The sequence below is a fragment of the Gracilinanus agilis genome, chromosome 2 (assembly GCF_016433145.1).
Source record: "Gracilinanus agilis isolate LMUSP501 chromosome 2, AgileGrace, whole genome shotgun sequence".
NCBI classification, from domain to species: Eukaryota; Metazoa; Chordata; class Mammalia; order Didelphimorphia; family Didelphidae; genus Gracilinanus; species Gracilinanus agilis.
Genome location: NC_058131.1, coordinates 670,539,174 through 670,607,664, shown reverse-complemented (window position 1 = coordinate 670,607,664; position 68,491 = coordinate 670,539,174). Strand labels below are relative to the sequence as shown.

The window sequence follows — 68,491 nt, the reverse complement described above, 5'->3', positions numbered from 1 at the left end:
GGGGGGGGGGAGAGAGAGAGAGAGAGAGAGAGAGAGAGAGAGAGAGAGAGAAGAGAAGAGAAGAGAAGAGAAGAGAAGAGAAGAGAAGAGAAGAGAAGAGAAGAGAAGAGAGAGAGAGAGAGAGACTGACCGACCCCACAGGTCAAAGTTAGTTGTATATCTAGTAGTGTCGGGGGAGATTGAGAAGACTGAAGCATAGAATTTCTGACATTGAAGCATTTTATAGACTTGCTCTTATGGAGAATTGTTGATACATTGAAGTGTATTTAGTAGAGTGCAAACCAGGTATTAAACACGTCCTTGATTTTTTTTCAGCCACAGGTCTAATGATTTCTTTGAAACAGAGAACAAAGAGAGGATAATAATAGTCGACATGTCCAGTTTCACATTTGTTTCCCTCTTGATCTTCAGTACAGTCCCTTGAGGCTGTTAGTATGGTGATGTTCTTTGTCTTGTTTTACCGATGAAGAAAATGGAGTTCAGGTTGGAGAAGGGAGTTGATCAAAGTCCACAGCTAAAAAAAATAGGCTGAGGCTTGAACTAATTTCTTTTGACTGGTCAGAGTTCACTGTTTTCCTGTCTCTTAAAAGAAATTGGAGATTTTGCTGTGCTCATTTAATCAAACTACTTGTCATTTCCTGGCTGTGTAGCCTGGCATCCTTGATGCCTGTCTGGCTATGCTAGATACAAGTTAACTTAGATTTGAGAGCTGGACTGTTCAGCTGTTTATTGTCATCTCATTTAACAATTTGGCATTTGCATCCAGTAAAAACTCGTGAGCCTCACTGATGTTTCATGTATATTCATGAACTGTGATGAAATCATTCAGCAGATTTCTTGCACATTATGGGGATTATTTGTGATAATATTTTGTGTTTTGAGGACCAAAGCACAGCTTTGAAACCCTCTGAACCATCCAAAACACTGAGGTATTTTTTTTGTTTGTTTGTTTTTTAATGTATCCAGATACCTATAACATTGTGCATCTAACAGTTGTAGCTGTAGATTTGTCTGTCTTATCCAAACTAGAACATAGACTTCTTGGGAGTAGAGACTATGTCTTCTTCATATTCTTTTTAAGTTCCCTATAACATAAGGCACAAACCTGTTCTTCTGTATGTGTATTCAAGAAATTATAATTGATTTGAAAATCTAGAAGGTAGGTAGGTCTGTGTGTCAAGACATGACTAGATTTGTCAGAGCCAAAGAAATGAATGCTAAACTTATATTTGGCCCATCCATCTTATTCATTTTAGTTCAGGATAATGCTCTCAGAGTTTACATTGGGAATAACTTATCACAGAATGAAAGAAAAGACTCTTGTATATTACTTACCCTATTGAAATAAAGGGTCAGAATGTATTTTCTTCTTAGATGTTTGATGAGAGGGCAGCTAACTTTGAAAACCACTCTGGACGGCTTGGTGCTACTGCAGAGAAGGCAGCTGCTGTTGGAACTGCTAATAAGTCAACTGTGGAAGGTATTCAGGCTTCAGTGAAGACAGCAAGAGAACTCACGCCCCAGGTTTGATTACACTCATTTCTCATTTAAAAATTAGGAAAAACTGTGAGTCTTCAAAAACCTAAATGGCCTCTCATTTACCAGTTCTTCTCTTGTGTATCCATACTGTGTTTCATGCCTTGACTCACTCTTTTTCATATTATTTTATTGTTCAGACACATCCATCCTGTTTTGGAATGTTATTTAGGAGAATTAGAGAAGACACAAGTCAGGCAAAACCAGTCCTAAAATGTGTCCAAGAACTGTCAATTAACTTGATTTAGTATCTCAGGTTACAGGGATATTTTCTAAGATTTAGGCCTTTTCATATTCTGCCAAATTCATATCACTTCAACAAAATGTTCATTAAATACCGATAGAATGCAGGTTATTATCCTAACTTTTATGGAGTTTGTAGGTTAGTGGGAAGATAAGATATAAATAACTTCATCAGCAAGCATTTATTACAAAATTTCATATAAAAAGTCAAATTCCAATAATGAAATATTGGCTAAAAGGCTATGGGAAGAACTAGAGGGGATGTCAGTGGGGGGTGGACTGGGGTGGGGTGGTCAGCCTCAGTGAAGAGGTGGCACAGTGGCATTGGGATTTAAGCCAGTCTGTGGAGCAGCACTGACACATTGATGGAAAGAACAATGTAAGCATTTCCGTGGAAAATGAAAGGTATAATCTGGTGTCACATTGGCGTAAAGGCATGTCAGAGGGCTGTGGAGAATGCTCAACAGGTAGAGTTACCCCAGCGGATGGAGGTACTTGAATATCAGATAAAGGAGTTTGATCGTCTCACTGTAAGCAGAGTAAAGACATGATTTTGGCAGAGCCAAAACACAATTTGTTCTGTGCCAATGAAGATTAGTCTAGCAATGTTAAGGATGGATATGGGGCAGTCAAGAATAAAGACTGTGAGGAGGCTTCTGCAATAATCTAAGCAGATGAGAATGAGGTATTAACCCTGGGAAGATGTCGGTAGGAGAGGAGAAAGGAGGAGAAGACTGGAGGGCTATTATAGACTTAGTTACTAGCTAGGAGAGATGAGGGAGAAGGAAGATATTTATCTCGTTGTTTCTAAGAGAGGAATTTCTTTACAATATAGATAATTTCCCCGTTCTTGGTACATAGCTAATTATAAAATGGAAACTTGAAAGTAACTACTTATTAAGAGTTCCCTTCATAAATCAATTCTCAATGACATTTCTGTGAATGGCCTTTTACCAAACACATGATTGGGTGGAACATAACTTTCTACTGGAGTTTCAGTAGATTTCAGATTTCTTTTTTTTTTTCTTTTTCTTTTCAAGGGGTTTATGTTGTTTAACTGACTAGAGCCTATCCCAAGAACAAACGCATATTTATTGTTAACATTTTTTTTTGGTTGTTAAAGGACTCTAAAACAAATAGAGTTGTGTATATACATGATGAAAAACATTGGAATTTAAATATACCATTTGTGTTGTGGCTTCTTAGTGCAATCGAAAAGGAAATAATTTCTGAGCTCATTTTTTGGCTCTACAGAGCAAACTTGGGGTAAAGAATAATAGTAGCCCATTTTCCCCAAGCATAAAGCCAAGTAGACTTCAGTTTATTTCTGGGCATGGGAATCCTTTGAGGCCTAAAAGTGCTTTTGTTTTTGGCAGGTTGTCTCAGCTGCTCGCATCTTACTAAGAAATCCTGGAAATCAAGCTGCTTATGAACATTTTGAAACTATGAAGAACCAATGGATTGATAACGTTGAGAAAATGACAGGTAAAGCTTGTGGAAGGTGGCAGTTGTCGTTCCTTTGCTCTGTCCCCATAGGTTTTGAAGGAGGAAAGCTTTGGGAAACCTGAGCAAGAATGGAAATGTGTCTTGGCTGTAACCGGATTAGAGGGCAGTCATGTGCTAGGCCCTAAACTTGGCCGTGCTGGGAGGCCCCGAGCAGCAGCCTCTCATTCAAACCTCCCGGCCTGCTCTGAAGAGAGGCCCTTTGAGGCTTTCTTGTCTTCATGCTGCCCTGGCCGTGCGATGTTCATTGTGGAGGCTCCTGTCTTCCCTTTGAATGGTGTCCCTATGTGCCTTAAGCTAGGATCTGGTTTCAGTGGCTCTGAGGCAGCAGTCTGTGGAGACACTGAGCGCTCCTGTCATTTCAGTGGATTCACATTTCAAGGAATTACAATAGCTACAATTTAGCACAACTCATCTCACTGTTTCATCTTAGCTATGTAGTGGGTTGGCTTTTTTTCTTTTTTAAGTAACCACCACCAAACCTGAGCCTGCCCCATTGAAGTGGCACCTCTTAGTCTTCTTCATTCTGAGCTGAGGGAGGCACAGGAGAGGAGGGAGGAGTTGTGGCCATGAAGGCCTTGTGCTTCCCTGCAGCAGCCCCTCCTGAGACAGGGTCCCCCAGTAGCCAGAGATGAAAGCGGAGCTCCTAAGCTATTTGAATCAAGGTAACAGAAACAAGAAACAGGCTCTTAGGGATATTGGAGTGCTCCTCATGGCTCCCCTTGGGCAGGGGGAGCTGCCAAGAAGCAACAGATGGCTGGGGAGTGAGAAGGACCGGGAGACGACGTTATTAGCAGGTAGTGCGAAGGTATTGTGCTGAGAGTCTCAGACGCATCCCTGGCTTCCTCTGGACTATACTGCATTTTGGCTGCCACCATGGAGACTAGGAGGCCACTGATGACTGCTCTTATAAGTGCTGTAAGTCAGTGTGGACTCCGGGCACAGAGTACCCTTTTCACAGGTTATATTCACCCTGAAGTTTTTGATGGTTGGGAAGACTTCAGATGAAGGAGAAAGTTCTGAGTGCTGAAACTTCAGGAAAAATTTATGTGACCCATAGGATGTGGGAGCTTCTGTTCTCCGAAGAGCAGAAACTCAATGTTGTTTCCCTTTCTCTGGCAGGGCTGGTGGATGAAGCCATAGACACCAAATCTCTGCTGGATGCTTCTGAGGAAGCGATTAAGAAAGACCTTGACAAATGTAAAGTAGCTATGGCTAACATCCAACCACAGATGCTTGTTGCTGGGGCAACCAGCATTGCTCGGCGAGCCAATCGGATCCTATTAGTAGCCAAACGGGAGGTGGAAAACTCTGAGGATCCCAAATTCCGGGAAGCTGTGAAGGCTGCTTCTGATGAACTGAGCAAAACCATCTCCCCAATGGTGATGGATGCAAAAGCTGTAGCTGGAAACATTTCTGATCCTGGTAAGCAATAAATGATTCATCTCACTTATTAATTTCAGCTATTATTAGATTGGAGCTAGAATCTACTTGCCCCATAAACTATATCATATAAGCCTTGAGATTCAAGATTATTTTTTCTTGGTTCAGTATCAAGAATCATGTAATTTCTCCTTCTCAAGCTATCTTTTTTCATGGAATTGAAAAATGTTCTCTCTATTCTCAGTATATAGAAGGCCTTCAAACTAAGTAGCTCCTTGTCCTCTGAAGTCATTATTAACTTTGACTACATTCCATCCCCAGTAGACATTTAGTTGAAAACTTTGTTTGCTAAATATTTACCTTATATAACTAATTCGATTTCTCTTGTGTAGTAAAATAGCTTACTCTCTTTTGTGCTCATTTTAATAGAGTAATCTGGTGAGCTTAGAGTGGGTAGTTTAAGATGACATTCTCCGTAGATACATAAGGTTGTCTTTTGAGTTCACAGGCCCCATTTTCATTACATCAAGACATATGATTTTTTCCAAGATTAGATTTTGTATTCATACCTTCTGTGCTACTAAAATGGATCTTTGAATATTCACAATTTGAACTATATATTCATGGATTAGCTATGTCCAGGTTATTTTGAGATCACGTGTTTACAGTCTGGTCAGTTGTGACCAGCAAGTTGTAGAATTTGGTAATATTAGGAAAAGAGGCTGGGGGCTGATGCCATAACTCCATTGCTTTCACCCGTCATTGTCCCAGACCTCTGATGTTTTTTGATACATCTACAGCCAACTCTCCCTTCTGAGCCTGCCTCGATCCCAGCTGGAGCCAAGTGAAGCTTCTTAGGGCAGCTCAGGAGAAGGACCAGCATGCCAACAGTTAAGTAGAGCAGAAAGAGAAATGTGAGAAGGGCTCTGGGGCACATCTGACCAACGCGAATTGGACGTTGCATGTCCCTAATCCCAGTGTCATTAGGCGTGCTTAGCAGTCAGGTTCACATCCAGCTTTTGGTAACACAAACCAATTCCTCCTCAGTAGATAGACTGAGAACCACAGGCTGCTGACCCACTTGTTGGGAAGGTATGGGTGCTTGTTGTTTTTAGGCCTGCAGAAAAGCTTCCTGGATTCAGGATATCGGATTCTGGGTGCCGTGGCCAAGGTCAGAGAAGCCTTCCAACCTCAGGAGCCTGACTTCCCTCCTCCTCCCCCAGACCTTGAACAACTTCGGGTAAGTAAATCCAGTTTGGGGACGAGTGACCCAGCAGAGAGTATATGACTGCAGTGAACGGAGAGAACTTCTGTGCGTGGAGTTGGTTCTGGAATGACAGTTACTGGTGGCCATTGCTTCAGTTTTGCCTAAAATGCAGTTAGTAGCAGATGCAAGGGTTTGACCATAGTTGAAAGCACATGGAATTTCCTCAGTAGTTGGATGTCAGCTTGATAAACCTGCTAAGGAGGAGACTGGCTACAGGGGGCACATTGTCCTTGGGGACTGAACACTGTGTGCCAGGGCCTGCTTTAATAGGCCTGGGTCTGGAGGGTGCTTGCAAATCCATTTGCAGGATTTATCATCTTCTAGTTGTCCCAGGACTCATCACATCAGCTCAGCCTACACATGTGCCTTCTCCCAGCCTAATAGTTCTTACCTTGATGAAGGACTTTTTGATTCCTTTATCCTCTTAGTTGGAAGCTGTGACACTTTAAATTGCCCTCATAGGCTTTTGAGATAGTCATTTTAGGTTAACTGATGGCCTGTTGATTGCTATGGGGTATCTAAAAATGTTTGGTGAGGGTAGAAGACAAAATTTGTAGCTGTTTTACTTTCTAAGTGAAACCAAAACAATGTTGATAATTAAAGTGATCCTTGGAAAACCGTTGAAGTCACCTGAGAGACGGCAGCAAAAGCATTTTGTAGGTTAATAGTTTAGGATAGTGGTTGGGCTGGCAGTAATTCTTCAAATAAGATAAAGAAATAAGTACAATTATTATTTTTGGATACATGAATTCTGAATGATAGCTGTAGAAAAATCATACACTTAAGTTTGACCCAGTCATAGAAAAATGATAATTTGATCCCTTTCGAACCCCGGCATTTAATTTGGGCACAAAACACGATTTGGTAAGCTAGCATAGGTCACAAAGGGCCAGATTGAATTGTTTGCTGGTAGCAAGTCTCCATTCATATCCTTCCAATTAAGACTTGTTGGGAAGAACTGGGAAAGAAAGGTATTCTTAGGTAGCGACATCTCCTAAAGCCTGATTGTCATAAAGTCATAGAATTTTAGAGCAGACCAAATGCTCTGAGATCATCTGGTCCATTTCTCTAATTTGACAGAAGTTTGAGGGGACTCATCCCTTCTTTCATCCATGCAGCTCCTTTGTGATGGAGCTGGCACTGGAACTCAAGCCTCCCACTTTCAGTCAAGTGTTCTTGCTACCAGATAACCCAGGAGAGCATCTTTTTACCAATGATATTGGCTTTGGCATCTGCTGAGCTGAGCCGAACTAAAGCAATTAGTGATGGGATTTTTGAGGGACACCATGAAAAAAACAAAAAACCAATTTACTCCTGGGCAGGCTGAGGAAGGTAGTCCTTTATGTGTATGAATGGCCAACCTGGGTGGTTATGGGTATAGGTGCAAACAAGGATGTGAGAGTGGATGGCATTTATGGAGTGGATTTTTCTTTTTGTGTGAGGGTGGTTATTTAGCCAGCTGGTGGAATTAGAGGAAGGAGAATGCAGTCCCTTGGGGCTCCAGTTATAACAGAGTGATTGTTTCTTGCCTAGCTGACAGATGAGCTTGCTCCTCCCAAACCTCCTCTGCCTGAGGGTGAGGTTCCACCACCCAGGCCCCCTCCACCGGAGGAGAAGGATGAAGAGTTCCCTGAGCAGAAGGCCGGGGAGGTGATTAACCAGCCAATGATGATGGCTGCCAGGCAACTCCATGATGAAGCTCGAAAATGGTCCAGCAAGGTAAGTGTTGAAGGCCCTTCCTAGATCTTTTTCCTCTGAGAAAAGACATATCCTTAGTAAGACTAATGAGCCAAGCTGCCAGAGCCAATTAGAAAGGATCGGCATCTTGTTGGATTAATTTGGGTAGGCATTTTCTCTCTGGTTCTTGTGACCCTAGATGAAGTAGGATATGTTTTTTGAAAGTCTTTGGTGGCTATTGGTTTCTCTTGGGTGTGTGCTAGATTTGAAAGATGGAACGTATGTAATTTGAGAGATCTCCTTGAGAGACATTTGCCCTGACTCTGGATTAATTAAGTATCCTTCAGCAATCACATATGTATGGGATTATCTTCCTCATGTGTACAGGATGGGTTTGGATTTACCATTGCTAATTATTAGTGCCTTGAAACAGGAAACTATTTCTTGGGCTGTTCTATTGCTGTTCAGGCAAGATGGTCCCATTTTTCCTTACAATCAGTGGGTAGATTGGGGCCAAAGAAGCTTTTTTCTTCTCAAAATTCTTTCATATATCATCAGCCAATTGTGAACAAAACTGGCATTGCTGCTTTAGCTCTTGGCTTGGGGTTTTTCTTTTGTTTTCCTTTTCACACCTCTTGGGAATATTTTAAATTTGTGGGTTGTCCTGAGCCCTTCCCCTTATCCTTCTCAGTTGCTATTCCCCCAGGCAGAGACTTTTTTTTTTTTTTTTTTTTTTTTTTTTTTTTGCTGTTTTCCAAAGCTCCTCACTATGATCCCTTTGTTGGAACAGGCTTCCCTCCTGATCGAATGACTTTGTTTTTTTGGTCTTTTACTTAGCCATTATTGAAACAGGTTTCCTCTATAGTGATCCTTTAGTGTCCCAGTGCTGAGTGTTGTTAGAGGTTTGGAAGGCAGAAATATTGATTTTGAAGGTGCTACTTGCTGTGGTAAGGGCTATGTAGATGGAAGGGGGGGGAAGAAGATATTATAGCTTCTAACCTGGGAACCAGACCTCAGAGCCAGTTGTATAAGTTTGATTTCTTGTCAGGCTTCACAAATCTTTTATGACAAGGATTCAGTTCCCTTTTTTCCTTGGTTGTCTTTTGTAGGCAATTCCAGACATTTCCTTAGCCTACCACTTTCTTCAGATACTTTTCCTGTTTTGGACTCATGCCTTCCCTAGTTTGAGGGGACATTTTTGGGCTTTACTGGTACCTAAACTCATCTGTAGCCTGTTGTCAAGCCAGTGCATTGCTTTAGCTGTGAATTAGGTAGGCAGCATCTGGAAAAAGTGACTTGTCTGTTTTGAATAAGAACAGTTTGAATTACACCTAAATTTTCTATGAATGAAGTGGGTTCTGGGTGTGTTTGGAGATAATCGATCCCTGTCCCTGAACATCTTTTCTTGTAAGACTTAGATGCACATCTATGTACATAAAAGTGGGGCAGCTTGGAGATGGGAGGTCCTAGTTCAAACAGATACTGCCTTGCTATGTGACCTTGGGCATGCCTCTTAACTTCCATTGTCTAGACTTTATTGCTCTTCTACCTTGGACAGAAGGTAAGCATTTTTAAAAAAAAGCGCATAAAAGTACTTTGTGGAGTTGGGAGTTGAACTAAATGACTCCTGACAGTCCTTTCCAGGGGCATGATGCTTGCTGAGCTCCACCGAACCTTGCTCCAAGTCTACCCACATGAATTGTTCCTCTTTCTGCTTTTTTGCCTGACAGGATTTGGTATTTGGTGCTATCTGATGTGTATATTCTTTGTATTCTGGGCTTGAGTTAACTTCTCTCTTTATTCCTGAAGGAAACAGCAATCCCTACCTGGCGCTGACCCATTCTCTTCCTGGGCTCTAAGGTAGCCTGATGTCCACCTGACCTGCCTTGAGGGGTCACCTGGCTCTGCTCAGAGAAGCTTGCTAACCATTGTCAGCCTTCTGGTGCACTCCTCCTTTCTTTCTAGTGTCATTTTGGACTCCCCGTGATTGTGTGCCCCTCAGAATGGGCTGACATGAGAGCCACCCCTGGCAAGCAGTACACACGACAGAGGAATATTGTTTGCCTGCCTTTTTCTGAAAACAGCCTCCCCCTTTGCATGCACTTGTAGGGTTTGGTGCCAAACACTCCTTTTCCGTGAATCTTTCTTTGTCCCCTGGAGAATCTGACGTTTTCTTTCCAACTCAGTGGAACTTTGGTTACTAAACCAGCTGAGGCTGCGTTTCACACTAGTCTCTCCAATCCTCCTGCTTATACTAACTCTGTCCCTGTTTTCATCCTTCCCGCCACCCGAAAAGCCGGGGAAAGAAGCCTCGGAGACAGGTGTAGGTGTAGCTGAGGCGGTCGTTGCCGATGAGGTGGGGTTTCCTCTCCCCTCTGACAATGAAGATGATTATGAGCCTGAGCTGCTGTTAATGCCGACCAATCAGCCGGTTAACCAGCCCATTCTGGCCGCTGCTCAGTCTTTACATCGAGAAGCAACCAAGTGGTCTAGTAAGGTACTCATGGGTGTCCCTCCCGGTGGGGGATTGCTCCAATTGCATCCGGCCATGTTCAGCACTGACACATTGCATCACCTGTGATCTGCGAGGGCCCCAGGAGTCTGGATGGGGTGGCCATCTGTCTGTCTGCACCTCATTGTCAGAACTGAGAGTGGCTTCACAAATTTATTAGGTCTGTCGGTGCCAGATAACAAGCTGCATCTGTGTCTGGGGGTGGGTGGGCAGAGACGACGTGCAGAGATTGGGTCACTTTTGAAAGGCTTCCTTTCTCCTCTTTTTCTCACTTTGACCTGCTGACTTCCTAGCACTAGTTAGCAGTTTATAAGTACTTGCAAAGCCACGGGTGAGTCTCTCAATGAGTTTCCAATCAGGAGCCATTGTGGACTATTGTAGAAGTCACTGAACTGAGTCTCATGCTTTGTGGCTCTGCTGTTTTCATCAATGGCTCAGAGACCAGAGTGAATCTGGACAAGGAATGGCTTTGTATGGCAGTCTTTGCTGCCTTGCACCTGGCTGTATTGCAAACGCTGGCCTTGACTGGAGGCCGCCCTCCTTTCATTTGTCCACTTCTCTGTCACTCCAGGGGGAGGGGCCGACCCAGCAGAGCCTTGCACCTGGGGGAACCATATGCAGATGTGCATTTGAGATAATTGGTTTTGTTTTCTCTCCTATGGAACTGTCATGCTGCAAGGCATAAGGTGTTTGGTATGTGATACTAACCCTCAGCTGAAACATTCCCTAACCAAAGTCATTAAACTCCAGGGTGATTGTGCGTCTGCATTTAAGAGCTGGCCCCTGTGGTGCCATTTGGCACATTTCCCCAGTATAGAATCCACCTTCCAGTGTGTGTGTGTGTGTGTGTGTGTGTGTGTGTGTGTGTGTGTGTGTGTGTACACCTGCCTGTGTATGCCTTCTTCATTATTTCATCTTCATCATCATCATCATCATCATCATCATCATCATCATCATTTGTCTTAAGTGGCTGCTCTTCTAACTTAGATGACCACTCATTGGTCAGTAGCACTAGTGACCTCTTCCACTGCACTTCTTCCTTTTTTAGGATCCTGCAGTGATGTGGCTTTTGGGTATACAAAACCCAACTGGAAGACTGAGGGGAAAATTACTAGACTCTGGCTTTCTGGAGCTTTACAGAGCTAATTTTTCCATTTTTACTCTTCTCCCATTCGTGGGCATCAATACCAAAGAAAGAAAAACAAAACAAATGACTTGGGCAAATCCAGCCCCATTTTTCCTGTTAGCGTGTCCATTTGGGTGTTCTAGAACAAAGATGCCAAACTCAACAGTTGTGTTGAGCAGAAGGAGAAGGGAAGGGAATTCTTTTTAGGCTGTTGGCAGATGATCTCTGGGGTAGTTTCAGGACCTGCTTTAACTCTTGTTCATGTATTTGGCCTGCCTGATAAATCTCAAAATCTGATTTTGCCCAGCTTGAGTTTCCCTTCCTCAAAGGAACTATAGGATTGACTGTTGACCTCCTTGAATATGGACATTTACAAAGTCAGTTCCTTTAAATAAAGTGACTGGCACTAAAGATGGGAGACAGTAGGGTGAGACTCCCACTTGTCCAGTAGAGCAGGATCTTGGGTGAAAGTTGGTGGGGCTTTAGGCCAGCTACTCAGTATTGTTCCCTTGGGTCAGCTCCCTTCCTTCATCCCTGTACTAAGGGGAAGTACCTCTCTAACCAGCCATTCCTTCATTGGTGTGATTAACTTGAGATGCTGATGTGCCTGTTAACCACCCTTGAGCAGTCCTTGTGGCTGACTAACACCCAGGGCTCATCTCTTTTCAGTTTTGAAGCTTTTTTTTTTTTTCCATTGCTGAGTGCTGGGGAAAGGATGCCATCTCACTAATCTCTTTGGTCCATTTTTCCAGTATTGTGCATGTGGCTCTTGAAAGGTTGAATTCCTCTCCTCCTGTTCCCTTGAACAGCTGACTGCCTCCTCTTTCCTCCATGTGCTCTGGATTCCTTCCCTGGGGCCACCAGCTGGCTAAATTTTATTCCCTGGTTCTGATTCTCTTCAGGGTAATGACATCATTGCAGCAGCCAAACGAATGGCCCTGCTGATGGCTGAGATGTCGCGGCTGGTGAGAGGGGGCAGTGGCACCAAACGGGCGCTGATTCAGTGTGCTAAGGACATCGCCAAAGCCTCTGATGAGGTGACAAGGTTGGCCAAGGAGGTGGCGAAGCAGTGCACCGACAAGCGTATCCGAACCAATCTCTTACAGGTAAGGAGAAGACACAGGGAGGAACAGGTAGCATAGAGAAGTGCAGAGTCGGAGGGGAAGACACATAAATCGATGAAAGATTAAACCTGAAGGATGGAGAGATTGGGGAAAACACATGAATTGTAGAAAGAAAGCAAAAGGAATAGTTTATGAAATAAGGAAATTTGGATGAGGCTTTTTTTTGACCTAATCAAAAGTGTTCTAGCTGTCTTTGCAAATCCTGGGGGATATGGGCTCTTTCACATTATATTTTGTATTAACGGGTATCTCTGAATCTCTCATTTTAAAAGATAGAAATCTCAGAAACTCTTTGAGGGACCAGCATGGGGCACCAGCTGTAGGGTATCAGTGAGTAGGAAGTCCTGAGCTGTCATCAGGGACATTCCTCTTAAATAAGACTTATCATCGAACAGTGAAGTCCATAGTCATTTTTCCACTTCAGGTGTGTGAGCGAATTCCAACCATTAGCACCCAGCTCAAAATCCTGTCCACGGTCAAAGCCACCATGCTGGGTCGAACCAATATCAGTGATGAGGAATCGGAGCAGGTGAGTATTTTACTGGCGTCCCACTTTGCCACGACAATTGACCTCACAAATGATGAGACCCGGAACATTCTGCCAACATTTTAATTTTGGGGGAGTCCAGGCCTGTGTACAGAGGGAGGCTGGATTCTAATTACACATCAGGAATGAGTTGCTCACAGATTCAGAACTTCACAGCACATCATTCAGTGACAGTATTTGCTGAGCACGTTCTCTAAATAAGAAAGCCTGGATTGTACAGTGGACATAGAAGTGTGACAGATCGTCTCTGTCATCAATGAGCTCACAGTCTTAGTGGGAAGATATTTTCATGTGTATCAGAAGACAGTTCACGAGGACTGCATGCTCCTCAGTTCAGACAAGGGCTGTAGGAATCCAGCACCTTTACTGAACAGCTTGGAGCCAATCTTGGGTCTTTCTTACATTGGTTGTTGGCCCTGATATCCCATTGTTACATGAACACTGTAGAGCAGCTAGAATTATGGGGTGGGGTGGGGGGAGGGGGTGGCATGGTGGTGCCTACAGGGCTTTAATTCCTGCTGCAGGTGGGTCCTGTGTGTTTCATTCTGAGGTGCAGTAAGGTTAACCCCACTAAGGCTAGCCCTAACATTAGTGAGCCTGTGGGAGTGGAGTGCTGCCTAAGGAGATGTGCCCATGGTTGTAAAAATGAAGTTTTCCTAACCAATCAAGGCTTTCCATCTCCATCTGTTTTCCTATATAATTACACCTTGGGACTGTGTTGCTAGGTTGCCACCATATCTTTCAGGTACTCCTTGACTATATTCTTTTCTTCCAGGCCACAGAAATGCTGGTTCACAATGCCCAGAACCTCATGCAGTCTGTGAAGGAGACCGTTAGAGAAGCAGAAGCAGCATCAATTAAGATTCGAACAGATGCTGGTTTCACTTTGCGCTGGGTTCGAAAAACTCCCTGGTACCAGTAGCTCCAAAACATTCATCACCCTGCTTGCCTCTCCTCCCATCCTCTTCCCTAGTCCTTCCCCCATGCTTGGCTCCTTTCTAAGCAGGAATGAATGTAGTCCAAAGCCCTGGTTGCTTCCAGGGGGTGATGGCCATACTCAAGCCTGTTTCCCCCAAAAAGGCTTAGCCTAAGACCCCCACATTTGTGTTTATATTCTCCTTTGCTTTGGGGGCTGTATGTAATGTCTCTCCCTAGAAAAACTATTCTTAAGCATTCTTGTGTACTCTTATCCCCATAACCAGTCTAGGACTCCAGCTCACGGACTTTATTTACATAAGCTCAGAATTCAAGTATGGAACACTACCCTCTTATCCTGTCCAGACTCCATCCTTTGGGGGGGATTGTCTTTGGAGAGGAACCATCTTTAATTGCCCTCCACCCTGCTGCCTGCCCCTGTACCTCACTCACTTGCTCTCCCCTCTGAAGCTGGGGGGTGAGCAGGCTGCCCACAAGAAGTCATTCTGTCTCCAATAATGTGTTTTGCTGCTCTGTAGATTGCTGGTGATCATGTTCAACCTAAAGCTGGAGCTCTGGTTCTGGCCTCTGTGGGGTTGTGCTGTAGGAGTGACTTTCCTTTCCTAGTTTCCAAAAGCACAAACCTGAAGATTTCTTGCTCTTCTAAGTAAATCATGAAATCACATGTGATGTTATGAATCATACTGTAAAGTAACACATCTATGCCAGGGAAGCTCTTGGAGCCATTCAAAGGGGGGAAGGGGAGCCCTGCCTGCCCACTTGCTTGGGTAGGGTTTCCCTTACCAAACACTGTGTCTTGGTGCTCTTGTCTGCTGTTTTCAGGGCAGAGCAGCCAGGGTGTTCTCCAGTGGGGCTGTACCCAGGCAATGCATGCTTTGTCACTGCCCTCCAGAGGACTTTGCTGAGGCCTTAATGAAATGCTGCTTTGGAGTGCTTGGCCTAATTGTGTTGTGTTCCCTCCACTAATTTTTCTCCCTCCTTTATGGATCTGGAGGATATTTAGGTGCTTTTTTGTTTCTGGAACTTTGAAACATACTTCTTTTCTAACTCAGCCCTAGTCTGACATGTTGACTAGTGCAAGAAAAGGGCCATCCATGGGTAGGGGCCTCTCTGGAGAGCTGAACTCGCCTGAACTCACAATCTCAAAGGTTTTTCTGGTCTGGCAGTACAGGAGGCTGACAGTGAATTATTGAGGGAAGTCTCCCACACCTGTCTTCAAGAGGTGCCTTCAGTGCAGGTCAGGGGGCATAGCCAGTGTGTGGACAAAGAGTCAGCTCTTTCTCCCTCCCCACCTTGCATTGCAGTCCGAAGAAAGGAGCTAAGTGGGTAACATTTCATTCATTACCCTTGTAACCGATTTCCTGGGACCCCTGCTAAGGAGCTGAAACACCTGATAGGAGAAAATCCGATGGTGAAAAGGATCGAATGAGAGCTTTACTTGAATGTCCTTGGTTTTCTTCACTTGTATTGGATCCCAACCCTGAATGTGTAAAGTCTGTCTTAAGTTAGTCTTGTACATTCAGGCTTCCTCTTCTTTATTTTTAATTAATGGTAAGTGTTCTTGAGGTCCTAAGAATACTTAGTACTCTTAGCACAGTGCCTGGCACATAGTAGGCGCTTAATAAATGTTGATCGATCGACTGATAATAGAATCATAAGAGTTGGGACCTCAAGACATTTATCTAGTCCAGCTCCATTACTTCTTTAGTTGCTTATGTGATAAAAATGCAATATTAATGCCTTTAAAAACTTTAAAATCTATGCCAAAGATCACCTTTTGTTTTATTAAAAGATTGCTTAAATAGGAGAAATCATGTTTGCCATTTCAGTTCCAGGGTTCTAGCCACGCTGCAGTATATTTTATGCTGGTTGTGGTTCTCTCACCACCAGTGTTCCAGATTTGGTGAAGCAGATTCAAAAATATCCCCTGAACGTTGGTTAGAAATATTACTACTAAAATAACTGTTTATAAACTAGGATTTGTTATATGCAAATATTTTCTGTCACTCTTTGTTCTCTTAAAAATAAATAAAATGCATTTGTATAAATGAAGAGATGGCGTATTATTTTAGTGGTACTAATTTCAGGTCAGACATTTAGCTTGAGAGATTGATATAGTCAGAGAATCTGTAAAGCGTTGATATTGTAGTAGAGATGTGAATTTAATTCTAATATCTCATCACAGTAAGTTTAGGAACCTGCAGCATGTCAAATAAGCACTTAATACATTTTTTTTTTTTTTTGGTCTGGCATAGAAAAGATGGTTGTTGGTTGACTAAAAAGGACAGTTCTTTTTAAACCCTTAACTTCTGTGTATTGGCTCCTAGGCAATGGGGGTCAAGTGACTTGCCCAGGGTCACACAGCTGGGAAGTGTCTGAGGCCAGATCTAAACCTAGGACCTCCCATCTAGGCCTGGCTCTCAATCCACCGAGCTACCCAGCTGCCCCTAAAAAGGACAGTTCTTGAGTAAGAATCAAGGTGTTGGAAAAGGCAGAAATGATGGAGACTGGCAGCAAGGGGAAATCAGGTGGGAACAACATAAAAGCCAAAGAGAAGGAACCACTGATGGTCTGGAGTATCATAAAGAAGGGGACCACCTTGTTCCCAAGGCTTTTGTGTTCCCATTCCTGGACCATTTATCAATCTAAGGAAAGGTGGCAGTTGGTGGGGTCATTGGCTGGGCTGAGCAGGACTGGCTTTACTGCTATTCCTGGTGCTCTTGAGCTCCCTGCCCATTGGTGGCAGTTGGCTAGAGTTGGGGGTGAGAAGGTGGTCCCCTTCTTTATGATACTCCTCTCCTTGTTTATTGTGGGGTCAGGCTGGAAGCTGGGCTAGTGGTGTGGGCGTGATGCTGCTATCCCAAGGCTCTTGGGTTCAGAGTCCTGGACTGTTTCCATTACTGTCCAAGGGTAAATGGTAAATCCCAGTGCTAAACAAATAGTTGGATTCACAGTCCTAGCAGTAGGGGCAGCTAAGACATGAGTTCAAATCTAGTCTTAGCCGCTTCTGAGCTGTGTGGTCTTGAGCAGGTCATTTAATCCCAAATGCTTAGCCTTTGCTGCTCTTCTGTCTTAGAATTGATACTAAGACAAGAAGGTATGAGTTTAAAAAAAAATCTGAGGGAAATGATGGTCAAGGTGGTGGTGGTGGTGATGGTTTTTAAGGTACCTGCTTTCTACCACCACCTGTCTCTAAGGTTATCTGCTATTTCAATTTAGCTGACTTGCTAACTTGCCCTCCCCATAGGTCAACTTGAAAGACAGTCACCATATTCTTCCTAGTCCTTCTCTTCTCTAGGTGAAATATACTCAGTTCAGTTCTGCTCATCCTTTATTACATACATTCAAGGGCCTTTGCGGTCTTGGCTGCCAAAGGATGTTTGTGCATGTCATTCAGTCAATAAGCATTTGTTAATTTGTTTTTATGTGCCAGGCACCAGTGTTAAGCTCTGAAAATACAAATACAAAAATAAAGTCCTTGCCTTCAAGGAATTTACCTTCTAAAGAGGGAAAACAACACAGAAAGAAGCTGTTAAATTTGGGGATAAGGAGATGGTACAGGACCACAGTAGAGGAAAACAAATATAGTCTGGAGAATGAGATAAGATTGGCTCAGTCATCCTTGTTAACTGGAGGTTCTGGGAAGAATCATCCCATCAGAGGGAAAGGCCACAAGAGCAAACTTCCAATATGTGAATTCCTAGCCTGGAGTGAGGCTTCAGGGTAGCAGAGGAAGTATGAAATGTAGCTTGGAAAAGAAATGTTTTTAAAACATTGAACCCAGAATTGAACATGACACTGCCTCTGACACTTGACAAATATAGTGGGATCACCACCTTATTCCTGTTAGCTGTCTCCCTTAGTAAAGCTCATGACCACATTGTTTCTTTGGATTCCACACAATGACTCATAAGAAACTTAACTAAAAGCCTGAGTCAATCTTCAAACTGCTAGCTATACCTCTCCATCTTCTGAAATTAATTTTTTGCACCAAAAGTGTTTGATTTATATCCCTATTGACTTATTTAATTTTGAAAAATTATTACTATTATTTATAATATGTATTGATTGCTTCAAGGCAGAGGAGTGGTAAGGGCTAGGCAATGGGGGTTAAATGATTTGCCCAGGGTAATAACCCAGCTAGGAAGTGTCTGAGCCTAGATTTGAATCTAGGACCTTCTATCTCTAGGTCTGGTTTTCAATCCATATTTAACTGTCCCTTCTACTGACTTTTATCTTACTAGACTCAGCCCAAACTGAATCTGTTCTCCAGTATTAGCTATTCCTAATTGTGTTATCTGTCTGCACACCTGAAAAGAATATCATCTACACATTTACCCAAGATATTGATAAAAATGCTCAACACAGGATCAACTATAAATCCCAGAGGTACTCCCCTGGAGACCTTCTGCCATGATGACTGAGCTATCAATGACTATTTTTAGAGCCTGGCCACCTACCCAGTTTTATTATCATCTACTCCACATCTCTGTCTTCTCAAAAGATAGTGAGAATCAGATCCAGAACAGAATTTCCCTTTGCAAAAGATGAAATGATCACAAAGGTAAGTTAAGAAGTTATTTGTTCTCCTTTTGGTAGAGCTCCAGTGGATACCTGGAAAATGAAGTTCCACACCATCACCAAGCTTGGGAACAGTTTCTCAAACCCTTCTATTTTTTCCCTCTTGAGATATATATGATGACACAGCCATTTTTATTTTCTCTTCTGTTGACTTTCAACCCATTGCTTTGCATATCTTGTTTTCCCACTTCTGGAATGCTTCCCATATCTATATACCTTTTTCCTTCAACTTCTTTTTAATTCAGCCTTTTTTGAAGAAACCATATTTGGGGGCCATTTCATCCCACCAAAATATCAATCCCATGAGGTCAAATTTGCCTCTTTACTTTGAGTACTGTTTCTACATTTGCTTGGCTGGGGCTGGCAGAGCTGACTTTGGCTAGGGAATGCAGGTCATGACTGCTTGGAACTAGCACTTTCATCTGACCAGAATGCCTTTTCCATCAATGAGCCCAATATGGAGAATTGAGTGGATGGAGAGGCACCTCTAGGTTAGATTCTTAATAATGAGCAGTTAGAATACCTTCCTGTGAAGTTTTGTCTTTTCTGCTTCCTATGCCAACTCTTCCCTGCATGAAAGAATCTGAGTCAGAAACTAGGTACAAGCCTACTGTAAACTTCCGGGATGACCTTGCATTTGGCCTTTTACCTCTAAGCCTGAAGTTTATCTTTAGGAAGACATTGGACCAGATGATCTTAGAATGAACTCAATCAAGGTAGAAGGGATTTCTTTATTTACTTAGGGTTGGATGTGTATTTTCGCTAAGCCAGCTCGGTGCCTATATCTATCTAGAGCTGTCTGTCCTGATAATCCTAGAGTACCACAGGGACATATATAGCAATAGCCTTTCTGGGAAACTATAAGCTAATTCTGTAATCTATTGGTATCTATGTTTAGGGGAAAAAATTTCCTGCTTATTAATTATAAAGAGCCAGTCTATGATTTGTTCTCAGGACATATTCCTTTACAAGTATCAGGAAACGGAATGTTTTCGGCTTGGTTTGAACTATGTGCTTTACAAGGGTTAAGTGCTATTATTAAGCTCCAAATAGGGCTTTGCATTTTGTGGGAAGAATGGATTTAATTACCTTCCACTATTCATGTATCTACGGTCAGAAAGGTGATACTTGTTTTTAGGAGAGATAATATGCATGGCTGTTGACATGTCTAGAACTGGTCCTGGAGAATGAGAATTGGGAAGGAGAGGATATGCACTTCAGTTTGACAGTTTCTCTTTAGAATGAATGTGAAACATGATCATGTTTAGAGCAAAACAAGTCCTGAAGCTTTGCACGTCTGAAAGTTCAATCAACAGAATCAGTCTGCACCACAGTCATCTCTTTGCTTTCATCTCTTTATTGATAGTGCAGCCAGTGTTGGCAAGATATGTAGGAATCAGATCCCCCACCTGAAGTTTACCTAATTCTACTAAATAATACAATTACCAAATGAAGCAAGAGTCCACCAGGGAAAGCTTAGCAGAAGGAATTTCTAAAAGCAAGGAAAACTACTTGCATACCATGGGCTTCTATGTAAAAGATGTCACAGGAAGAAAAATGCCTAATTCCAGTTTACAGTACATGAAAATGTTGAATTAAGAATTCCAATGGAATAAAGGAGCCCAGTTATGGAACTCTGACAAGGGATAGAAAGAGTACAGAAGGTTGAAGGATCACTGGGCAGAAAAGCTTAAAGAGACAATTGAATTGAGGTAATCTTAGACATAGCAAACAGATAAGTAAAGTTTGGCAGTATTTTGATTACCCTAGAAATTTAAATGAAACCTAAAGACACATTAAGTTTGAACTAGTATCTATGTGTCATTCCCTTTTCTAAGTCTTATCTCCTTTCTGGTTATTAGTCAGGTTGGAAATATGAGCTTACTTGCCCCCAGAGAACCCTGAGGATGACCTGAAATAGCTATATATTCCTGAAAGTGGGACAGTTATTAGTTCCATGAACCAACTCTAATCTCTAGATTTTGAGTGATAAAAGTAATATTAAAAAGGGGGTAAGACTGACTGACAGGGTAAGGAAATAGTTGGGGCTGAAAGAGGAAAGAATCTGAAGTGAGGTGTTTTGATTATATAGTTTGATTGGCAACAAGTGAAAAATAATCAAGGAGCCCTTAGCCTCCCAAAACATCCTCTTTCACATTTAATTAAACAAAACTTCCATGGTCAGGTTTTTCAAACCCTTTTTGAACAAAACTCAACTTCGGCTTTAGCAGCCTGAGATGTCAACCACATCAACTCATGTCTGTTATTACAAAATGACTGTTTTAATCTCAGCAAAACATGTTAAATAAATATAATGAAGTAGTCTAACTTTACTTTCATGAAAGAACACGATGTTGTGGACATGGGTTTCTGTGGACACGAGGCATTCAAGGATAACTGGCAAAAGGGCCATTCTGCTAAGACGTAGGAAATATTAAGAGACCTTTGTTAAGGATTTGAATTCTCTGTTGCTATTTAATCTTTAGCTATTCATTTGCACAGAAGCTCCAAATCTTGTGCTTGCTTTATGGAGTGTTCTCTTGTATTTTCATTAAAGCATTTGTCTCCTCTGATACAAATGATTTCTACTGTGCTAAGAGCTGAATCTGTGGCCCATAATTCAGGTGGCATTTACTGCAGCAAGGTGTCCCTGTAAATCAAAGTAAATCTGAGCTACACATAAAAATTTCCTTTATAAAAATACAAAACCCAGTATTGTGAAAATGAAGCAATCGTGCTCCCCATCAGTTATATGGGAAGGGCCTTTGCTACCATGCTTGCTTAATGGCACAAGTGAAAAGCTGAGTAAGGCAAACACTTGAAGAGGCAGTCTGCTGTAAACTGGGGAGGGTGGGAGAAGACTGATTTGGGACCATCAAGATCAGTGAGAATAACATTTGGCTACAGCTATCACGTGACCACAGAGTCTGGCTAGTGCCCAGGGATTTCCATGCCTCTTGCAGGTCAAGGTTAGGGCCAGAAGACAGAGAGGTCTGAGGATGACCACTTGCCTGGCTTTGCTGAGTGTAGCATCTAAACCACTATGTGCCCGTGGAAACAAGCACCATTTGCTTGTTGGCTCTGAAACATTTCTTAATGACAAGTTTAAAAATAAGTTAAGTCATTAGAAAAGAGTTCCTTAGCTTAAAGCTGTTTAAGAAATCTATTCCAACCACTAAGCTACCTTTTTTAGAGAAGGCGCTCTACACAAATGTTGTAAATAATGAATATTTCCCACCCACTTGGTACCTAACAGCAACCGAAGTCACTAAGCAGCAGATTGTAATGACACTTGGAAAACAGACACTGATCTTGTGGAACGAATGGCCTCTTCTCATGTCCTCACTTGGAACTTCCCAGCTTTCGTGATATATTTGACTCCTTTAAATGGCTTATATTTCTCTCCATACATATCAAGACGATTGACTTTCAAGCCTGTGGAAAGAGGCAGAAGGAAAGAGGAAGAGAGTATAAACATGCAGCCCTGAATAAATATACAATAGGAATGAGCATCCGAGGTTTAACCAGACAAGCTGCTCCCTGCCCTGATTCTTGCCATACAGAGATGATACAGCCTCAGTTGAACATATGCTATTTACTCACAAAAGTAGATAGGGTTTCAAATTTGCTTATTTATTACAAATTCTGCTTTTATACTGATTCTACCTTAGTGCTTGAGCAACATGGCCAAGTCACTTATTGCTATGATCCTTCAAAGAAAACTACTTTGCTAATGGTGGTTTTGCTATTTATCAGCAGTACCTGAAAAATTAGAGTAGACAGTGTAATTTGAGGGAAAAAAATCAATTTGTGATGTTTTCTAGAGAAAGACATATAGCGGTTAAACATCAATTGAGCTCACCTCCCTCAAAGCATGGGAAACTCAATGTAATATCCTGACCTGAAATAGCGAGTTGCTGAATCTTGAACTGAATGTTGAGGCTTGGGTTTTCTTCAGGTTTTGGGGCTCCAGACTGTAAATTCACCAATCCTTTAAGACTCGGGAGCTTCTGGGGGGTAATTTTCCCAACATCCCATGTTAACACCTTTACAAATAAAAACAAAAGTAAACTATCCATGCATCATTGAAAGAGATATTTCAAAGTGAAAGTGATAATAACATAAGCCTACTATATATAAAGGTAAACACATTCCCTTTTAATACAATGTGGGGGAAGGAGAATTGGAATGGACAACAGGGAACTTGGATTCTAGGGCTGGCTCTGTCACAAACAGCTACAAGACTTTAAACAAGTCTCAAGGTTTGGGGGCTACTTTTTAAGATCCTCCTAACTCACTATCTTCAAGTCAGAGAGCTCAATGACTAAGCTACTGAAAAGGGCCAGAGAGGAAGTGAGGTGGTTCAGTGGATAGAGCAAGTCACTTAACCCCAATTGCCTAGCCCTTACCTCTCTTCTACCTTGGAACTGATATTCAGTATCAATAAGACAGAAGGTAAGGGTTTAAAAAAAAAAAAAAAAAAAAGGACCAAATTCTTCAGAAATAACATGGTGCAATGAATTATTTTTTATATTATTACTTATCTGAAAACCCTTCCATACACACAAATAATACAAGAAGGGCCTTTTATATCTTATAAGGGAAGAAAATACTTTGTGGACACTTAGCAAGAGATCATACTCTATATACCTTATATTTATATCTACAAAGTGCAGCTTTCATGTGTTATTTTAATCTAGTGAATGCAGAAAATCCAGAGTTGTTAATAGTTATTTACTTTGTCTTAAGACCAGGTTTGTTTCCTAAATAAAGGTCAGCTGTACCCCTGCTCTTTCTTCTGCTCCTCATTTCCTCTCTAGTCCCTCAACTCCTCTTTCTGCCAAGCAGCATCACCCAGAAAGTGCTGTGACCTTAGAAGAGGAATAATATGCTTCCTTATAGCTTCCTGGGAGATTGACATATTTGTATTTCTATGCTATAATGACCAGTTTCAATAAGTGAAAAGTTGAAATTGTAATACATCTATTGAAAAAAGACAGTTATATGCCTATTTTTCCTTCACTTTTGTTAAAAATCAATTTTCATCAACAACTAGTGAAGCTGATGTTTAATTTTGCTAACAATAACCAAGGTTTTTTCTCTTTTCTATAAGAAGTTTTTGTTATAAGCCCATGATCAGATACTAGATATCAGTTACTTTGAAATTGGTCACAAATTCAAGCAAAAATACTCTAAAGAATGAACAAAGAATTGATTCCCCTAAGGTCCTCCAAATACTTCAGAGAAGTATCTTTTTTATGCTTGGAAGCCTTTGTGGATGGCAGCATTCTCAGCTTACACAGATGCCAAAGAACTCAAGTTAATGAATGAGAAATTTAGGTTTGAAGCAGAGCCTGCCCATAGAAAAGAATCACAAATTGACTGCACAATCAATGTGGCTATGGATAAATTCCAGATAAGCACCTTACCTTGGTGACTGGATCAAATGTATAGCTGCCTTGTGTTGGAGTTAGGTTCATATTCAATACAACTTTGGGCATGTGAACAGTCACTGTGATTCCTTCAATTGTTTTCCCCATGTTTTGCTTTGGTCCAATTGTAATATCAAATCTGCCACAAGAGCTGTTCTCCTTAAAGCTGATGTTATGTTTCACATACACTGGAATTGCCACTAAACTGGGGGGGGGGGGGGAGGGAGAAGAGAGGGATTATGTGGTTATATGTACACACATGTAAAAGACCATCCTCTGCCACCCACTGTAGGACCATTAATTCCCAGAACCTTGATTTCCTTATCTATAAAATAGGATAGTTAGAATGGCAAATTGCTGTTGCTGGGTACCATATTGGGAGATAAGTGCAAGCCCAACAAGCTGGGCCAATTTGTGGCCTGGGTGCACACTGGGACCCCCCCCCCCAAATCCTCTCAGATCAAAGACACAAGAGATTCCATAGTCAGTCCTTAGAATTAAAAAAACTCACCCCACACACACACACACACACACTTAACAGGCAATTTCTTGCTAGTGCACATCATCTCAAAATATTTCATTTCAAACTCTGCCCAGAGGAAAATATTGTGGTATTTGTTTACTGAGGTCTCTTTGGGGAGACTTGAGGGAAATCTTTAACATTGCTATTAGCCCACAGAATGGGAAAAGATACTAAGGTATTTAGGGAAGAATCTCAAAATGCATATAGACTTTTCCAAAGGCCTATCTTCCTTGCTTTGATCTTGATGAAAATTCATCTTTCTGAATTTTTTTCTTCCTGCCTGCTTACTCAAAAGGGGATGGGTAAAAAGAATATTTTAAGACAGTGTCAACCAGTAGACTAAAACAAAAATTAATTCAGCCAAGGCAGATTAGTAGCTAATAACCCTATTAAAACAATATACTTTTGGGGCAGCTGGGTAGCTCAGTGGATTGAGAGCCAGGCCTAGAGACAGGAGGTCCTAGGTTCAAATCCGGCCTCAGACACTTCCCAGCTGTGTGACCCTGGGCAAGTCACTTGACCCCCATTGCCTACCCTTACCAATCTTCCACCTATAAGTCAATACACAGAAGTTAAGGGTTTAAAATTAAAAAAAAAAAAACACAAAAAAAAAACAATATACTTTTGTGAGCTGACACGGTAGGAAATGAGTCGGAAGTTTCCATCTGGAGGAATAAATGACAGGACTCTTTCTGATTCCCAGCGTTTGAAACGAATACAGGGGTGGAAGCTGACATCATCTAGAAGCCTTGGGTTCTACAAGAAAAACAAAAAGATATTTATAGCCATTAATGCTTATAGATGAAAATGCAATGTAACATCTTAGGGAGAAGTAGAAAAATCAAATGGTTTTAAGGAACTAAAATGTCAAGCATCTTTAATAAGCAGTAAAGTAAAATTATTATTATGTGATGAAAATGACATTTAAAAAATCCTGTGGGGCTGGGTAGCCAACTTCAATTATTGCTAAGATTTCCAGAACCTTTTTCCAAAAGTCTAGCAATCTGGCAAGTTTAACTGTTTTTTGAGGAACTGCACCAGAATTATTTTAGTGATGCATTTGTAATCACTGCTGCCAGGACCAAGACCTAGGAACCACTCTTAGTATTTTCTATTTCACATGGTCATTCTGGGTGCATTAGGGCTGCTTGACACTCTTGAGTTTGCCAAGTTCACAAGACTTTGGATAAGGAAAATAAAACTTACCATGAAGGAAAGGGAAAGATCAGGCATTCCAGAAAGCTTGATGCAAGCATCAATGACTCCTTGAATTTCTGCAAAGACTGTGGAACCTAAAGCAAGAGAGAAAAAAAGATTAAACAGCAGTTTTGATATGATCCTTTTGACTCTCCATCTCTACTGGGGATATCAATGTCTCTAGTGTTACTGGACTGGGAGTCAGGTTGGCTGACAGCTCTGCACCTTAGTAAACAGACTGATGAAAAGAAGATCCATTACATGACCTCAGCTTCCTTATTGTCTCTTCCCAACTTTGTCTTGGAAGCTAAAGTTTTCTGAGGAATAGCATATTTATTTTATTTCACCATCAAACAATACTGTAGGGCTATACCACCCTGGGTACAAATCATCTTCATAACCACTCTTTTAATAGAATGGATTATACTTCCTCTATCAACTCCTGAAGCTAATGGTCATGAAGCATAAATGTTACTGTAATAAGTAGCCCTTTTAAAAGACAAAAAAGGAGATGTGGCAAAATTGAGACACTAATATACTGCTGGTGGAGTTGTGAATTGGTCCAACCATTCTGAAGGGCAATTTGGAACTATGTACAAACAGCATATACCCCAAAGAGATAATAAGGAAAAAGACTTATACAAAAATGTTTATAGCTGTACTCTTTGTGGTGGCAAAAAATTGGAAAATGAGGGGATGCCCTTTGATTGGGGAATGGCTGAGCAAATTGTGGTATTTGTTGCTGATGGAATACAACTTCGCTCAAAGGAATAATTCCATGTGAACTGCAACAACCTCCAGGAATTGATGCAGAGTGAAAGGAGCAGAGCCAGAAGAACACTGTACACAGAGACTGATACACTGTGGAACAATTGAATGTAATGGATTTCTGTACTAGCAGCAATGCAATCATTTAGGACAATCCAGAGGAACTTATGAGAAAGAACCGTGGGAGCAGAAAAACAACTGCTCAAACACATGGTTCAATGGGGATGTGATTGGGGATGCAGACTCTAAGTGATCACCCTAATGCAAATATTAATAATATGGAAATAGATTTTGAACAATGACATGTAAAACCCTGTGGAATTGCTCACTGGCTATGGGAGAGGAGTGGGAGGAGGGGAGGAAAAGAACATGAATCATGCAGCCATAGGAAAATTTTATTAAATTTTATTAAATAAATTAATTAATTAAAATAAAATAAAAGAATGTCTGTCCTTTGATCCAGCTATACCACTGTTGGGTTTGTACTCCAAAGAGAGAAACACTTGTACAAAAATATTTATAGCCAAGCTCTTTGTGGTGGCAAAAAATTGGAAAATGAGGTTTCCATCGTTTGGGGAATGACTGAACAAATGTGGTATATGATGGTGAAGGAATATTATTGTGGTGAAAGGAATAATGAACAGGAGGGATTCCATGTGAACTGGAACAACCTCCAGGAATTGATGCAGAGAAAGGAGCAGAACCAGGAGAACATTACACACAGAGATGGATACACTATGGCACAAATGTAATGGACTTCTTCTCTTCTAGTAGCAATGCAATGACCCAGACAATCCAAAGGAATTTATGGGAAAGAACACTATCCCTATCCAAAGAAAGAACTGTGGGAGCAGAAATGCAGAAGAAAAAACATGTTTGATCATGTGGTTCCATGGAAAATATGATTAGAGTTTTGATATTAAAAGATCACTCTACTACAGATATGAATAATTTGGAAAAAGGTTTTGAACAATGATACATGGATAACCCAGTGGAACTGCTTGTCAGCTCCAGGAGGGGGGAAGAAGAGGGGTGGGAAAAATCATAAATCATGTAACCATAAAAAAGTCTAAATAAATAAATCTAATAAAGGGGGTAAGAGGGGGAGCTAGGTAGCACAGTGGATAGAACACTAAGCCTAGAGATAAGAAGTCCTGGGTTCAAATATGACTTCATAAACTTTCTAGCTGTGACCCTGAACAAGACATTTAACCCCAGCTGCCTAGGCCTTACTGCTTTTCTGCCTTAGCTGATAATTAGCATCCACTCTAAGACAGAGGTATGGATTAAACAAACAAACAAACAACAAAAAAGCTCTTATACTTTACAATGTAGTGTGATAATTAGAGTAAGTCTACACTGCCCATCTTTAGATTTAATCATCAAAGGTGAGAACACCTTCCAATTCTGGGAGGTCCTAACCCACATGTGTTAGAGTGAGTAACGAATCAGAATTAACGGACCGCAAGCATCTATTGTGATTGGACACGCAGGCTAAGGGAAGGCACTGGAAGTGACCCATACGTGACCCCTATAGAAGAGGGAGGGGAGTGAGTGAGGTGGCTGCTGGTTTGGTGAAGGGGACCTTAGGGAGCTTTGCTGGTTCGTGACTGAGACTGTTCCACATGGTGAGTTTAAAGAATCTTCCTGAACTTCTATTAAGAAACTTCCTTTTATGTGAATGAAGTTGGCTCCATTCACCTCCGGGCCTCAGGACCTTTAACCCTAGGCTGAGGGTTAAGATCTATCTGGACTAATCAGTGGGATAGATTCTTATCTCCGTACTTCCTCTCTCTCTTCTTATGTAAATAAATTTCCATAAAAATCAATTTTGATTTGAGATTATTCTTAATTGAGGATTGATAATAGTTCAATCCTCTGGCGACCATCTTTAATATGTTGAACCCATAAAACCTCTTTTTCACCCCTACAGTAGCTAGGAGTGGTAATCTGAGAAATGTGGCAGTCCTCAAAGAATACTAGAAAGAATAGGGGTTATTTCCCTCCCCTCCTCCCCAAACCCCAGGGCCACACTTCTTGGGGTTTCAAGGGACCTTGAGTCATGACTATCCCTGTCCTAGATGCTGAGAGTTCATGGGGCCTCCTGTTCAACACTGACAACCCCTCAATGCTAAGAAGCTTGGGAGAGGCTCCTAAGGAAACCAGGGTCTTCAGGCCCTACTAGAGCAACCCCAAGTTGTGACTGGGATGGATACAAAACATCCACCTGCTACATAGGGCCTTTTGGTGCCAGGCTTCTCCCCCTCCCCCTTCTAAATTTTATTCAATATGAAACATGTCTACAGTTTTTATATAGGATGACCTCATCCACAACCACAGCCATCTCTAAATTAAGGGTAAGGCTTAAGGTAGACACTAAACTATACATGCTCAATAACTTTTTAACTAATGAGTTACTAAAATTAGAGTTCTAAAAAATTAAGAATGGACTTTAAAAAAATCATTAGCATTGGGTCAATGCCTTTTACCAGAGAACTTGTGACAACTGTACATTCTGCTTTTATCAGTTGCTTTATTGTTCCCCCTAAATAGGTTCAGAGGCTCTTACCTGATTTGTCTATAATTGCATCTATTTCTTCAATGACATCAAAATAAGCTTCATTGTTTGTATATTTCACACCTGCACGACGCCATGGGATGTTGGAAAGCTGTCCAGTGGGGAGTGTGTCCCCAACATTACTACTGCCTGGAAATGAAGAGAGAAGGTTAAAAATGCCTGTGTAGAACTGTCACTAGAAAAACCTTTCCCTAACTTGATCCATAAAAAACTATTTAGAGAACATAAACTTTAGTGTTTAATCCTAGGCTATATGTGTATTTGTTGAAAGCATCTATACCAATGTGATCAAATTTTTAGAGAGCAGAAATAGGTCAAATCAAGTTGTATTACTTTACTTTATCACTTGCTTCCCAAGTGTTAACAGTTCCTTAACTTGATTCCAGGAACTAACCCAAAACTCAGCCTACAGCCAGATAAAAGAAGGGACTGGTTGTTTTAGAACTTTCTAAAAAGTGTCTTCACTGAGAATCAAGCTAACTTGGTCAAGACAACTAGGTTCTTTGGTGTTAAGGTTAACTCCATGGAGATGAAGTCAGGGAGATAATTCCCATAGGCAGGGTCAAAAGGAAGAGTGATATTGTCTTCCACTGTTTTTCCTTTCCTTTCCTCCTCTTTACCTTAAGATTAATCCAATCATTAGTGCACTGCCTGGAGTCATGAAGACTCATCTTCCTTAGTTCAAATCAGGCCTCAGATACTTAGCAGCTGTGTGACCCTGAGCAATTCAGTTAACAATTCCTCATGTGTAAAATGAACTGGAGAAGGAAATGGCAAACCAGCTCAGGATCTTGGCCAAGAAAACCTCAAATGGGGTCATGAACAGAATGGTTGGACATGACTGAAATGACTAAACAGAAGCAATCTTGATAGCTTGTCAGTAACAATGTGACATTTAATCACTAGATGGCTTGGAGTCTGAAATGTGTTTTTCTTCGTATGATGTTTTATAAAATTTCTTGATTGCTCTTTTTGTGTGCATTTAGGTATCCGGAACTTTAGCTAAAGCTAGGCAGTTCACACCCAGTCTAACATCAGTTAGCCAAGCTTGGCAGAAGTAGGAGTGAGAAATCATTAATATTCAAACTAAGTCCAAATATCAGAATATACACTCTCTAGGTATGAACTACTTAATGTTCAAGGTTTTTTCTTCATAACTGATCAAATCTGTCCTATGTGACTTTGGGCAAGTCACTTAACCCCAAATGCCTAGCCTTATTTCTCTTCTGCCTTGGAACTGATACTTAATATCTACTTTAATACAGAAGAGTTTAAAAGTAAAATAAAAAATTAAATTAAAAATGTAAAAAGTGATCTCAAGTTCTAGAAGGTCTTATTAAGGTGGAAAGACTCAAAGAGTGAGCTTAGTGATAGGCAGTAGGTCTACTAAGACAGCAGAATCAGGAGGACAGTCTATACAGTAACAAATATGATACACCTAAAATATTATCTGCCAAACAGGGTTCTAAGATAAACCCCAAGGGACTCATGATAAAAAATGCTATCCACAGCCAAAGAAGGAAGTAAAAAAATCTAATTGCAGCTTATAGCAATGCCACCTTTCACTTTTATTTCCTTCAAGAGTTTTTTTTATTGTATGTGTGTGATACGTGTTTTTTTTTCATAGTATGGGGAATATGGAAATATGTGTTACCTAAAAGCAGTGGTATAAACTATATCATACTATTTACTGCCTTGGGAAGGAGCAGGGGCAGAGAGGAAGAGAATCTGAATCGTAAAATGTCAGAAAACAATTGTCAAAAATGTTTTCTACATGTGATTAAAAAAGAATGACAGGTATAAACTCTAAACTCTTACTGTGTAAAGAACTTGAATGAAAAGAGCAAAATGCAATTGTGAAAAAGGTTCTCCTTAGACAAGGGTCTATCTTGTGGGAAACATTCATATTACCCCAGAGTCCATGATGAGTACAGTGACAGCTATGCTAGTTCTTCTCTGAGTTTGGAGCTCATGGGAGGTGCTAGACAAGGAATGTGACAATATTCTCCAGGATTGTGGAAGATGCTCCCATTTGCTAGTGAAAACATACTAATTACATTATAAAGATGCCTCAGTAAAAATAAAGCAAAAGATACTACACTGAAAAAACAAAAGATGAAAATTCATGCTATTCATACTGTACCATGTAAGTGGGCACAGTATACAAAGTTAGTTATCAATATATATATACTTAGATAAGAGCTATATAGATGGATAATGAATTGGGTTTGGAATAGAGGAAGAAATGGTGCTAGATCAAATCTGGGATATGACACCTGCACACATGCTATACATGTGTGCCCCTCCCTGTAAGCACATGCACACGCACTTCCATACTCAACGAATCTCAAACTTCATACTGTCATTGTTGTTCAGTAGTTTTTCAGTAATGTCTGATTTCCTGATCCCATATGGGGTTTTCTTGGCAAAGATACTGGAGTTGTTTGCCACTGCCTTCTCAAGTTCATTTTACAGATAAAGGGGACAAGTCAAACAGGGTTAAGTGACTTACCTAAGGTCTCACTGTTATTAGTAAGTGAATGAGGCCTGATTTGAACTAAGGAAGAAGAGTCTCCCAGATCAGTACTCTTCTCCACTGTGCCATGTAGCTGCCTATGGGCATATACCTTTAATGCTAATTTTCTCAAATTTATGCTATAATAATGGACAACAAAATCCCTGAATGATTAATATTATAAAAAATACAAAGGACAATGGAACTATCCATCATAGGTGTTAAGTTGGCTGTAGAATTTACTAATCAATATACATATTCAATGTTAATAAGTGATGTTACTCTAGGAAAAGGTAGGTTTGTTGTGTAGTGAAAATAAAAAACATAGGATGCAACCAGAAGCATTTCTTTTTTGTAAGACATTATTATGTTATCAGAATATAAGCTTTTCTTTATGCATTTATGTTGATGTATACAAATCTATCTATATTACATACATAAACATACAAATATGTATATATGTTCAAGTACTATGTAAAGATTTATGAAGCTCATAATAGATGTTTTTTCATTCATTCATCCTCTTACAGATATATAACTTTAAAAGTCTCCTGTTGCTAATTAAATTTTAACGTTTATGTTTTGCCTATTCAATCTTAAACTCCACTATGCAAAAGATTCCACCTTAAACTTCTTTGTTGACACAAATACTGTGCCTTAGCGGGTTATTAATATTTGTTGACTGATCACCTAGACTTAAAAAAAAAATAATTTTGACCCAGGGGAGCAAGAATACTTTTAAAGAAGGGCTTTCACCTATCTAGCATATTGGACATGATATATACTGCTAGATGAAACCCTTCTATGGGTATCTAGGTTTCAGAACACTTTTCTGGGGCAGCTAGGTGGCATAGTGGATAAAATGCCAGGCCTGGAGTCTGAGGACTTGGGTTCAAATCTAGCTTCAAAAACTTCCTAGCTGTGTGGCTATGGGGAAAGTCACTTAACTCTATTTGAATACTCCTTGCCCTTCTGTCTTAGAGTTGTTCCAAAGACAGAAAGCAAGGATTAAAAAAGAAAAACAGCACAAAACTTTCCTAAAAATATTTTGAAATGAAGTACCTATCTTTGCCTACATACAAGAGTTAAACCAATCAGATGTAAAAGCTGCTAACATGATTAGGAGTCTCGAGGATGAAATAATTTTACTATTTATTTGTTACTACAACCTTTGCATGGATAAAGCACCGTAAGTACTAATTAAAGTGTAGTAGGATATTATAGATAGGCTCATTAAGTATTCCAGTGTTAAGTATTTAATGTGGTTACATCAGATTAGAATGTCTGCTGTGTATACAAATGAAGGAAGGAAAATTTTTTAAGCCTTTACTATCTGACTTAGTATCAATTCTAAGACAGAAGAGTGGCAAGGGCAAGGTAATTAGGGTTAAGTGACTTGCCCAGGATCACACAGCTAGGAAGTGTTTGAGGCCAAATTTGAACCCACATCCTCCTGACTTTGGCCTTGTGCTCTATCCTCTGTGCTACCTGGCTGCCTTGTAAATAAATATTTATTAAGAGCCTATGGTGACAGACACTCTGCTAAGTGCTTTATAGATATGATTTTATTTGATCTTCTCAACCACCCTGGGAGAAAGATGCTAATATTTTTCTCACTTTACAGTTGAGAAAATTGAAACAGACAGAGGTTAAGTGACTTGCCCAGGGTCACACAACTAGAGTTTGAGGCCATATTTGGACTTAGGCCTCACTGACTCCAGGTGTCCATAATATGACCAACATTATTCTTCACTACAATCTCTGAACTCCCCAATGTAGTCTGAATAATTGGATATAACAGTGTATGAAAGAAAGCTAATACATTTTGCTTCTGATGAATGAATTTATTTTAATGAATACAAATACATGTCTGAGGACTATAATAAGGTACAAAAGAGTAATAGCATTGTAATGTTGAAAAAGACTAAAATCAACAGCCTCCTATTTTTCAAAAATGTTTGGTCAGTAGTAAAATAAGCTCTGATCACATAGGGACTATTCTGGTGCTAAACTGAATTATTTGCTGAATCAATACAACACTCTTGTTAGCCATGGCCACTAAAAAAATATTGATACTTGATGTTGCATGTACTGGATAATCATTTCAGTCAAAATCTATTTAGCTTTAATACTGTTGTAGGTTTCTTTATAAAAGCACTGTACAGCTTTTAGTAGAGTACTTTACCATACATACCTGTAATAGAATTGACAACTGAGCGCAGAATTGTTGGTGGTTTAATCAGTTCTTTCAAGATGTTAGATTCAGTTGCCAGGGGAAATCCATTATCTAACATTTCTTCCAAGAGTTCATATACTATGACCACATTATCCTTAATCGCAGCCTCTGAACACTCCCCAAAGTAGTCCTAATAAAATGTATATAATAGTGTATGAAGGAAAGCAAATCCATTTTACTTTTGATGGACGAGCTTACTTTAATGAACACAAATCCTTGTCTGAGGACTGTAATAAAGTACAAAACAGAAGAAACACTTAAGTTATAATTCTATGTACTATTCTCGTCACTATTAACATTTTTGCAGTATTTTTCAAATGTAGTAAGACAACTTAATTTCTATTAAATCTCACAAATTATACTGAAATATAATTTTATATGAGCAAAGGCCATAAATAATAATCATGCTGGGTTGTTGAGTGTTTTTTTCATGTGTGTGTAACAAATGCACATGTATAAAGAGTCTTATCTGTTATATTCTTTAAGACACAAGAGGGATGGAGTCTAGACCTGTGATTCCATTGGTGTCTGGAGCTCTTGGCAAGGACTTGTCTACAAGTGCTGGTTGGCTTCTTCTCTGCCAACTCAGAGCCTTAGATAGTTGCCTAAATCGTGGAAAAGTTGACTGGTCCACGTGTCCAAAGTTGGGTTGGAGTCCAGGTCTTCCTGGGCTCTCTACCCACTAAGCCTCTAACAGAAAGTATAAAGGTGAAACAAAACTCAAGAGCAGATGTTTAACACTAATTGAAGAACATATCAACATTTAGGTGTCTTTATATCCTATGTCTGTAAAAACTTTTAGTAAAGCAGCTTAAGGATCCAAATGATAAATAACCAACCTGAAAAGTGTCTGCAACTCGATGCAGAAACTCGATGACAAAGAGTGGTGGCACTTCCGTCTGTATGACGGACACGAAGAAGAGTTTGTCTCTATAGATGCTGATGAGGTAGTGGTGAGGTGTTGAGATGACAGGTGGCACATTCTCCACATCAGCAGCTTTCTCCTGGGCTTCAAAGAAATAGTCACAGACAGACTGGCTCACGACACTCTTCCAATGCTTCTCCAGGAAGATGTCACCAGAACAGTTTATGAGAAACAGACTGTGGATCATGTTCTGGGGGAAGAAGGTTTAAAACTCTTCTCATCAAATGGTATTCATCAAGGGTTTACTCTCTTTTTCCAGAACCAAGTACGGATGAAAAAGCACATCCTTGATCTAAACAACTGAAAAAATATTAACTGCTCATATTTAGGCCAAGCCAATATAATAAAAATAATTTTACCCAAATTAATTTTCTTATTCAATGCCATACCAGTCAAACAACAAAAAAATAATTTTATAAAACTAGAAAAAGTAACAACAAAATACATCTGGAACAAAAGGCCAAAAATATCAAGGGAATTAGTGGGGGGGAGGGGGGGAAGTGAAGAGAGGTAGCCTAGCAGTACCAGATCTCAAACTGTATTATAAAGCAGTAATCATCTAAACAATCTGGTACTGGCTAAGAAATAGAATGGTGAATCAAGGTAATAAATTAGAGGAAAATGACCCTAGCATTTTAGTGTTTGATAAACCCAAAGATTCCACCTTTGGGATAAGAACTATATGACAAAAATTGTTGGAAAAACTGGAAAACAGTATGGCAGAAATTAAATATCTAACACTATAGCAAGATACGGTCAAAATGAGTATATGATTTAGACATAAAATATGATACAATAAAAAAATTGGGTAGACAGAGAACAGTCTACCGGTCAGATCTATAGAGAAAGGGGAAATGTATGACCAAATGAGACAGAAAACATTACAAGATGTAGAATGAATAATTTTGATTATATTAAAGATTTTTGTACAAACAAAATGTAACCAAGACTAGAAAGGAAACAACTGGGAAAAAATGTGTATAGCAAATTTTTCTGATAAAGTTCTCATTCTCGAATATATAAAGAAAGAAGTCAAATTTATAAAGTATACAAGCCATTCCCCAATTGATAAATGGTCAAAGGATATAAATATGCAGTTTTCAGATGAAGAAATCAGAACTATCAATAATCATATGGAAAAAATATTCTAAATCATTCTGATTAAGAGAAATGCAAACTAAAAAACTCTGAGATACTATGTCATACTTATTAGATTGGTCAATATGACAATAAAGAAAAATAATAAATGTTGGAGGGGATGTGGCAAAATTGGAATGCTAATGCATTGTTGGTATAGTTGATAACTAATCTAACCATTCTGGAGGGCAATTTGGAACTATGTCCTGTGACAGGGAATTTTTAACTCCCTTTGTTCATTTTAACTTAATCCATCAAGAACTTGGAGCGCCTCTCCTTTCATACTTAGTCATGAAGAACCTTTTACTAGAAAAGGAAATTCACACCCTCAGAGACCAAAGTGGATCCCATAAGCACTGCTAGCCCTGGGCAGTGCTAGACAAATTAAGGAACTATGATTAGTTCCTGAGATGTGACATGGGAGAACTGTTGGGTGGAGAAAAGTGCTTATAAGCTGAGATGCAACAGGAAGTCATTCATTCCCATTTTGGACTCTGATTTCGGATTTGGCTTCTGATTTTGGGCTTTCTGATTCTGCATTGGATTTTGCATTGGTGGCTCTTGCTAAAGAGACTACCGTGACTCCTGGTTGGAGATCAGGACCTGAGGGAGCCTTTGTTGGAGTTGAGCTGGATTCCCTAAGATCGATAATTATAGGGTATTTAGCTAGGCAATATTTTCTATCTCCTTCCTATATTTCCCTCTCTTTACTATCTCTACTTTACTGTAATAAAACTACTAAAAGCCTCACGATTTAAGACTTAATTTTTAGAAACAGAGACCACAACAACTTTTTAAATTCTTACATCTGGCCAAAACCAATTTTAACTCTTACAGTCCAAAAGGCTATAAAACTGAGCATACTCTTTGATCCTGTATTACCACTACTAGGTCTGTATCTCAAAGAGATTTAAAAAACAAAACAAAACAAAAAAAAAACTTTGTACAAAAATATTTATAGCAGATCTTTTTGTGGTGTTAAAGAATTAGAAGTTGATGGGATATCCATCAATTAGGGAATGGCTAAACAAATTGTGGAATATGTTGGTGATGGAATACTATTGTGCTATAAGAAATGATGAGCAGGATGATTTCAGAAACAGCTGTAAAGACCTACATGAACTGATGCAGAGTGGAATAAACAAAACCAGTAGAAAATTACACACAGTGTAACAGCAATATCGTACAATGATCAACTGTGAAAGACTTAGCTATTCTCAGTGACCCAGGATAACTGAAGGCTATCTACCTCCAGAGAAGGAACTGTTAAGAATTGGAATGCAGATCAAAGCATACTATTTTTTACTTTAGTTTGTGTTTTTATTTTGAAATTTTTGTTTTATATGAGTGTTCTCTTATAGCAATAACCAGTATGGAAGTCAATTTTGCATGATAAAACATATATATAACTCAGATCAAATTGCTTACCATCTCTAGGATGGGGAAGGGAAAGGAAGGAGATAATTTGAATCTTATAATTTCAGGAAATATATGTTGAAAATTGTTGTGTGTAATTGGAAAAAATAAAAAATATATGTAAAAAAAGCAAATTCTTATAGAGACCCATATCATGACCAGTTAATACATGAAATTATCAAAACCACCTGAAATATAATTTAGAAGGACTTAAAGATGGGCCAACAGTATAATCAATAGTACAATGGTACAAAAGCAGAGCATTATTTTATGCTAAATCACAAAATATCAGCACTAGATGGGACAATATGAATCTAGCCCAACCTTAAGGTCTCAATAAACAGAATGAAGTTATTCACATAAATTCTGTAGTGTTTAAACAACAATACTTTGTTTTTATCAGTCTTTATTCATGATTTCAACACAATGGAAAACTCACGAAAATTCCTTCTACAAATGAAGTTTGGCAACTATTCTGTCATAGTCTTAAGAGTTTTCTGGGAGCACTGATATAAAATAGTTTGCCCAGGGTGACACAAATGGAAATGGACTATGAAAGTTCATGACTCCAGGACTATTTCAAGCCACTATATAATAATTCTTCTCAAACAATATTACATAGCATATTTTGAATAGTTATTTAACAGTAAGATTTCATGGTTTCAGTGGACCAGAGAATGTTAATAGAGAAGTATAATAGTACCTAATAGTTTAGTGGGGTTACTCTTTAAGAAGAGCAGATTAAATGGCTTTATTAAAGTATGTATAATGGAAGAGATTAACAGCACCTAACTGTTAAAATTTTCCACCTGATCCAACCTGAGGGTTCATCTCTGAGGTGTGCTTTCAGATAATATGGTCTCACGTTTCTATTTGGGTGTCAAAATACTAGAGTGGTTTTGGAATACATGGAATGCAGAAACTTATTAGTTAAAAACTTCTATCAAGAATAAACGTTTAAATTAAAAAAAAAAGAGGTCTAAAGAATTAAAAGACTGAAGCTTTCCCTTAAAAAAAAAAAAAAGAATAAACGATCTATGGTTCACTTGATTTTTTTGCGTGTGGAAAATACTGTAGAAACTTTGACTGGATATTGTTTCTACTTTTTGCTTCTTTAAAACAAATATTCTTTTAAAAAATTATAAAGAGGGGCAGCTGCGTAGCTCAGTGGATTGAGAGTCAGGCCTAGAGACGGGAGGTCCTAGGTTCAAATCTGGCCTCAGACACTTCCCAGCTGTGTGACCCTGGGCAAGTCACTTGACCCCCATTGCCCACCCTTACCATTCTTCCACCTAGGAGTCAATACACAGAAGTTAAGGGTTTAAAAAAAAATAAATTATAAAGATATTTTATTTTTACCAATTACATGTAATAACAAATATCCACATAAATTTTCTATAGTTATATGATTTAAATTGTCTCCTTCCTTCCCCCTTCCCGGAGGTGGCAAGCAATTTTATCTGCATGACGTGTGTGTGTATGTATGTGTAAATAATCATGTAAAACACATTTCCATATTGCTCATTTTTGTAAAAGAATAATTGTATAAAATCAAAACCCCAAATAAACTTAAATGAAAAATTGCATGCTTTGATCTGCATTCCGAATACAACAGTTCTTTCTCTGGAGGTGGATAACACTCTTTGTCATAAATTCCTCAGAATTGTCATAGATCATTGTATTGCTGAGAATAGCTAAGTCTACCATAGAGGATCACTCCACAATATTGCTGTTACTGTGTATAATGTTCTCCTGATTCTGCTTATCTCACTCTGCATCAGTTTATGTAAACCATTATAGCTCTTTCTGAAATAATCCTGTTCATCATTTCTTTAAAACAAATAATTCTTGATGAAAGATACATTTAAATGACAAATTTTATAAAATTGCTTGAGCTAACACACTGAATCAAAGAATCATTACAGGGGAAAGGACTTTGGAAAATCTCTCATCCAGATCTTTTATTTTATTTGTAAATATATGGAGGCACAAAATAATTCACCCCATTCATATTTTAAAACCATATTAGATTAATATCACACCAAGCATAAAACAGTCATGTATGGAATTTGCCACTATCATGGCAGATATCCAGAGCAGAGTCCAAGCAGAAGAGATTCCCTATAGAAAGTGAGGTCCTCTAGATATTCCATATTGCAGTTATTGTCGTTCTGATCCCATTTGGGGTTTTCTTGGCAAAAATGCTGTAGTTTGCCATTTCTCTCTCTAATTCATTTTACAGATGAGGAAACAGAGGCAAACCTGGGTGAAGTGACTTGCTTAGGGTCACATACTGAGACCTGGTCTTAAAATAAAAAAGGATGATAGTGGACTAGATTGTCTTTGGGAACTTGGAATCAGTAAATATACTATTTCAGATAAAAAACAAAGGAAGCTCAATTTGCATGTTTTGGTGTTCTTTATTTTATTTTAGTTTTTTTTTTTAAACCCTCACCTTCAGTCTTGGAGTCAATACTGTGTATTGGCTCCAAGGCAAAAGAGTGGTAAGGGCTAGGCAATGGGGGTCAAGTGACTTGCCCAGGGTCACACAGCTGGGAAATGTCTGAGGTCAGATTTGAACCTAGGACCTCCTATCTCTAGGCCTGACTCTCAATCCACTGAGCTACCCAGCTGCCCCCTTATTTTGGTGTTCTTAGATCACCAACATTTCTAATCTATTTCCTCTCCTCCTCCCTGGGGTAACCTCTTAAAACAAAGAATGTTGCTGTCAGTAATTTCAGTCTGGTCTGAATTTAGGACCCCTTTTGGGGTTTTCTTGGCAGAGATAGTAGAGTAATCTGATATTTCTTTCTCCAGCTCATTTTACAGATGAGGAAACTAAGTCAAACAGAGTTAAATGACTTGCCAGTGTCACACAGCTAATAAGGGTCTGAAGCAAGATTTGAACTTAGATCTTTCCAACACTAGGCCTGGTGATATAGTCAGTGTGCCACCTAGCTGCCTGAAACAAGAGGAAAGAGGAATAAAAACACCTCAGCAAAACTAATTAAATCAAACAAGCCTAACATTATATGCAACATTCCTTATCCACATCTATACCTACTCCCATTTTCTACAAGAAGACGACTGTATTCTCGTCCTTTCTTTAGGGTTTGGGCCCAATTTACTTTAAATTATAATTTCACGTGGTTCAGCAGGTTATTATTGTTCTTCCCACATTTTCACAGTACTTGTATATGCTACAACCTGATCTTTTTAATATCAATATTCAAGTGATGTTATAGATTTACCAAGCATGGGATACAGCATATGAATGGAGCAGTAGAGTGTCAGGCCTGAGGTCTGAAAGATTCATCTTCTTGAGTTTAAATTTGGTTTCAGACACTTACTGTGTGACCCCAGGCAAATCACTCAACCTTTGCAAACTACTCTAGTATCTTGGACAAGAAAATTCCAAAAAGGATCCAATGAGTAGGACATGACTAAAATGAATGAATGACAACAATATAAAAAGAATCAAATTAACAGTTCACTCTGAGATGGAAGAAGTTAGTACAAATGGACTGTGACATACTACCAACAAAGAAGTGTATATAAAAAGTGGCATAAAATTATCATTAAAGAGACATGTGAGAAGGAGATAAATGAAATTAAGGCAGTGGCAGCGTTAAGGGCAGCATAGAAGAATAATGCCAATATTTATAAGATCTGTGGTAATACAAACAAAAGAAATCAGAGATAGCAATCCTGCTATGTTTGTGGCCGAAATACAGCCATATTGTACAGGGGAATGTTAATAATGGTAACATGAATGGAGGGACAGCTTTATTATGAAGGTATGCCCAAAATTCATAAGTGATTAATCAAGGCAATGGGACTAAAGTGAATGTTGATGAAATTGTATGTGTTAAAGATAATGATGATGTAATTGTGAATAATGGAAATGGTGTACTTGGTGTTAATATTGGTTTGATTGGTGATAATAAGAATTTAATTAATAATGGTGATGAGTTGATTAGTGTTAGTTTAAATGGAATCAATGATGGTTTAATCAATGTGAATGATAATTTGATGAGAATTAATGATAATTTGGATGGTGTTAATGTTAAATTATCTGAATTAACTACTGGTAATGGTGTAAATAGTACTTTAACTAATGTTAATGGTACTTTACCCACTGGTAGTACTAATTTGACTAGTGTTGGTAATAATTTAATTAAAATTGATGATGGTTTATATGGTGTTAATAATAATTTGATTAGTGTTGTAAATAATTGTGAGAAAAAGAGAAATAGTGTTGTAAATGGTGTTAGAAATTCTAGTAAGTGTGGAATTAATAATGGAAATTGTGATTTGATTAAGGATAATTTGATTGTAAATAAGAACAATGATACCAGAATAGAGGTGAAAAGGACCAAAGATGTAAAATCCTGGGAAAATTCTGTAATTCGAGACGATGTTAACTTGGATGGACAGGAAATAGCTGAGCTTTGTTCTGATGTTACTCTTTTAGCTCCTGTGTTGGAAACTTTCCAACCTCCCAATAGTACTGAACCATAGGTGTCTGTGACTATTGGAGATCAGATTTACCACTTTCTTGTAGATACTGGAGCCAGTAAATCCATTTTGCAAAGCTTTCCTGAAAGTTGTACAGCTGTTGGTACCATGGATGTCATTGATGCTACAGGTGTAACTCAGAAAGTAGTTAAATTGCAACCAAAAATGGTAACCCTAGGGCCCCTTTTGGTGAAACATGCATTTCTGTGTGTTCCAGAATGTCCAATGAATCTTTTGGGAAGGGATTTGTTGTGTAAATTACAGGCTACTATCCAATGTACTGAATCTGGTGATATTTCTTTGCATCTCCCAGAGGAATCTTTGAAGGCCTTTCCATTGCTTTTCTTAGATTACAGTACAGAGGATGACTTAGGTACTATCTATCCAATACCTGAGGATATACCTGAGGATTTGTGGTCAAGATCATCCGCAGATATTGGGTTGCTAAAATCAGCTACTCCAGTCAGGGTGAGGACAAAGGAAGGACCAGTTCCGTGTGTGCCTCAATATCCCTTGACTAAGGAGGCAATAGATGGTATATGCCCGATTATTGAGTCCCTAATGCAACAAGAAATAATAATACCATGCTTTTCTGAGTACAACACACCTATTTTGCCTATAAAGAAGCCAAAACCAGATGAAAATGGCCAACCTGTTTACTGATTTATTCAAGATCTAAGAGTGGTAAATGATTATGTCATCAAAACACATCCAGTTGTTCCAAGTCCAGCTGTTATAATTTCTTCCATTCCAAGTCAGGCTAGCTATTTCACCGTGGTAGATTTATGTTCTGCATTTTTCTCGATACCAATTCACGAGTACTCTCAAAAGATCTTTGCTTTTACTTGGGAGAAGACCCAATGGACGTGGACTCATCTCCCACAGGGGTATACTGACGCACCTTCCCAGTACTCTCAAATTCTAAATCGAGATCTAAAAACGATTAAATTTAAAGAGAGTAAATTGGTGCATTTTGTGGATGATATTCTTTTGGCATATCCCTTTGTGTCTTAGGGATAGCAAGATTCTTTTGATTGAATTGTATAAACGAGGACATAAAATCTCCAAGGCAAAATTACAATGGGTTTTGCCCCAGGTGCAATATCTCAGATTTGTGTTGTCAGAGGATTCCAGAAGTATTACACAAAAGAGAATAGCTGACATACAGAAATTGAGTGCACCTAAAACTAAAAAAAAAACTTAAGAGCTATTCTTGCAAATACTGGTTTCTGTATACAGTGGATTCCTAGATATAGTGAGATCACTAAGTGTTTAACAGATCTTACCAGGAATACAGAACCAGAACCTCTGAAACTAAAGTCTGAACCATTGCTTAGCCTTAGATAAAGTTGAAAGAAGCCATTCTATCTGCACCTGCGTTAGGAACCCCAGATCGTGAGAAACCTTTTCAGCTGTTTGTCAACAAAACAAAAGGTATAGCTTCTGGTGTGTTGACACAGACTCTAGGACAAAGTTATGGTCCAATTGGGTATCACAGCTGTCAATTAGATCCAATAGCTGCGGGGACAGTACCCTGTCTGTAACAAGTGAATCTGGGAAATGTATAAAACTACATTTCCCGTGATCCAACATGGTCCAACTGGTTTCCGTTTCCGACGTCTTGACGCAGGGGAGCGCTTAAATCTCGTGGGTTAGGAGGGAGTGCTCTCTTCTTTGGCGAGTAGGAACTTGGCGAGGAGGCAGTATGGTGGCGGCAGTTTTGAATGCTTACAAGCGCGTGGTCTAATGATTTTATCTATCAACATGGCTTTAATTAAAATACTAAAATATATATTTATGGCAGCCTTTATCAATTTTAATATTTACAATTATGGCAACCAGAAGTTTGGAAATAGAATTTTCAATTTTCTAGATAGCCTAAGAGGAAAAAGCCATGCGGCTCTGGGACCCAGAGTCTCAGAAGCGAATCTTCCAGATAGCCTAACTATAGCCATGCCTGCTTTTTGGCCATCTGGCTCAGCTCTTTTGAGCACTTTTTTAAAAAAGGAAAGTGACTTTCCTTGCCATGCTTTTGCTAAATGCAAGAGCACGTTTTTGCCTCCAGTGGGACTCAGCCGGCCAGTCCAGCCCAAGCCACCTTGGGAGGGAGGTCAGGCCAGCCGATTCAGGCTTTTGGCTTTAAACTAAAATGCCGGAGCCCAGCCAATGTGCTGCTGCTGCTGCTGATGCTGCTGATGCTGCTGCTGCTGCTGATCCTGACCACTTCCAGCCTTCAACCCCGAGCTCCAGAACCTGAGATTTCCGGGAAGGAACCCAGACCTGCCGCCTTTGCTGAGATCCAGACCTCCAGAGACTGCTTCAGCTCTGACGCAAACCATTTGGGTATATTCCCCTTCCTCTCTACTTTTTTATAGGAGACATTCTAGCCTTCCACGTGTTTCTCTAAAGACCTAATTAGGCAACAACCCACACAGACTCTACATGTGGGTAGTTTTCCTGAGCTTTTCTCCACTAACCCCGAGCCATGTGGACGACACCACGTGGACCTATTGGCGGAACGGCCTATTCAGACTTTCTTGTGATTAAAAAAACTGAACTCAGGGGAAGAACTTTGAACTTTTAGAAGAAAAAAAAACAACCCCTTAAACTCAGCAGAACTCAATCAAAAGAACCTTAAATTGAAATCAGGGGTGAACTTTTAAAACCTCGGAACTGAATGAGCTTTAATTCTGTTTTAAAAAGGCTGTATCTTACTGTATATTGTTAATTAGTTTTGTAAATTAATCTTGCTTATATCGTTGATTTTCCTGTTGCACTGAATCATTTTACGCTAATGAAGTTTCTGCTTATGATGTTATTATATTTCCTAATTTACTTAAACGCTTACTGTATCAAAAACAATGCGGTTATATGTACCACCTATGAACATCTTATAGAGCACATGTCTTTAAAATTTATTCTGTCTTGGTAATTGCAAAGAACCTTGAAAGTTTTCCATGCTTTGAATATTACCTTGTAATTTTACAAGAGGTATTTTTTAACTTTTACTTTAAATCCTTAAGAATTGTTGTCTTAAAGGATAAAGCTTTTATATATTTTATTATAAGAGATATTATTGCCTTAAATGGGTAGAAGCATTCCTATCCAGGATTTTTTTTAAAACAGGAAGCCAAGGAGCTCCTGTATATTCTTATCTGAGGATGATTATACCAGAAGGTTTCTTTTTTAAATATCACATTTTGCTATGGAAGCAATAACGGCATTTGCCAAGGGTTACAGGTTGTAACAAGTATATGATTTTAAACATCACTGTTTATTGTTTAAAATGTGCTACTGGAAATAATGGTACTCTATTTGAATGTGCATTGTGAATCTGCTATTTTGTAAAACCCACTTTCTCTCACAGAAAGTCTCATTTTGGGGTAACATAACCCTTCTAGTTCTAAGCTATATATATATTTTTTTGATTTTAAAACATTTTTCTAATGAGAAATTGATTTTCCCTTTTTATCATCTTGTACTGGAAGTACATATGTAATCATTATTTATCCTTTTTCTGATTCTACAGCAAATACCTGAGCCTATAGGACTGTGATTTAAATGCCTCTCTGATTCCAGAAGGGAATATGAAAGCCATTAATAGTGCTAAAGAAAGCACATGGTCAGAGACTTGACTGACTAAGATCTGCAAAATAGCAGTTCTATGCCAATACTTTAGGGCTTGAAAAATTGGGGTTGAGTCCTGGAGTCCCAGTCTTTTCTAAAACTTTAGAGGACATGGGTCCCCTCGACTTAGATTCCTAGAAAACACCTAAGATTGGTTAATTATTTGGCTCACTTCCCTAAAAAGCTGATGATAAGTCAGATCAGAGAGAGACATTTTCCTTATGTCCTGGCCCTGAATGGGTAATTGCACACTGTTGAATTCACTTTAATTAGACCTTCATTCAAAGGTCTAAGTTTATTTTCCCTAGATTTTTTTGCACATTTTACATTTCATTTCACAAGTTAATTTTTCATCTTTTTTCTTGAATTCTATTCTTTGTATTTTGTCATCCTTACCTGACCTGAGATACCCTTTTTTAGAAAAAAGGTGTGTTTAAGAATTACCTCACGGGGATATCTGTTAAGTTTTTTAAAATTCGATAATGTGAAAATATATATTTATTTAACTCTTTTAGGAGTAATTTCACGGGGAATTATATAAAATCTTAGAAGAAAATGTATGTTTTGTAATCTATAATGTAAAGTTTAAATTCTTTTGAGAATAATTTCAGGATAAGGATCTTGCCATCTCCCCAGAATCCAGACGACGAACTTGTTTTGGTGAAGACACCATGAAGGTGTCTGAAAAGCCTTCACTGTACCATGAAGACCAAACTTTGAACTTTGGGGTGCAGTTGATTGAACTATGGGGAGTTGAAATTGAGTTGTATGTATTGTTTTAAATTGTACAGCCAAAGGCTGGACAATATAAATTCTGTCTGGTCATAGTGGATCAACTGACCAGGTGGCCGGAAGCATTTCCTACTGCCCGAGCCACGTCAGCCTTTGTTGCCAAGGTGCTTTTAAAAGAAATTATTCCTCGTTTTGGTCTGCCTGCACGTATTGACTCGGACAGAGGGAGTCACTTTACTGATTCAGTTTTATCTGAAATATATTCATGCCTGGGGATAACTCCAAAATTCCATGTACCATATCACCCCCAGAGCTCAGGCCAAGTTGAACGGATGAACAGAGAACTTAAAACCATGATTGGCAAATTATGTACTGAGACACATCTAAAATGGCCTGAAATTCTCCCTCTAGCTCTATTTTATCTTAGAAGCAGACCTAGGGGAGATCTACACATCTCACCATATGAGATGCTTTTTGGACATCCTCCTATACAGGCTAAACCCTTTTCTCCTGCATATACATCACTATTAGGAGGAGATACTTCTATTGCTTCCTATATACAGGAATTGCAACACAGACTGCGTGAACTCCATGAATCTGGAACTGCAGTACAAGCAGGACCAATAGACTTTTCACTTCACGACCTGAATCCAGGAGACAAAGTGTATATAAAGAACTTCCAGCGCGCTGGGGCAACCCAGCCTTCGTGGGATGGCCCGTTTGAAATTTTAATAACCACCCCAACAGCTATAAAGATCGGAGAAAAGGACTCTTGGATTCATTGCTCACATGTAAAGAGGGCATCTTCTATTGAACCTGATTGACTGTTTCCTATTACCTGCAATGGAGATAACAGTTCATGGACTCATGGATGTTAATTTGGAATCATTGGTTTGTCTTGACTCTTTCCCTGATTTTATTCTAATTTCTTATTGATTTCTTAATATCTTTTAATAGAATAACTGATATTTTTTTTGTCTTTTTTCTCATTTTCTTGTACTTGAGTACATATAATCACTTAAATTTTGCATATTTTTGCAATGCTATAATTTTAATATATATATAATTGCTGTAATATTAATGCTTACTCACAAGGTTTAGACTCCAAGAACTTGCCATATATTGTTAAATGTTATGGGACTGTGATTAATGCTTCTATCTAATTCCAGGAGAAGGGAACACATGAGCCACTAATGGTGCTAAGGAAAGCACAAGGTCATGAAGACCGACCGACAAATCCAATGGGATTTCTGAGAACATCTGCACAGTGCCAAGGAGCACGAGGTTAAAGAGATCACACATATACAGGTGGGATTGAGGTACTCCCACGCCAACACTGAGGACTTGAATCAGTGTAAGAATCGAAGCTGCGACGCTTAACATATGTTAAGACGTAGGACTCTCCGAACTACACTGCCAGTCAGGTACCACAGGTTGGCTATTATCTGGCTCACCCATATACTCCTGAGAATGAAGGGAATGACAGACGCTTCCCTTGCATTTAAATCTGGTCCTTTTTTCTCTCTTATAGAATGGCAACTTCCTGTAGTCTTAGCTGCAAATGGGTAAGTGCAGTATTACTGCATTGTATCCTACAGACTAGTAGGATGGAAATTATAATTGATTAGACCCTAATACAAGGGCCTGTTATAAAATTTATTTTGTTTTCTTCAAAAATTTTATGCACATAACTTTTGATATTTGATTTTGATTTTAATGCTTCTTTTTTTTTCAAAAACTCCAATTTCCTTCTATTTGATTTTTATATTTTTTCTTTTCTTTTTCTTTTGAATTGACTCATACAACCCCATGACTCAACTGTATATATTGAGCTGATCTGGGTATTTCTTTCTAAATACCCACGTCAGGGGGGATTGTATTTTTATAAAATCCAAGATTAATCGTATTTTTATTATATCCAAGATTTAATTTTTGGGTTTGTTTGAGAAATTTCTCAGGGAAAGAAACTTGCTGATTCCTTAAATCCAGAGAATGAACTGTTTGCAGAGAGATGCCTGAAGAACCTACGTTTAATCAAGAGATCCAGAATGAACTTTGGGTTACAATTGATTGAACTGATGGGGTTTTGTTGCATCAAGTGATCCAGAACGAACTTTGGGTACTAATGAATGGACTGATGGGTTTTTGAACAGTTACCTTAATTGTACATGTTATGCTGATTGGGGACTGCCCCCAATTGGTTTCTTGTCAACGCGCTTAGCAAAACATTGGTTTTGCTTTCTCTCTTTTCCATTTCCCTCTTATCTCTAACTATTGTAGTTAGAAGGACCTTTGTGGTAGAAGATGTTTGTGTAACATGATCACTTGGGGTGACTAGGCACCCAATGATCATCAGGGGGGATTGTGTAAATAGAATAGCCAGATCCCATTTAATAGTCAAGAATCTACTCAACACAGGCGTGCTAATGATGTCACTCCCACCTCCCTTAGTGGGGAGGGGAGACGAGTTACCCACACGTGACAATAAGTAACAAATCAAGAATAAGGGACTGCCCTTTGGGCAGTCCAAATCAATGTAGAAACTGCCATTTGTCCATTTGAATTAGAGGTGGACCACAGGAAGTGATGAAAGACACACTCTCTTTAAGTAAGTTAGTGAACTTCCTGTAGAAGAGTTGGCGTCTGGAACTGGAAGAAGAAGCATCTCCTGAGACCACAGACAGATTACACTCTGTATTGTCACGTGGGTAAGTTAGGCTGGCTTCCTTGGCCTAGCTGGGCCAATTCTAAACTCTGCCTATCCGGCTGTTGGGCCTTGCGGCTTACAGCTTCATTTATTTAGTCTTCTACCTCCCTCTTCTCTTTATCCCTACTCACCTCCCTGATTGTAAATAAACTCCTCAACCCGATGCTGACTTGGGTCTGATTTAATTACGGAATCAACCTGAATTGTTGATTCCTGGCGGCCACATAATTTTAATATATAAATATAATAACTAAATTTTAATTCTTACATGTCTAAGGGGGGTAGCAGCAGCAGCTGTGTTAGTCCAGAAGTCAGTTGATCTAATTTTGGGATGTCCTTTAATGGTCTATTGTTCACATCTGATAGAAGCACTAATGAGGAAGTTTCGTATTCAAGGATATTCTGACCAATGAATATCTAAGTATGAAATTATTCTCTTAGGTAGTGAGAACATCCAGTTGAAGAGATGTAGCATACTTACTCCAACTACTCTTCTTCCTGATTTGCCAAAGAACGGTGAGCCATTGCACGAATGTGTTGAGGTAGTAGATCTTGTGGATATGCCTAGGATGGATTTAAAAGGCACCCCGCTCAAAAATCCAGACTTGATATTATTCACAGATGGATCATCATATTTATATAATGGAATCAGATGCACTGGTGCTGCAGGTGTCACAGAATTTGAGACACTGTGGTATGGCTCATTACCTAGTAATCTTAATGCTCAGGGTGCGGAATTAGTGGCATTGAAGAAAGCCTGTCTTCTAGCTGAAGGTAAAAGTGTGAATATTTACACAGACTCTCGATATACATTTTCTGTTTGCCATGCAACAGGAACGATCAGGAAACAACGAGGTTTTATTACTGCATTGGGAAAACCAATAGCTCATGCAGGAATAACAACTGAGTTGTTGGAGGCAATCCAAAAACCAAAACAGCTGGCGGTAATTCATTGTCAGAGTCATACTAGTGGTAGAGATTCAGTCTCTAAAGGAAATCACAGAGCTGATATCATTGCGAAGTATGCAGCCCAGAATGCTCCAATTTATGCAATGAATTTAACATTTATTGATTCTGATGATCTAGAGAAAGCTTATGTAGACTCAGATGTCCAGAAATGGAAGGATAAATTTGGAGCTAGGAAAGAATACGGGATATGGATTACTGATACAGGAAGACCATTGTTACCAAAAGATTTGTATACCTATTTCTGTCAAGTCATCCAAACAAAAGGTCATTTTGGTGCACAAGGTGTTGTGGATTCCATCAAGAGACAATGGGTTGCTCCTGGAATAAGTACTATTGCAAATAAGATCTGTAATAGTAGTTCAGTCTGCCAAAAGTTCAATCAAAATGCATTCAAAAAGAAAGGTTTGGGTGGTAGGCCTTTAGCATGTTGCCCATTTTAGAGTTTACAGATTGATTATATCTGTATGCCTAAAGCTGGAAGATACAAGTATTGTCTTGTGATAGTGGATAGACTAACTAAATGGCCTGAAGCTTTCCCATCAAATACCAACACATCTAGTTTTGTGGTGAAAGTGTTACTCAAGGAAATTGTGCCTAGATTTGGTGTACCTTTAACCATAGATTTGAATAAAAGATCTCATTTCACTCAGAATATCCTTAGAAGCGTCTATGAGAATCTAGAAATAACACCTAAATATCATGTTCCTCATCACCCACAGAGTTCAGGTCAAGTGGAGCATATGAATAGGGAACTCAAGACTATGGTTGGGAAACTCTGCTGAAACTCATCTGAAATGGCCAGAGATTCTTCCCATAGCTTTGTTTTACCTACGTAGGAGACCAAGAGCTGATCTACATATATCATCGTATGAGATGCTCTTTGGACATGCTCCACTGCAAGCAAAAACTTGTAAGGCTGTTTATGCATCACTCTTAGGAGATGATTGCCAAATTGCTTCATATTTAAGTGCTTTACAGCAGAGGCTAAAAGAATTACAAGATATGGGAGTATTAATTCAATCTGGTCCATTGGATTATTCTCTTTATAATTTTCAACCAGGTGATATGGAGTATGTGAAAAATTTTGCCAAAACATCGGCAACAGAACAAAATTGGGTAGGTCCTTATACAGTTGTATTAGTTTCACCATATTCTGTGAAAGTTTTAGGTAGAGATTCGTGGTATCATTGTTCGCATATTAAATTAGCACATGGAATAGATAATGAAAATGTAGACATTATTAATAATGAAGAGGAAGAAGAAGAAATTGTGTAAATTTGAGATCTTCAGTCAATTAGAGTCTGCACTCAGAAAATTCAGTAAGGAGAGGACCATTCCAGCGGAAGAGGACGTTCAGATGGAAGAGGATATGGTTGAAGAGGATTCAGTATACAAGATTTAGGAACTTTGTATTAAGACTAATGAACTTATGAACTGAACTGATAAAGCTTCATTTTCAAGGATTTTCTTAAAGAAGAGGATTAATCATGGACAATTTGGATTGAATGGTTTGGAAGTATTTTGGGTAATGTATATAGTATCACTACATACTCATATGCATCCAACATTGCACATAAAACTATCAAGACCTTCGATGGAGAAGAGGAGAAAATAGAGAGAAGATTTCCTTGAGGAATGGAACATCATAAGGAGAAAGGAGATCTGAAGGAGATCTAGAGTTTTGGTAGGTATCATACATCTATCAGTAACAAGTTGCAACACAATATAGCAAAGAAACAACATAACAAATCAGATACATATGACACCAACATGTTAGGATACATTGTGTTCCTTATGGAATGAAACAATGTATAATACTAACAAAATTAGAATTAGCTATAGGATAAGTAAGTACTAACAAGAGATAGTTAGTTACTAACAAAGATTAGCTATTTAGGTAGATGTAGCTAGACTAATATACTAATATCATAGAGGTAGTTTAGAATAGTTTAGGAATAGTATTAGATTAGATTAGAGGATAAGATAAGGTACTAATATACATTATAGTCCAGATACAACAAACATAACAAAATTGCATTACATGAAGAACACATAACATACTACAGATCACACATCACAAAATAATGTAAATAGTATGTGTATATTGTAAATGGTATTATAGTGTAAGTACTGTATATATGTAAATGGTGTACATGTGCATATTTGATATGTACATATTATGCATACATATGCATATATGTATAGCATACATGTGTGTGTCATGCATGTATTGTGTCTATATCGTGTGTATATGTGTATGACTGTAAATTCTGTGAATGCTTTGATATAATTGAGTTGCAGACATTCAAATGTAATTTGCATAAGGGAGTTTAATGTTTTATTGTAATTTGATGTAGACTTATGCAATGTTGTGTTAAAATATATTTTTCAAAATTGTTTGCAATTATTAGTTGGTAGGATATTTCTGTATTAGAATAGGAGTTATGTTTGATGTTTGTTTTGACTTTTGTGTTGATATTTCATATTTGCTGTTGATTTTGTTGGGAAATTTTGTATTGTTGCTTGTTGCTTTGTGCTTTGAGCTATGTAACTGTTCAATGTAATTTATCCCTTTATCTTTCCTTGTTAAAATCCCTAGTGTAGGGTAGAGTAGGATAGGGTTAGATAGAATAGAGTTAGTATAGGTTATTATTTTGGCTTTGTGCAAAGGGGGAACTGTTGTGAGGATTATTTAGGTATTAATTTATATATAGTTAATGTGAACCTAACAGGAAGGGCTGGCACTCTCTGAGAAGGACTCCATGGTGGGAGTTACAAGCAGTAATTGATTCCCTGGGAGATCTCAGAGCTTGTGGAGTTGCACCCTGATTCCCTGGGATCCTGGAGTGTGGTGAAGGTTGGAAGCAGAGGACATCTATCCTGCACAACAGCACTGAGTTGGGAGTGATCTGCGATCTGGTGGACAGCTTGCAGGATCCTCTCCCTACTGGGGTGCTTTGGACCATCAGTTCTGGAGGAGTTGGTTCCTGGCATCCTGAAAACATCTCTGGGACTCTACTGTGAGGATTCCCACTCCAGTACTGTTATTCTCTGGGCCTTCCCTGGCTTAGGTCTTAGTTTAGTGTAGTCAAGTCCTTCCCCTGCCCCTGTGGTTTGCCCTTAGCTTGTAAGTGTAGAATCCCAATTCCCATCCTTTATCTTGTAGTCCCTGATTAAAAACTGTTACAAACCTTTGCCATTTGCCTGCTGGTTCCATAGGCCCTTGCCTAGGTGGGCTGAGTGACTTGTTGGAGCCTAACTGCCATTTCTAGCAACTATAACCTCCTAGTAGTTAAACTTGGTCTCCCTACCTTGTTGGATCCTGTTCATCTGTCATTCCTGTCTCTCTCACCCCAGTGTAAACCCACAAATAGTAATAGTTAACATCCTTGATAACCCTCCATTACAACCAGAAGAGAATATGCAATACTCATGTAATGGGAGAAAGGGAAAAACAGAGAAGTTTTGTGTTCCATGGAATGATCCCAAAGCAAAGATTCTTTAACATTCTCTTATCATACTCCCCCTCCTATGAAAGTCAGGTGAAACCTGTGCAATTCTAATCAGAATGTTGTTTTTATTTTAATTGAGGGAAAGGAAACCTGAATTTCAACTGTAGTTAATAAAATGATATATTTTCCACCCATTATATTGGATTTACTGAAATCTATCACTGGAACCTTTCGAGGTGATTAAATCCTAGGTTAAGAACTTCCATCCTAAAGGAAAGACCTCATTGATTTGAATATGGTTTCAATAAGCTGGATCCCCACCAGCCCCATCCTATGATGGGATTTATGGGAGGCATGGACAACAGTGATGTTTTTAAAGATGAAAAAGCTTAGACTGGTTATAATGGAGACCAGTAGAGGGAGGTATTGATAAGGTTACAGATTCACCCAAATTTCTAAGTGTGTCCTAGACTATTCTACTAAACAGTGGAGAATAATATAGTACTTTAAACTTACTAAGGATAATGGTGATAAATCTGGACTGTTTGACTGTATTATATTCTACAGAGACACTGAACAACTGCCAATAAAAACAACTTTTATGCTAGAAAGATTTCCCAGGAAGGAATTCTTTCACTACAAGATAAACTAAGACAGATGATAAAGCTCTGATCCTAAACTGAGAAACTTCAGAGTTTTCCTTAGGGCACATTGTAGTAAAAGAAGTATGGAGGGGGCAGCTGGGTAGCTCAGTGGAGTGAGAGTCAGGCCTAGAGACAGGAGGTCCTAGGTTCAAACCCAGCCTCAGCCACTTCCCAGCTGTGTGACCCTGGGCAAGTCACTTGACCCCCATTGCCCACCCTTACCACTCTTCCACCTATGAGACAATACACCGAAGTACAAGGGGTTAAAAAAAAAAAAAAAAAAGTATTCAGGGCAGCTAGGTGGATCAGTGCACAGAGAGCCAGGCCTAGGGAAAGGAGGTCCTGGGTTCAAATCTGGCTGTAAATACTTCCGAGTTGTGTGACCTCTGGGCAAGTTACTTAACTCCCATTACCTAGCCCTTGCCACTCTTTTGCCTTGGAACCAATACACAATATTGATTCTAAGATGGAAGGTGAGAGTAAAAAAATAATAAAATGGATTCTTCTGAAAACCATTGTTTGGTTTATATTGAATGGTTAAACAAAAATTCCATGCTGGAATTTGTAAATATAATTCCTACTGGAGAATGTATTAAAAACCTAATGAACACCAGAGGTTATGTTAAAAACCAATTTAACATATGTAAGACAGATGTCATAAATCTTAAATATGAAATGACTACAGAGGAGAATATGTATCATTGTCATTTTTCTGTCTTGTCTGACTCTTTGCGACTCCATATAGACTTTTCTTGACAATGATTCTGGAGCAGACTGTCATGTCCATCTCTAGCTCCTATGATGAAACTGAGGCATTGTTAAGAGACTTGGCCAGGGTCACACACCTATTACATGTCTGCAGCCAGATTTGAACCAAGGATCTCTTGTCTCCAGGCCTGGCTCTCTATCCACTAAGTCACCTAGCTGCCCCACACTAAGCTGATTTTTCTTCCGGCCTACATAATCAATGAAATATTCTATGGGAGATAGGTTCCTCAAAGTCCACTCTGATTCCTTGAAATAACATGGAGGTGTAAACCTAGGCTCTAGAGGGCTTTGGTAAGAGAGCACAATATTTGACAGTTCCTACCAAGCTGGAAAAATCTGGGGCCTAATAATGAGCTATGTGTCCATCTAAAGACTAACCTAGTTTAAAAGACTGCCTGCCCTTTGATCCAGTCACACCACTGCTGGGTTTGTACCCCAAAGAGTAATAAGGAAAAATATGTGTACACAAATATCTATAGCTGCACTCTTTGTGGTGGCAAAAAATTAGAAAATGAGGGGATGCCCTTTGATTAGGGAATGGCTGAATAAATTTTGGTATCTGATGGTGATGGAATACTATTGGCTGAAAGGAATAATGAACTGGAGGAATTCCATGTGAACTGGAAGGACCTCCAGTGTAAAATTGGAATTTGGGAATTGATGTAAAGTGAAAGGAACAGAACAAGAAGATTATTATACATAGAGACTGATACACTATGGCACAATCAAATGTAATGGACTTCTCTACTAGCAGCAATGCAATGACCCAGGACATGTTATAATGAATCTTTGGGAGCCAGGAGTCCACTCTGTTGATTGACAGGTGGATCCGTTGAATGTCGGAATGTTCCCAGAGAGGCATGTGGACACAGGAGAGGGCAGTTGGCCCAGGGGGGTATAAAACCACCCTGGAAACCCTGGCAGGGGTTCCTTTCTTTCCCTGAAACCTGAGATCAGGGGATCCTGGTCTTTTGTGGGTTTGAGACTTGCAGACTCAACCTGGCGAGCTCCTCCTATTTGTTCCTGTAACATCAACAACCTGTAACCAGACCATCATATCTGATTCTACTGCCCCATGATATTAGGAAATCAATCATCTTAGTTATCTAGGTTTCCCAGGGCCTGAGAGGGATCCGGGAAGTGGGCAGAAGAAGAAGAAGAGGGTGGAAAGGGGTGGATATCTCAAACTGGTTAGGGATATCATCTAGTAAAGAAGAAGCTGAAACATCAACAGCAGTTTGTCTACTCTGGTGTGGCTGTGGCCAGGCTGGACCAGAGAGAGGGCTAACCATCTTGATTCATTACTTGCCTACAGTTTGGAGATTCATCATTATCAATTTAATTAGGGTCTCCCAATTCCACTATCCAATCCCATTATCCTTCTTTGTTTAAATACAATCAAAGTTTTAAAGTACCTTCCTGAAGTGGTTATTCATAGCTTCTTTGGGAAGGTATAGAGAGCCAGCTCTATATGTTTTTGGGGTCCTGAGTGGCATTTTGTGACATCGGATTGTTAAGACAGGAAAAAGAAAATGAGAACAACCAGACTAGTGGTTTGCCCATGCTGATCTGATCTCTATGGGTTTTAGAGTTTATTTTATACTGGTTTCAAACAAAGAACACAAAGAAAGAGTCACAGCTGTGAAGGGGTTACAAATCATACACAACCCATTAAAGTCTAAAAAGTAGAGAGATGGGTACAAGGGCAAGGGCCAAATTCCAACCACCAATTAGTAGGGGTTAATTCTGGGAGCAGAAACATATTTCATAGAGATGTTTACTAATTGTGTTCTGCCTTGATTTACAGGACTGCATCTGATCAGATAAAGTCCGGCTCCAGCATATCTAAGTAAAATTTTTTAGGGTTCAGGCTTCTTAATTATCAAGGAGAGAAATTGTTAACTCAGTAGCTGCTGGTCTGATTAAGGACTCAAAGCTTTTCAAAAAGTCTATAATGTTTTTCCAATAAGAAAAGGTATGGATCATAAAAGGTGTCAAAAGAGGGTCTCAGATTTTTATCTATTCTCTTATTGGCTTCCCACAGGAAGGGAGAGACGCAGTCAGATATCAACGTTACCAAGCTAACGAGCCCATTATATAATATCAATTAACCCCAGGTGGGTCCTGCAGGGATATCATCCATTGACCTAAAGGATCCTGCCTGGGCACTGTTATAAAGGAGGAAGGTGTCATCTCATCCTCTCTCTATACTTCATCTACATACATCTAGTAGAGGAGTATTATTATAACAGACAGTTCTGAGGGACTTATGAGAAAGAATATTATCCACATCCAGAGAAAGAACTGTGGGAGTAGAAATGCAGAAGAAAAACATTTGCTTGATCACATGGTTCGATGGGGAAATGATTGGGAATATAGACTCTAAATCAGTGGTTCCCAAACTTTTTTGGCCTACTACCCCCTTTCCAGAAAAAATATTATTTAGTGGCCCTGGAAATTATTTTTTTTAAATTTTAATAGCAATTAATAGGAAAGATAAATGCACCTGTGGCCATCACCGCCCTGCTAGATCGCTGCAGCACCCACCAGGGGGTGGTGGCGCCCACTTTGGGAATCACTGCTCTAAATGATTGTTCTATTGCGAATATTAATAATATGGAAATAGGTTTTTAACAATGATACATATAGAACCCAGTGAAATTGCTTGTTGGCTATGGAAGGGAGGAGGAGAGGAAAAGAACATGTATCATGTAACCATGGAAAAAATATTCCAAATTAATTATAAATAAAAAAATTAAAATAAAATAAAGACTAACCTAGTGACATCTGGAGTGAATCATCTCAAGAAGGCTGGTAGGTGCTGAATTTTTTTAGGCACAGAAACTTATGAAGATATTATAGTAAAGGCTTACAGCCTGAGTTTGGGAATGGGAGTAAGCACATCAAGGAAACAAGATTCATGAAGTATTGAGTAGGAATCACTTAATGGAAACATCAGGTCCTAAGCCTAAACTGTCTACAAAGATGTTTTTAAATCCTCTCTTGCACTAAATGATATTGACTTTCCCAATCTAGAAGGTACAATATTCAGGTTATCAAATCACCTGATTTCCTCAAATCTCTATACTGATTCCTTCCCTTGCATGCCTCCCAGGAGTTCCAAAGTTCTGTGTTACATTTACAGCATCACAAATAGGAACGCAGATTTATAGTATTTTGGAATTTACAAATCAATTTTCATTGTATTTCAAAGATCTCCCTCTGAAATCATTGAATGGAGTTCAATCATACTATTTACAGTGCACCTAACATATTCGGCCTCATACTACAAAAATGCACTCTAAGCACTTAAGAATACAGAGCACTATGTACACAATAGGGATGGAAAAGGTTTAGATAGATTAAGCTTGGGCTTCAAGAAGTAATGATCAAGGAGATTAAATAGTAACAGATATCTAGAACAGGCAATACATTGCAATGGAAAGAACAATGAACTCAGATGGAAGAGAAACCTGGGTTTATATCCCACCTCTGGCACATTGACCCTGGGGAAATCACTTGACTTGTCTGAACCTCAGTTTCCTCATTTGCAAAATGGATATAATTCTGGTACTTTACAGAAGGAAATGAAAATATGTATATATTATATAATACATAATTACAGAATAATTACAAGTAAGGTTTGAGAACAAAGTGCTTTTTAAGGGAAGGCTTTTAAAAGAAGGTGGGGAATTCAACTTGTGAAGAAAGTAGGGAAGAACTTTTCAAATACTAGAACTTTTCAGGTACTAGGAATAGCTCCAGTATACAGGTGCCTTGGGGGGGTGCTGATGGTAGCCTTTAAGGTGGGAGAATATGAACTTTAGTTAACAGATTTCTGAACAGAAGAGTGAATTCCAGAAGTCCCATTTATGTCTTGGGAAGAAGGGGCAAAGATTTGAGGGCCAATATTGCAAGAGTTCAGGGCTCCTTCTGCACCCAAGGAAAGAAGGAAAGCTTACCAGTAAGGGCATTTGGCCAATCCCCTAGGGCTGCCCTCATTCTCCCCATCAGGAGCAGACATTCCATTGCTCCCCTCACCTTACCTCTTGTTATCTCTTCAGTTTTGGCACTTTTTCCTGGGGCTGAGCTGTCCGGTACTGCTTGGAACCTATTGTTCTTTCCGTTGCAATGTATTGCCTATTCTAGATATCTGTTACTATTTAATCTCCTTGATTGTAACTTATTGAAGTCCAAGCTTAATCTTTATCTAAACCTTTTCCATCCCTATTGTGTACAGTGCTCTGTACTCTGGTCAGTTTTAGATGATGCTTCACCTAGAGTCTAGGTCCTAGACAGTCCTAGATGATGCTTCACCTTTTCACCCAGTCATCTGCTAGGTTCTCAAGGGCTTCCTAGAGCTGGCACTTGTCCTGCTGTACCTTGGACAACACTTTCTGACTCTTATTTCTACCTCATTCTTTTGTTCCAGAACAATAATCAAATCTGCATTGCCACTGCCCATGATAATCTTGTCAGTTGGTCAAGGATTTATTAATTTATTCTGACTATGTGCCTGAACATGCTTTGGGGTATGGTATATTAGTATCAGTAATAACACTGAGCAAGTGTGCCCCAGTGCCAGTTGCTCTAGGATTTGGGGCAGATCACAACTTTTTTGGAGTCTTACTAGTTCAATCTATAAAATGAGAATGCATATCCTTCTCCCAAAGAATAATTAATTAACAAGACAAAAATATGAAAGCACTTTAGAAGATGTAAAATGCTGTAGAAAGGCACAGTGTGTGTGAAGTTACATTATTCATTTTCGGGGGGCATGATGGTTACTTCAATTCAACGTGCAACAATGAAAAGAGCCCTCAGCTGAACTAGAAATGAGACAACAAAAGGAGAACACTGGCTGGGGAAACAAGGAAAAGCAGAAATGAGTAAGTTTCCAAAGGGAGCCCTGGCTTAGCCTGGACTCCCTTTGGATACTTACCTCTGTTATCACTTAGATGCGGAACCACGAGGTGGCGCAGGGGAGAGAGCTCGGGCCCTGGCCCTGGCCCTGAGTTCAAGTTCTCAGTGGCTTTTCGCCAAGTCCCCAAATGTCCCTCAGTTTCCCCATTTGTGAAATAAAAATAAGTTCTCCTCGCCCCAGCCGGGCCAGGATTATTGTGCATTACAGTCCCATACAAATGCTCGCTACGAGGATAGCGAGAATAATGATGGTTATTGTACGCTGTTCTGGAGTCTCAGGCCCTGTGCTTGGCACAGATAGGCTAAAGTGTTTGCAGTTGGTTTACTGAAGTCCAGTGGCCACAAAGAGCACGTCCCCTGGCCAGGCGGGCCCGGAGCCCGCGTCTATGGGAACAAGCCCGACAAGTCTCCAGCACTGGCCGAGAAAAGAGTCGCGTCCGCGGCTTTTCCTCCACCCTCCCCTTATACCTTTCGCGGACAAGGCCCTGCCCTGGGAAGCCCCGTCCCAAAGAAGCTGCCCCGCCCTTCCCCGGCGGCGTTAACATGGGCGTCTACGGGAAGGACGCCCCCTTTTACTCTAAGATTCCTTAACGTCGTCCCCCATCCCTGTCCCGGTCGCCTCGCGCCTCCAAGTTGCCTCACTTACCCCAAGGTACCAGATGACTAGAGCTCAGCGCCGGACCTGTTCCGGAAAGAGGCCGCCGGCTCCGAGGTAGAGGCGGCGACAGCGGCGGCGGAGGGGACCTAGCAGTTCGGGGTGCCCTGCCCATTGCCTGAGGAAGGGCTTCAGCGACGTCAGGTTTGGATCGCCTCCTGAACAGGATGCCTAAGCAGAGCAAACTTTTTTGAGGGCTTACAGCATACCCCATTTCGAAGGAAAGTCTCAGGGGCCAGATGTCGGATGGCCACCTGCGTTAAGGCGCCAAAGGCTGCCTATCTTCCTGTCCCCGCCCCTGTCGGCCGAGGCCCCGCTTGAGGGGGAGTGTCGAAGAGGCTCGTGAGGCCGCCTGACCTGGGGGCGGGGCGAACATGGCGAGGCTGAGAAGGGAGGGACTCATGCACGAGCCGGGCCGGAGGAGAGGGCTCACGGGGCCGGCCCCCGGGGAGGCGGAGGAGAAGGGAGGAGAAAGGGGCGTGGGTTGGGCGGTCCCGCGGAGGCGGGAGGGGCGCTTCTGGGGCGAGGGACACGGGAGAAGGGGCGGGCGTGTGAAGATGGCAGCGGCAGATGAGGAGCCACTGGCTAAAAAGGCGAAGGTGGAGGTGTCCCCGCTGCTGAGGTGAGCGCGGCCGGGGCCGAGGGGCGCCACGTGGAGGCTGGGATGAGCCGAGCTAAAGGGCCGCCCCACAGGGCTCTGGCCGGCTCCGAGCCAATCAACGCGGCCGCTCGCGGGGAAGGGGGGGGGTCCGGCCCGGCCCCACGTGGGCACCCCCAGCGCTGCGACCAGTCCTGGGCGGAGGGTCGGGCGCTAAAACTCGTAGCGTTATCTCCGCTGTTTTGCGTGGGGGTGAGGGGGTGTCAGGGACGTCGAAGGGCCAGAGGACGCTTAGGGCGTCAGAAAGGTCAGCGTCCGCGGAGACCCTGGCCTGCACTCTGGGGCTTGTAGGGAGAAGGGTCCGGCTGGGTTTGCGGAGCCAAGTTCATTTCTGTTTCACCGTGGAGGATGGGCTCGTGTCTCCCTACCCAAACCCGTGTCCCCTTTGTACCTTGTGGGAAAAAAAAGTTACTTATTCATTCGCTTTTTGGTAATTAAAGGAATGAATGCTCGGACCCTCATGCTTCTCCACTTTGAAATGCACACACAGGCGATGGTGGTGAAGTCAAGCTAAAAACAGCTCCTTCAGACTTGAAAACTATCCAGTCCAGGTCAAAAAAAGGGAATAAGAAACTACTTTAGACTCCTCATTACACTCACCTCTGTGCAGGTCACCCCTTTCCCCACCCATTCTTTATCAAGAAAGGAAGAGGAAAAACTAGGCACCTGCCAACTTGTGGGCTAGAGTCTGCTTCCAGCAAAGCCTGTGCTGTTCATAGGTGTGTTCCAGACCCGACTAAGCACCACGATCTTGGCAAGTCATTTAGTTTTTCTGAGCTTCAGTAACTCCCAAATGGGTGTGCATGCAGCCTGCTTCCATCTCTAGAGACGAGAACCCTACAAGATCAATGTCAAAGCGCTTGGAAACTATGTATCACCAGTGTAAGGGGTAATGTTAAGTTATATGTTTTTGTAGGCAATGAGGGTAATTTTGAAAACTCAGCGCCTGGCCCTTAGGAGTTGCCTAATATATGTTTATTGACTGACTCAGTAGGGATCTGGGGAAAAAAGCACTGAATCCTCCTCATAATTCAAATCCTCTGAATTAGAATCCCCACTCTGCTATGGAAAAAAGTTTGACCTTTCTTTTCTCATTTAACTCATTTGCAAATTGAGGATGGTTGGACTAGGTCACTTCTGATGGATCTTCAAATCTACACCTGTGATCTTAAACCCCTCTGACCTGAATTTTTGATTACCTTAAAGCATGGTAGTTGACTTTTTTGTCCCAAAATTCTTTGGTGGTCTGGTGAATCCTATGGACCCCTTCTTAGAATGATGTTTTTAAATAATGGAAGCAAATGCTGAATTTCAGTTGGAGGTTAGTTCAAATAAAGATATATTGGGGAAAGGAGGGGGGCTTCCCATCCAAATTCACAATGTCTGCGGACCTCAGAAAAGAACTTATATTGTTCCAATGTGCAGCTTATGCCCCAAAAGAAATTGCTACCATCCTGCAGCATTTTTAAAAAGGATTTGGTCAAATACATATTCATAAATCTGATACATTCTAATTATATTAGGCTGTGGGTGATCTGGTCTTTTTCATATTGTTCAGGTTAATGCTTCCATGCTTGTAAAACCTTTTTGTGCATCTGGTTAGGCCTTATTTTTTTTGTTTTCATCTCACAGAGCGATGCTAGGCAATAATACCAAGTCCTCATGAGAGTTACAAATAAATCCAGGGGGCAAAGTTTACAAATACCACACCTTATGTAGGACTCTTGGACTCATTCTATGTTGTGGAAAAATAAGAAGCAGAGGGGGATAGCTAGGTGGCTCAGTGGATCGATAGCCAGACCCAGAGTTCAAATCTGGGCTTAGATGGTTCCTAACTGTGACCCTGGACAAGTCACTTAACCCCTATTGCCTAGCCCTACTACTCTTCTGCCTTAGAACCAATATACAGTATTGATTTAAGATGGAAGGTAAGGGTTTTAAAAAAAAAGCAGACTTTGATTGTCACAAGGCAATTTGTTTTCATTGCTCTTATGTTTACTCTATATAGGTAATAAAGAATTTTTTAAAAAAATCTTTACCTTCTTAGAATCAATATTGTGAATTGGGTTTAAGGCAGAAGAATTTTAAGGGCTAGGCAATGGGATTTAGTTGACTTGCCCAGGGTCACATAGCTAGGAAGTATCCCAGGCCAAATTTGAACCCAGGACTTCCCACTAAGTGGCAATGTGAATAGAGTACTCCTGGTACTCTATTCACATTGCCACTTAGCTGCCCCAATCTCAGTATTCTTCTGACTCAGTCGCTTGACACTGGCTGTCCCTCCCCACCTTTGCTTCCTGGCTTTCTATGAGATTTCAGGTCAAATCTCTTTTTCTGTGTCTTCTTTCCCTCTGAGATCCCTTCCAATCTGTCATGTAGATATCTTATATGTTTATTAGTTGTTTGCATGTTGTCTCTTCCCATAGAATCGAAGCTCCTTGAGGACAGCTTAGCAGTTTCTAGCACTTAGTAAGTACTTAATAAATACTTGTTTATTGCTAAATAAAATGGCCAATAAAATGGATCATCATTTTTCTCGACCTCTATATAGTCCTTGACACTGCTGACCATTTATTTCCCCTGGAGATTATTCCAAGTTTTTATGATCCTGTCTCTCTTGGTTCTTCTTTATGATCTCTCCTCAGTCTGTTCTGCTAGATCTTTATTATCCTTGTCATACCCACTGTTCCTCTGGGTTAGGCTGTCCTTTCTTTTGACCTACACTTGTCAATGTTAATCTCCTTCCTTTCCCTGTTTATCCTGTTTATACACATTTTATTTGTATGTAGGTGTTTGCATATATCTCTAACATTAGACCTCAAACTCCTTGAGAGCCAGGACTATTTTTGCCCTGCCCTTTCTTTCTCCAGAGCTTACTTTGGCTTATAGTGAATTGCTTAAATGTTAGTTGACTGACTGACTTACCCCTCTTATCTTTTCTCTCAGTTCTCTCACATGTAGATATCTCATCAGCTTTCATGGGCTCAATTATATGTCCCAAATTGGAACTAATTTTCCCACCGACTCTACTTCCAGATTTCTCTGTTACTGTCTAGGGTCCTCTTCCCAGCCACCCCGGTTCCCAATCTTAGTGTCTTAGTGTCTTCCTTGACTACTCCCCAATCTTTCTTACCCTACATATCTAAGCAGTTATAACTTCTTTCTGTATAATGTCTTAGGATTTACAACACATTGCTGTCAAAGTGATTTTCCTATGGTACAGGTGTGACTGCTCTTCTCCCCTCAATTCTTTGTAGATTCCAGTGGCTCCCTATTATTCCAAGGACCAAACAAATTCTTTTGACATTTGAGGCTTCTGACAACCAGGCCCCTCCCTGCTTTTCTAGTCTTCTTACTTTCCCTCTATCCTGGCCTACTTGCTGTTCTTCAAATGTGATTCCCCATTTCCTGTCTCCATGCCTTTGCATTGGCTGGCCTCCATGCCTTGAATGCTCTCCTTTCCACCCTCCAATTCTTGGGATCTATGACTTTATAATAATTTAGCAGAAGTACCACTTTCTTCTTCCCCAGTGCTAGTGCTATTCCCTCTAAGGTTATATTCCATCTTTTCTAAACTTGTATATATTTTAATATGTTTGTATGTCTATGCTTAAGTGTTATTTCCTCCATTAGAATATAAACTTAAGAGCAGGATAGGGGTTGTTTTTGCTTTTGCTTTTTTGGGGGAGTGGGATTCTGGAGGGAACAAGCCTTTATTAAGCAACTTAATTATGTTCCAGGCATTGTTAAATGCTTTAAAAATGTTTCATTTGATCCTTATAAAAACCCTGAGAGGTTAGTGTTATTATTATCCCTATTTTACAGGAAATTAAGGCAAAAGTTAAGGGGCTTGTCTAAAGTCACACAGATTTGACCTCAGGTCTTGCTGACTCCAGGACCAGCCTCTTAATCCACTATTCTGCCTTGCTATTTCTATGTATTCCTATAGTTTAGCATAATGAGAAACACAATAGTAAGCCCCTAGTAAAATCTTGCTTATTATCAAAATGAAGTCTTTGCTTCAAAAGGCTTCCCTGTGTCCCAACTTATTTTACTTCCCTAGTTGCTCTGTTCTTCTTTCCAAACTTAGTGTGTGTGTCACTGTCTGGTCATGTCTAGTCTACTTCATCCCTGGAATCTCCTAGATTCATTTCCCTTCTGCTTGGAATTATCTCCTTGATTCAGCCTGCCAAATCTTAATGGTCTCTTGAAATCCTACCTCTTTCCCAGGGCATTTCCTATCTAATAATAATAGCTGATATATGTGTGTTTATGGCTGTGTGACCCTGGGGAAATCCCTTAACCTATTAAGTGTCCCAAGTAAGTTTAATGCTTTCAGCTGCAGAACAACTTTTTGATCTGCTTTGGTAGAGGAAATTTCCAATTCTAGCCAAATACACACACACACTCACATATATATCCATGCAAATATGTTTGCAAAGCACTTTTCAGACTCTCCCATTTGGATCTTACAACCACCTTGTGAGGGAGGAAGCCCATTTAACAGGTGAGGAAATTGAAGGTAAGAATGGTTAAATGACCTGCCCAGGGTCACAAAGTAGCAAGGGGTGGCTTTTGTTCCCAGGTATCTTACCTGACCCTACTAATAGCCTTTCTGTTTCATTATACTACCTTTATAGTAGTTTTGTACCCTCTTCTAAATACTGCAATTCTTAAACCTTCCTGGTAGTTCATCACCCCAGAATTTTCTTTTTGCTTTTATGAAACACTTTTAAAACTTAATTTGAGTTTATTTTTTGATATGTTTTTATATGTTTTTCACAGTGCTGTGTCAAGTTGTAATCCTATAGGCAACTGAAACAATTCATTTTCTACAGCATGTTCCATAATTCCATGTGTAGAGAGGTACTGAAATGCTTTTGATGATAATAGATTAGATTGATATTAGATAGATTAAAGTAAAAATCCCTTTATTTAGTGAAGAGATCACCTTGGTTAGTCCTACTTTCATTCAGGTGAATGTCATATTTCATGGTAAAGAATACCAAGAGAGCTCTCAGAAGATAGATGGTTTTTCAATTGGCATTTTACTTGACAATTAAGCAATGGCCCTCAGACTTAACTGAAATTGAGAAGAATGGTTCATAATGGCAGAATGCAGTTTAGTTGGTCTAATCCTATCCATTTAGCTGGAAAATCCAGTATAGAACATGTGCAGATGAATTTACTAGGTATAAACATAGATGACAAGGGAAGAAATTTATTATTTCTGCTCTGGGAACAGCTGATTAATGTGAATAATGTAGGCAGGCAAGGCTACCAACACTTGCTAGGTTGTCCAAATAATTTTCTTCTTGGCCAGATTGCCTGTTTAGACATGGCAGAAGTTAAATTGCCCTGGAAAGAAAAGAAAGCTTTTGAAAGAGTACTTGGAGTCAAGGAGTCAAGGAAACAAGTGGTTGGTAGGATGTCAGAGGGTAGAGAATACTGAATTTGATGTAAAAAAACTGGATTCAAATTCACACTCAAATAATTATTAACCTGTAGGATTCTGGAGAGATTTCTTAACCTTTTTGAGCCCCCAGCATCATCATCTATGAAATGGGGATTATTCCAGCATCTATCTCACTGAGTTGTTATAAGGATTAGACAAAGTAATGTCTTTAAGGCGTTTTGTGAACTCTGAATCACCAAGAAGAAATTGAATAGTTACTAACAAAATGGATTTTTGGTATGTTTTACTAAATTATATTCAAAACAAGGTTCTATCAGTTGTTCTGCCATAAATAGTAGGAGATATGTTTCAGTGTTTTGTTTTTTTAACTATCGAGGGATTTGCATTGAACTAGATGCACTCTCTTGCTTGTATGATATGCATTTTTGAGATGACCTGATCACTGACTGGGATCTGGCTATTCTATTTACACATAAAAGAGTTTGTATTCATGGATTGGTATAGAGCTAAATGAACCCACATGGGAATCAAACCATTATTCTTGGACTGTAGGACACTACAGAATCAGTTGAAATAGCTATAGAAATATAAAAATAAAGCCTTATATAAATTAGCCCAAATTTTCATTTGAGTACCTTAAAACAAAAACAAAAACAAAAAAACAACCTCTTGCCTTCTGAGAACGGATATGAAGGGGAAACAGGTAGGTGGTTCAGGCATAGAAATGAGAGGTTCTAAATGCTAAGATGGTAAGTATTTTAAAAAGAATTGATATAAAATATCAGTTCCAAGGCAGAAGGCCAATAACAGATAGACCAGTGATGGGCAAACTACAGCCTGTGGGCCAGATATAGCCCTCTGAAATGTTCTATCCTGCCCTGGGACATTATTCCTAATCTGACGAATACAATGAATAGGATATAATACAATGAAACTTCAAAAGAGTTGCCTTAGAAACAGACTGACAGATGAGCATTTCCTTTCCTTTGGCCCCCTCTTTTAAAAGTTTGCCCATCACTGGACTAGACAGTTGGGGTTAAGTGACTTGCCCAGAGTCACACAGCTAGGAAGTGTCTGAGGTCAAATTTGAACTCAAGATCTCTGGCCTCTAGGCCTGGCTTTATGCCTTTGAGTATCCTTTGTGTAGCAGTATTCTACCAGCAATCCTTCGACTTCCTAATGAGGCCCAGGACATTTGCCCAAGTCAAATAAAGCCAAGATGATTGAACCCAAGCCTGTGATTCCAAATCCATTGCTCTTGGCACAAAACCATGTTGCCTTTTAGACTGCCAAGATTTCTCATTCATTTTTGTACTTTCTCTGATCAGACTTGAGGTACAAAGGTCCACCACACTGCCCTGGACAGGATTTTCAAATGATGGGAGCTGGTGTGGGGCTTCAAACCACTTTCTTTAATAACCTAGAAAAACTTTGAGTTCGAGTATACAGGGGAATAGACCTGGGCTTCTGTTCCTTTCCTGAGTTTATGGACTCACATTGCATGTCTCTCAGTTACTGTCTGCCAGACTTAACAAGTCTTGTCACTATTATAACTTCTAATCGTCTAACACTTTTTTTTTTTAATTTGGACAACTGTGTGAGGTGTGCAAAGTCACACAGTTGAAGAGCAGTAGAGCTAAAATTAGAACTAATTAAAATTAGTACTAATTGAGCATTTTAAAAAGTAGGTTTTAGTCAAATCATGATTTTATATTTAATATGGTTGATAACTGAGGTAACACAGTATAGTGGAAAGTATTCTCTTGAGCCTAAAAGTTAAGAGTAAAGAATTTGAATCCTATCTCTGACATTATTTGTGTGACTCTTATAAATTACTGAAACTTTTTGAACCTATTTCCCCATCTGTATAATGAGAACAATGTCCTCCAGAGGGTCATTGTGAAGCTCAAATAAGATTGTGTATGTAGAGTGTTTTACAAAGGATAAAAGGCTGTATAAATGATAGTTGTATCAGCTTTCTCAAACCTGGCCCTCTTTCCAACTTCTCTCTATCTCTGTCTGTCTCCTTTTTCTTACTTTCTTTCCTTTTTACCTTTCATCTTTGAATTAATACCATATATTGGCTCTAAGGCCAGATTTGAGCCCAGGACCTCCCATCTCTGGGCCTGGCTCTCAATCCACTGTCACCTTGTTGCCCGTCAACTTCTTCCTTCCTTCCTTCCTTCCTTCCTTCCTTCCTTCCTTCCTTCCTTCCTTCCTTCCTTCCTTCCTTCCTTCCTTCCTTCCTTCCTTCCTTCCT

General features: G+C 39.8%; 2 protein-coding genes across 3 annotated transcripts in view; one reads left to right on the top strand and one right to left on the bottom strand.

Annotated features, from left to right (window-relative positions):
• VCL (vinculin) overlaps window positions 1–15,906 on the top strand; it is a 111,721-nt gene extending 95,815 nt beyond the window's left edge. The window contains exons 14-22 of one of the 2 annotated variants that reach the window (XM_044659055.1): window positions 1,375–1,524; window positions 3,156–3,264; window positions 4,405–4,707; window positions 5,781–5,905; window positions 7,466–7,651; window positions 9,906–10,106; window positions 12,150–12,353; window positions 12,796–12,900; window positions 13,694–15,906. In XM_044659055.1, coding sequence (XP_044514990.1) covers window positions 1,375–1,524; window positions 3,156–3,264; window positions 4,405–4,707; window positions 5,781–5,905; window positions 7,466–7,651; window positions 9,906–10,106; window positions 12,150–12,353; window positions 12,796–12,900; window positions 13,694–13,840 — 1,530 coding nt within the window. In that variant the 3' untranslated portion in view covers window positions 13,841–15,906. The remainder of the gene's footprint in view (window positions 1–1,374; window positions 1,525–3,155; window positions 3,265–4,404; window positions 4,708–5,780; window positions 5,906–7,465; window positions 7,652–9,905; window positions 10,107–12,149; window positions 12,354–12,795; window positions 12,901–13,693) is intronic. The other variant, XM_044659056.1, reaches the window with a different exon arrangement.
• Window positions 15,907–19,774: 3,868 nt separating this feature from the next.
• Window positions 19,775–60,190, bottom strand: AP3M1 (adaptor related protein complex 3 subunit mu 1). Its single transcript, XM_044659054.1, has 9 exons — window positions 60,149–60,190; window positions 34,524–34,799; window positions 33,643–33,814; window positions 28,925–29,062; window positions 25,597–25,682; window positions 25,013–25,146; window positions 23,865–24,072; window positions 22,337–22,481; window positions 19,775–21,870 (listed from the first exon to the last, which is right to left on the bottom strand). Exons 2-9 carry the CDS (start codon window positions 34,794–34,796, stop codon window positions 21,770–21,772), a joined length of 1,257 nt encoding a protein of 418 aa, XP_044514989.1. The 5' UTR covers window positions 34,797–34,799; window positions 60,149–60,190; the 3' UTR covers window positions 19,775–21,769.
• Window positions 60,191–68,491: the final 8,301 nt, after the last annotated feature.

What these genes read in the sequence shown, in the direction of transcription:
- AP3M1 (XM_044659054.1), bottom strand. Translation starts at nt 34,796, where the DNA reads ATGATCCACAGTCTGTTTCTCATAAACTGTTCTGGTGACATCTTCCTG. An exon ending in AGTTGTCAATTCTATTACAG is followed by an intron (nt 29,063 to 33,642) that starts GTATGTATGGTA and finishes CTTCATTTCCAG; the next exon opens with GCAGTAGTAATGTTGGGGAC. An exon ending in ATCTTTCCCTTTCCTTCATG is followed by an intron (nt 25,147 to 25,596) that starts GTAAGTTTTATT and finishes TTTTTCTTGTAG; the next exon opens with AACCCAAGGCTTCTAGATGA.